The sequence below is a fragment of the Gossypium raimondii genome, chromosome 13 (assembly GCF_025698545.1).
Source record: "Gossypium raimondii isolate GPD5lz chromosome 13, ASM2569854v1, whole genome shotgun sequence".
Lineage (NCBI taxonomy): Eukaryota > Viridiplantae > Streptophyta > Magnoliopsida > Malvales > Malvaceae > Gossypium > Gossypium raimondii.
In genome coordinates this window covers 44611466-44683554 of record NC_068577.1, presented here as the reverse complement: position 1 = coordinate 44683554, position 72089 = coordinate 44611466, and the positions used below count along the sequence as shown (strand labels likewise).

Genomic DNA, 72089 nt, shown 5'->3' with positions numbered 1-72089 from the left:
TTTCTGTTGTTAACAGTAATCGTTAAAGAGTAACAATTCTGTTACCAGAAATTGTTATTGATTTTGTTTCAGAATTTTTAGTTCGTAACTAAATTCTGTCGTTTAACAGAATCAAAGGGTAGTATAAACTAGAAATTAAATTTTTTGTTTATTATTACTAATTATGGTTCTGTTTCTAAAATCTTAACAAAAAATGGAAACTCCCACCAATTTACTCAATTAGCAATTTAGAGCGTTGGTTCCAACGCAGGCTTTAAATCAAAACTCAATGTTGCTGGTGGCTGTAAGCCACAATGAAAAGCCTGTGAAATTCTCTGGACAGAATTTCAAGACATGGCAACAGAAGATGCTGTTCTATTTGACCATGTTGAACTTGACCAAATTTTTGAAGGATAACCCTCTTACTATTAAAGAGGGTGAGGTAGATGATGTTACTGCCTTCACTACTGTTGAAGCTTAGGAGCATTCTGATTTCCTGTGCCAAAATTACATCCTAAATGGGTTGTCAGATGCATTGTACGAAGTATACTGTGTCAAAAAGACGACTAAGAAATTATGGACGTTATTGGACCATAAATACAAAACCGAAAATGTTGGAGCTAAAAAATTTTGTGTTGCCAAATTCTTGAATTTTGTAATGGTTGATTCTAAACTAGTTGTGAATAAAGTGTACGAACTTCAACTGATCATTCATGGAATTCTTGTTGAAGGGATGGTTATAAGTGAATCCTTCCAGGTAGCAACCATTATTGAGAAGTTACCCCTTGCTTGGAATGACTTCAAGAACTACCTAGAGCAAAAAAGAAAGAAAATTTCAGTGGAAGACCTAATTGCTAAACTTCGAATTAAAGAAGACAATAGAGGTATTGACAAAAACCTCAACAAAGCAGCAAATGTCAATGGTGCTAAGACAAACGTGGTAAAAGTCAAGAAGGACTTCAAGAAGAGAAAACAAACTCAGAATAAGTCTAAATTGGGACCAAAAGGTGGTGTTTCCAAGAGCCAATCATTTGACTGTAGGCTTCTAAAGAAAGTTAGACTAACGAGACCAATGTTGTAGAAGAAATTTCCAAAGAAGTGTTTGATATGGACTTATGTGCTGTGATTTCTAAAGTCAACATGGTTGACTCAAATCCAAGAGAATGGTGGCTTGATACTGGTGCCACACGTCATATCTGCTACAACAAAAACTCATTTTCTGAGTTGGTGCCTTGTGACAAAGGGGAGAAGCTCTATATAGAAAATGTCGCGACTTCCAAGATCAAGGGAAAGGGTACTGTGGTCTTGGAGATGAATTCTAGCAAAGAACTCAAGCTTCAAACTATGTTGTATGTGCCTGACATATGCAAGAACCTTGTTTCTGGGACACTCCTCAGTGTACACGGCTTTAGGATGGTGTTTAAATCCTAGAATCTAATTTTGTCTAAAGGGGGAATATTTGTGGGAAGGGGATATGTATTGAATAACATGTGGAAACTTAATGCAATATCTATAAAAGCAAAGACAATGAATAAGAATGTCGCTTCTTCTTATTCTGTTTATATGCTTGAGTCATTTAATTTATGGCATGGTAGGCTCGAACATATTAATTATGATACTTTACATAGATTAATTAATTTAGAGAACATTCCTTCATTTCACATTAATTATAATCACAAATGTGAAATTTATGTTGAGGCAAAATTAACAAGGTCTTCATTTCAAACTATTGAAAGAAGTAAAGAACCAATTGATCTAGTACATAACGATGCTTGTGACTTAAAGTTTATTCAAATCAGAGGAGGGAATAAATATTTTATTACCTTTATTGATGATAGCACAAAATATTTCTATGTATATTTTCTTAAGAGAAAAAACGAAGCTATAGAGAAAATTATTTTCTATAAATAGGTGGTTGAAACCCAACTTAATAAAAAGATTAAGATGGTAAGAAGTGATCGTGGTGGTGACTATGTTGAACCATCTGGTGAATGCTGTACACAACATCATATTATTCATGAAGTAACACCACCATACTCTCTTCAATCAAATGGAGTAGCCGAGCGAAAAATTAGACTTTAAAGGAAATGATGAACGCATTGGAAAGCTCTTGGTTACCACAGAATATGTGAAGGGAAAAAAATAGATTTTTAGAAGCTTTGAGGCTTATTCTCGATTATAAAATTATGGTTTTATATTCTAACCCATGAGGCCTTTACGATGGTATATCATATGCTCAAAATGGTTGAGTGATGAATGATAAATTGATGCTCAAAGTAAGCCACTTGTAAATTATATTGAGGAAAATGGAAAGCTTAGTCCCACATTGGTTAGATATCAAGTGTGGAATATGTTTATATATATGAACCAACTTGGTAGTTATGGAATGACTAAACCAATACCCTCCATCGCACGCAGGGGGGTGCCAATCCAAGCCCATTGGGGTTATGGGCACACCCGCACGATGAAGACGACGCAAAATGTCCGAATCGGTTGGGCCTTTCTAAGCCTACGGATATTTTAGCCTAATACGTAATCTTATTTTTTCTCAACAAAGCTTATCTGTTTGAAATTAAAAGGCATTGATGGCTCATTTAATTCAAATGTTAATTTGGGTTTAATGACTCTTAATTCACGGATGTTATTGGCTCCATTAGTCAAATTTCCAAAAGTTCTTCGTTTGAATTTTATTTAAAACCAAATAATCTGTAGGAAAAGATACACACTAAATTTTTCAAAATTTTAAGAGATCTTTTCCCTGCATATTTTTCGAACCGTTTTCGGTGATAAACGAAGGCAAGGCTACAGTTCGTTGATCACTGCAGTCGTGGTACTACTGTGCTCATCTCGTTGTTGTATCCTGGGAGATAGTCGACCAATGTTTTCTCCTGCACCAAAAGAGCGGTTGAACTTGTCTTAAGGAAACTGTGAAAATAGGCCTCAACTACCAATACATTTTTTCTGCCTACCTACGAGTATAATATTTTGATCTAGTCTTTATTTATGTTTTTCAGATTATATATATGTATATCTATATTGTTCTGGTTCGATCTTGTGATTTAAATAAATATTTTATATTATTGTTTATTTCATTAATGTGTGTGCAACACTTCTGATATCCCATTGTACAATACTATACTACAATTTTACTCGTATATTTACGGACACCACTACTTTAATTCTATATCTTTTGTTTCAGTATTTCTAATCAAACGTGCCAACATTTAACCGTGGTCAAATATCAAACTCCTTTAAAACAAAATATTATGTGCATTGAGTGAGAATAACATCTTAATCAAATAAATATGGAATTTAGAAGTGCTTCTATCAACATGCATGAACAAATTAGAAAGCTACATTTTGGCCGTTTTATATCTAAATACATAATTTGAAGAGTATGTCCACCAAACATAAACATTGTCCCAAGGATTTAATTTAATTTGTTTGAGCAGAAAAGTAAAATCTCCTACAAGCAAAGAAACCTCATGAATTTGGGGTTACATTAGAGGCAGAACCCTAGAACTTGTCAGCAGCACCTAATGAATTGGAATTGAGGGACATTGGTTGCCCAGCCATACCCAAATTAATGGGCGAGGAGAGAAAAAAACCAAACCAAAACAATGGGCACCTATTAGCAGAATAAGGCAGATTATTAATTCCTATATTTACTAAAGATATTTATTTCACTTGGTCTACCAATTGGATATCAATCTAATCAAGAAATAGTGTCAAAAACATCTTTTAAGAAATAATATCTATTGTTTTTGGTTTTTATAAATATTTTTATATAAAATCTTTAAATTAAAACAAATTTATAATTAATAAAGGTTCAATTTATAAACATATTTTTTATAATTTATGAAGTATAAATCTTACAGTATATTTATGTATGTACATTTTTTATATTTTATTTGTATAGTATGATGGTAAAATAAAAATTTAAGTGAAATTATTTTTTAAAAGTGAATTTATTAATTCATTCAATAAATGGAATCATACTATTTAAAGAAAAAAATAACAAACACTCGTCATAGATGGTGAATGACAACCTCCACCAACACAACAAAGGCTTTAGCCTCAACATCAATAAAACATTATGACGCGTTGACGATTGACTTTATCTCAACTCAAGCACAACGTATCTAGAGTGACTGTAAGTACTTAATACGATGAGGAAATCAACCTCGGATGGTCTAAAACAATGAGCAAAAATTAACAAAAAAATCGAACATTTACCAAACTAGAGAGGACGACAACAAAATTATCCCTAAAATTAATTGTAAAACTAAGATTACATGCATAAGCAAGACTAAAACCCGTGCTACAAGAGCAGACAAGAACTTCTAAAACTGAAAACTTATTAAACAATGGAAAAACAAACAAAAAATATATAAAATTTAAGACAACACGGGTTCAAATCGACACGTGAAATCATTTATTATTCTAAAATACTCTCAACATAGAAATGGATTAATAAGTTGATGAAGAGTCACTCACTTTCCAAGAAAAACTACTGGTACTAGTGGAGTTTTTAGCGAACAACAAAAAATACTCATAAAATAGATCTGCAAACTGAAAAGAAATAAGACATGTGTAGTGAATAAGAAGAAGAAAGAAATAAAGGGTTGATGGGAAAGGAAAAAGACGAATAATAACCAACCCAAAGACTAATACCGTCGTTGAGCAAAACAAAAAATAAGAAACAAATTACTTGAAAGAAAAAAAATTTCAACCATTTTGTTTTTTGTGAAACAAGAGAAACCGTGTGCTAGGGTTGAGGAGAATATTGATAGAGGCAAGTGGTGAAATTTTAATGGCATTAATTGAATTTAGCCAACTGTTATTACCAAGAAAGGTTTGCTTCATTTATTCTTCCCCCTTGGATATTTTTGGGTGCTTTTAATGATATTCACCGGAATGTATATTATTCTCTCACACTTCTTTGTTTTTTTCAAATCAAAATTATACTATGGGTAAATTACTCGTTAATCACTTTAAATTACAGTATTTTTATTTTGGCCATTTTAAAAAGTTGTTAATTTAAATCGCTGTTAAAAATTTGATTAAATTGATCATTCCATTATTTACTTCAATGGAATGCTCTTATGTCATGCTTTTATTTATTTCATCTTCTTCCTTTTAACCTAAAATTTTAGCCGCACCTTCCTTTTAAGATGTTCCTATTCTTGATATTTTTGGGGTTTTAAGCGAAACAATAAATTGCTCTTTTAGAAAAATTATAAAATGTAATGCAATAAAATAAAATCATATACTAATAATTTCGTTAAAATAATACGCTTTATTACATTAAATGAATAATATATTTTCTAACAAAATTTAAAAAAAACATTTTCATTCAATCTACTCCTATGTCATCAATTACAAAAACACAAAAATCATTAAAAATGGGTTCTACTAGCATTTTGATATGCAAAATTATTAATGATAACATCAATATCACTGTTTTCCAAAAATTCTTCTTGATTTTTATTTTAAAATTAGTTACTACTAATAAAAGAGACAAAACTCAAAATTACGCATGCAATTTTAATCTAATGTGTAATGTTATACATGCTTATTAAGTGATCTTTTTTATTTTAAAATATCATATTAGTGAACTTATTAGAAAAATTGGACTGAGTTAACAATTGAATCCGAAATTTAAAACATGAAAAATAAAAGGATTAAATTTCAAATATACAAAAAGTATAAGGATTTAAAATTATATTTTAAGCTATTATATTATATATATAATATCTATTTTACTTACACCTAAGTTACTGTTGTACAAATCTCATAGATTAGATTTTTTTAATTAGGTTTTATATAAAACCAATTATAAGTGGATCTGGCGTGATGGTTATCACAATAAATCTTAATTTTCGATTTTAATGCGTCGAAAAATATAAATTCTATATTCAAGTAAGAAAAAATCTATTTATACTATTATTATTTAAGAATTTTACTTAACTATATGATGAATTAATAAAACCTCAATTTAATTGTGAATTTATTTAAAAATAATTATTTTATATATTGTTATTGGAGTAAAAAATTCTATCTAGATTGATGTCATTTGTTTTAGAGTATAATAAAATAATAATTAAAAAACACTTGGCAGTAGTTTAGATATGCTTGTTGAGTTTTTTTACTCCATTAATATTGAATAGAATAATTACCCTACTAAAAATCTATTATTTATAACAAACAACAAATAATATTTAAGAATCTTTTTATCTGAACTAACTATTATTTTAAAGATACTTTTATCTTTTGGGCATCTTTTATCATTAATAAAATAAACATTTTTTGGGCCCCTTTCATCTTTGGGCCCTGGGCGGCTGCACCTCAAAACAGCCCCCAGGGCCAGCCCCAAACCTTTGTTAAACCACCGGTGATGAGCGTTGTCCTATCATTAACAACACTGAAGAACACTTTTTTCTCCCTATTTTCTATGTTTTCCTTCTTCTTTCTTCTCTTTATGCACAACTGTTGCTTCTCACGTCACTATTCTGATTGTCTGACATCTTCTCTAGCATCTCCAACATCAGATTGTTGATGAAAACCCACCAAAATGAATCCCAAAGCCCATGAAAAAAGATTGGATGAAAGGAGATAAAAAGGCAATAACGTATGAAACCCCATGAAGAAGAATCTTCAACAAGCTTCACAAATAACCCAAAAAAAGAAAAAAAAAAGAAAATAACTTTTAAAATAAATAAGAGATGTCTTGTAAAAGATAAAAGTTAAAGAGTTGTACTGAATCAAAATGATGAATGGTGTCCCTAATGAATAATGAAAATGCCTTTATACATGCTAGTTAATTATATAAAATAAAACTCTTAAATATAATAAAATCTAATTAATATAAACAAGAAACAATTCTAGTGAAATTAAATTTTCTTGTTGACGAAGGAACATAAAAGTTCTAAACAATTGAAAAATTGAAAGATATTCTAAATTTGAAATAAATAAATATATAAAACTTAATAAATACAATATTAGTATCATACATAATCAAAATTAAGCCTTAAAATCGAACCTAATATGATTTAAATTAGAATTAAAGCCCAAAATTCATAATTTCCTGTAATAAACCTATATAGAAATTTTGCTCGCATAGTCTTCACTAAAACAACTATAACCTGAGCTTTGGAACTCAAAATTGGATGATTCAAAGTGCATTTTAAAGCTAAGAGATGGATATTTGGTTAATATGAGTACATCTCAACCTAGAAATATCTGGATCCCATCCAAAAACTCATCGCAAATAAATTAATCTTATGACCTTGAAAAACAACTTTGATGAATTTAAGTTAATAAAATTTACTTCATCAACGTATGTATCATATTTAAAATTGGACTTCAATTTTTGTGATCTTTTAGGCTTTTCAAATAGGCCGAACATATTCTTGGATTGGAATTTGGGTCCCCCATACTCATATAATTATTACCATTGAGTTAAAAAATGACCACAAGCTTGTTAAAAAACATCAATTGCACATTTGATTAATTTTTCAAATGTGAAAAATGTATTATTAATTAAGTTTTTTATTAATGGCTTTTCATTGTTGATTGTTATTGTACCGATGTGACTATTAATGATGTTGACATAGTAGTCCATATTAGCAAAAAAAAATATTAAAAATTCAAACAAGTAACTATTAAAAGAATTCAAGTCCAAAATAAATCTAGGCATCCAAGTTCATTTTTATATGGACAAGGGCGTAGCTCGGGAGCTAGCAGGGGCTGACAGGGGCCCCTGTCCGTCCTAAAATGGAAAATTTTCTATTTAGGAGCAAAGGTAAAATTATACTTTGCCCCTTAAAAATGATAAAATTTGATTTAATCATTTGAAAATTATAAATACATAGGCTATTGAAATGGTGAAATTACATTTTTTACTATCGTTAAAATTATAATTTAATTTCGCCCCTAAAATAAATTTCTAGCTTCGCCATTGTATATGGACATTCAAACATTGTATTTTAAATTATAAAATTGTAAACATTAAAAAATATATAAAAAGAAAAATGCTGTTTTTTTCTTTTCTTATTATCACGTAAAATATTTTTTAATGTTTTTATAGTATTGTACAATAATTTAATAAATTTTGTTGAATATTTTAAAAAGTTTTTTTTATAATTTAAAATACTACACTTGAAAAGAACTTGAATAAATGAAGGTCCAAATTTAAATCAACTTGAAGATTCAATTGTCTAATTTCATTCTAAACTTGAAGTTGTAAAATATTTTTATAGTTTATAATTTTTTGTTGATGTAGATTATCATATCAACACCACGATTGTTAACTTAGCGGTCGTTAACAACCACGTCAAGACAATAACGATTAATAATAGAAATTATTGATTAAAAACTTAATTGATGTGATTTTAATGTTTGAGAATTTAATTGGATGCATTTTTGTGGAAGGGTTTGGTGTAAGTGTAAATGAAACATTAATCATTAGTATTTATAACATTTTCTTTAATATCTATAAACTTAAAATCTAATCCTATTTTTAATTCTCTAATTGTTATGGTTTTCCATGGTTTGATTTTTGTACTCTTCATTATCAATATCTTCCTCCAAAATTATCTATTTTTTCCCTTTCTTTTACGTAAAAATATTTTTAGATATTTTCTAATTTCTTTTACAAAAAAAACTAACTTTGTAAAAATGATTTTTTTCCTTTTGGCAGGTTTGAGAGATTGAATAGGATGATTATGCAATTGTGAAACATTGTTGTGATTATTTTATTTTATTTGATAGGTAGGCATAATAATTTTGAGATCTTGTTGATATTTCATTTTTCTTTGTGAATAAGTAACACTAATAAACTCAAAAAAAAAAAAAAAGAATAGATCAAAATTTGGAGAAGGAATCCTGAATGCCATTGAACGCTACTTGGTCGAAGAGGTGGCTAGGGCTTTTTTGCTTTAGAAAAAAGGATTAAAGACCATGAAGATATTTGCCTTCTTCTTTAGTAATTATTAATATTTTTGAGTAATAATTAAGTATTCGGTAAATTAGCTTTTAGTCCTTATAGTATCACATGATATTGATGACATTAAATGATGTGGCAAAATTTTCATAGTGTCATCTCCTTATTGGTATGACACCATGTCAATAACAGTGTGAAGGACAAGTACCATTTTAATAAATGGAATTAAAGTATGAGTATTAAAATGAATAAATTAAAAGTACAAGTACTATTAACCGCTCTTTAGCGTACATACTATTAACCACTCTTTAGCGTACACACATCAAGTAAGAACACTGCAAACAAATAAGATAAAGTGCAATGTTCTGCAAGTGTTACAAGTCTAGTTATAATATTTATGTGTTTCAATGGAACACTAAATATTTCAAAGATCGAATCCAAAGGAGATTGGGTGATACAATGAATTAACAAAAATAAAGCATGTAAGTAAAGAGTCTACTTAGCTACTATCTAAACAACATAGTAGGACAAACCATGAAATTGTTGAATTAAACTAATGTATTAAACTAAAAGACTAAATTGTAAAGATACCAAAATTATAATTAAAATAATCGAGAATAAAGTAGTAGTTGATTAATGTCTATGATAATAACTAATTTTCAATTAGGGAGCTAAATTGATTAATTTTTAATTGGTTTAATTTTACCTCTCGGTTATTAATTTAACCTATTAAGCAATCTAGTCCAGTTAATCTTTTGATATCACTTAGACTAAATAGGAACAATTGAATATATCCTTGATAAAGTCTCCTCTCGGTCTCACTTATCTATTTATTCACCTAGAATCATCAATTCTAAGTTTCTATGTTTATTCAATTTAATCTAAATCCTTTCAATTTAGTCCCTAATCCTGAAATTAATTAATATTTCAATTAATCAACTACAATATAAAATCAGTTCATACCCATATTCAACAAACAAAACCCGATCATTTTCATATTCATTGAAATAATTATGATCACACAAATATGATAGAGCTTAGAAATGCTTAGAAATACGATAAAGTTCTAAATTTGATTGTTAAAATGATGCATGAACACGAGAATCCACAACCCTGAGTATAGAATTATAACTTTGGATTAAGAAATCAAACTAAATCTATTGATATTTGATGTAAAACTCAAAAATACAAAAAGTTCCTCGTACCTTTGACTGTAAAAAGATGAAAATGCAGAAAAATTCTATTTAAGATCAACAACCACTAAACTTAAGCTCTCTTTAAAAAATGATTTTGAAGTGACTTATATAATTCTGACAAAAGTTTACCTAAGATGGACAAAAATGTCCCTACTTAACAGTTGACTTAGGCTTGAATTGACTGAGAAATGCCTCTACAAAATTTTGCCTCGTTGAGCTTCGATGTAACACACCGTCCGACGTAGTCTTGTTGATGATCTGTTTGGGCTGAAAGTTAAGATATGATTTGAGCTAAAGAGAATCTGAGTTGTGTTCTATCTGCCAGTATTGTCTGAGTATTGTTTGTTGCGCCCTGATTGATAGACTGTTGGATTAATTTGGTAAGTCTATGATGATCTTGGTTGAAGGGTTCACCTTTGGAAAATTATAGGTTTGAAGTTTTTATGTCCTGGTGTGGTTGTTGAGAGGAACCCACCAATCAGTGTTCTCTCTAAGTTAAGTTTTGTAAGATAGATCCCCCTATTTGTATTCGCCAATGGAAAATTGTAGAAGTGTGGACCTGTTAGTTTCTGTTTGAACACGTGTGTTCACTGTTCAGTTTTAGCTAAGTTCTTGTTAAGATCCAGTTAGGAATTAACTAAATTTTAATGATTATTTTATTGTATGATATATCTAGAATGTTTATGTTGGCCACATTAAGTAGTGAGTCAGCTTTGCATGTTAACCACGTGTTAGCCTTGAGAGAGAAGGCTGTAAGATATAAATATTGGTGAAAACCTTTGTAGTGAGGTTCTTTTTTTCTTTTCTCTTGCTTTGTTATACTCTGGTATTCTGTTTTAAGAAGAGTCCTTCGTTGGAGAAGAATCAACAAGTGGTCGAATTGAAAGAAAGTTGTGCATGTATTGATAGTGATAGTGTAGCAAGCTATATTGAGATCATATGTAAGTATCCAGTCAATATTACTCTCTTTTGTGTTTCTCTCTATTTTGTGTGAATCATTAAATTTTTATTGTTGAATCTTGGAGTTTAGGTGAAGCTATTGTCATGAAACTTTGGAACTCTATTGCTTGTAAAATTTTGAATGTGCATGTTTGTGGCAGGAAATAGTTGTGACTTCTTTGGGGTGTAAACTCGACTTCCAAATATGATGAGCCACTAGTAGAACATGATAATTGCAAACCAAAATGTTTGATGTGCTTGACCACCGGTAGGGCATGCTAGTTGCTGACCAAGTGGGACTGTATGATAGCGCCACTAGTAGGACATGTTAGTTGTTAACTAGATTGGCGACCACTGGTAGGGTATGTAAGTTACTAACCAGTTGGCGTGAGTGCTAAGTTTTTGGTAATGCATGTTAGTTGCTAAGAAGCCTAGCGATACGGGCGCTGCCTACGATAAGGCATGCTAGTTGTTAACCATGCAAAGAACTCTAAACTCACGGGAACATGCATGTGTAACAGCCTGATTTTGGGCCTAGTCGGAACAGTGGTTTCGAGACCACAAATCCGACGAGAAAAAAATTATTTTTATTATATTTTTATGGTCTATGATTTCATGAAATGATTTTTTGAAAATTTTGTTTTTAAAAATTTCGACGTTTAGGCACTCAATTTAGTAAAAAGGACTAAATTATAAAAAGTGCAAAAGTTGAGTTCTACATGTTAAAAGTGTCCAATTGTTATGAAATTTTAAATTAGAGATCCTTAAATGAAAATTAGACTATTGGTTAACTTGTTGGAGAAAAATGGACATGAGATAAGTGAAATAGGATATTTTTAAGTTGAGGGCATTTTGGTCATTTAGCAATTAAAAGAATTAAAAAGGCCAAAATAGCCAAAAATTTGTCCATCTTCAAGCCTTGGCCGAATTTTACAAGGGGGGATCCTTAGTTAGGGTTTTCAAGCTTCCAAGCTCCATAGTAAGTGATTTTAAGCCCCGTTTTTAATGTTCTTTACGTTTTTGTAGTCTCGGTAACTTGATTTAGCTTATTCTAGCAATAATTTAACCTAGGGTTTATATTTGGAAAAATACCCATAGGTGAAATTTGTTTATTCTGATGTTTTATGGTAGAATATGAAGCTTGAAATTATGTTAAACAACTTTTGCTAAGCGATTTTAAGTGAAAACGAGTAAAACGACATAATCTGTAAAAATACCTAATGTTCATAAGTAAGTGTTAAAGTGGGAATTCGATGTTGCCATAGAAGGGAAAAATGTTCAGCATGTCATAACACATAATAATAAGGATGAATTTTAATTTACGAGCTTTGGGGAAAAAGTGTAAATATGCAAAAGTTTAGGGGTAAAATTATAATTTTTCCAAAGTTTGAGTCAAGGACTGTTTTGATAAATGTGAGTATTAAATAAGTCAAATTTGTTATTATAGATCAAGAAAGAAGTGGAATCGACCTTGATCAGAGAAAAGAAAAGATTAAAGACTAAATTGCTAAATTTTTATATTGTTGCACCAAAGTAAGTTATGTATAAATAATAGCAATATATTTTTATAAATTGTGAATTATATTTGATATGTGAATTACTATTGAATGTGGAAGGAAAATTGTTCATGAATTATTCAAGTGATAAAGTGTGTAAAATAAAGTGTTAAATGTAAATTCCCAGTTGAACTTAGGAATAGAAGTGGATACAAGTGACATGTCACTAGAGACCAGTGTTACAGTGAGTCTCGGGTGCTGGGTGATCTAGCATGTGTCGCAGACACCTGATAGCTTGTGTGAGTAGGCCCGTGGACATTTCCAGTGTTATTGATTATTAGTAGCTTCGGCTACATTTCAGTGGTAGCTACGGTTACATATCAGTGATAGCTTTGGCTACGTATCAGTGGTAGCTTCGACTACATATCAGTGTGGCACTTATGTGCTAATTCTCTACGTATCCGTGTATATTCCGAGTGTTCAACGGGAAATTGACTAAGTGAAAATACATGAGATCATGTAACGATTCAGTGTAATTGAATGATGAATATATTTGTGGAATTGAATTGAATAGTGATCAAAAGTGAAAAAGTGAAATTATGAAATAGTAAAATTAGCAACAAAATAGTTTTGGACAGAAACAGTTGTGTGACTTTGAAAAATCACTAAAAATGGTGGAAATCGAATTAGAGAGTGAATAAGATATGAAATGAAGGCTTAATGAGTCTATTTTTACATAAAAGAAACAGAGCAAGAAAAAGACTTATATATTTTGAAATATTTTAAGTTTAGTGAGACAGAGTCAGAATGAGTTTGGAATCCCTTGTTCTGACTTTGGAAAATTGTTAAAAATTGTACAAAAAATCACGGGCTAAACTTTATATGTTTAGAATCCTGAATGAGTCTATTTTCAAGTGAAATAAACGTAAGTACCATCCGAATTCTATACAGTGAGATAATTAATTTTTAGTGAAGAGAGGTTAGAATTGTTAAGCAGTGAAACAGGGGAAACTTTAAAGGATAAGCTGTACTTATTGGCTAAGCAAAAAATTCTGAAATTTTTATGGTAAGAAGATATATGAATCTAGTTTTAGGTAAAATTAGCGGATATTAACTTGGAGCTCTGTATCTCTAGATAAAAATAATTTAGTGACTCTGACTCGAATAGACAGCTTTGAATATATATGTGAGTGAATAGTAAAATTATAGAAAATGTTATTTATAAGAGTGTTATGTACATTAAGGATGTGGAATGGAGAGGATGAGGAGGAAAAATAAAATATATGAATGATTTGTGTATAAATTGGTCATATGCCGATTATATTTGATAAACGTTGAATTAGAAATGACATAATGTTTCATTTCAATTAGTTATTATGAATTGAATTGTAAATTCATATGGATGAAACCAAACAATTATTTGTTAGTATTATGCATGACATAATGTATTATTCTATATATATATTCATGGTGGAATTATAATTGTTGAGAAAGATAGATAAATTGGAAAGAAAGTTCAAATTGAGTAGAATGCAGGGTTGAGTACTTTCGTTCAGTGATAAAGACGAATTGACGGAAAATACCATGGATGGATCATGACAATAAGTGATATGTAATTCCGTGTAAGACCATAACGGGGCTATGGCATTGGTATATGTTATGTGATTACGTGTAAGACCATAGTTGGACTATGGCATCGAGAAAATAAAGTACTCAATTTCATAAGACGTTCACTAATTTAACAAAGTTGGTAAGTGTTACATGGACTCACACTCAAGTGATAGATTTGTTGTGATTGTTGAAGTTGAATTCAATTAAGTGATTTCACCAATTGGATATTGTATATGGCAAGATGTGTTAGTGAATTACATATTTATGAAACGATATTTGAAGTTCAGTAAGTGATATATGAAATTAATATGAAAAGATTTATGATTATTATTAGTATTGTTTCTGACATAATGTGGATTCTTCGATGTTGAAATGATTTAACGGATTTATTTAGCATATGAATGAGTATGAGACTCATACGAGTTAGTATAGATATGTACATGTGTCTTATAAGCTTTGAAATGATAAGACTTGTGAATTGTGAATTAATCTGTGTGAAAGTATATGGGATAGATTAGCGAATCTTTACAAGATATTGAATATTTAATATATTACAATTGTTTAATAGGAAAAATATGACGATACGAGAATATGAAATGATACGGATCAATTTAAGTACTTGCGAGAAGCAAGTAATAATTGATAAATTCATATGATGAGAAAGTGAAGGATTATAAGTTCATATATGGCTATGAAATGAACAAATGGCGATAGCTATAAGGCTTGGATCGAATGAGGATATATATATTGGGCCTTGTAAGCCCTAATTAACGATTCGAAGATAATAATTTGAAAGTTTTAATCTGTATGAAATTTTATAACTCAATTTAATACGTTTATAAATGTATGTGTTTTGGTAATGCCTCGTACCTTATTCCAGCGTCGAATACGGGTAAGGGGTGTTACAATGTGACATCACCAGATTTGGCCATAACGTTTAGGCTAGGTTTGGGGTGTTATAACATGTGTTCAAAATGATAAGAAATGTGAAATCTATTCTGATATATGAATAATGGATTCGAGGTTTAACCCAAGGAAGAAAATGAAAAGAATAAGTTAATATGACTACATATGTGTTATACATTAAGATATGAAAAGAGTAAACAAATATGACTCTGTATGTGCTATATGCCATATATTGAAAAGAGTAAGCAAATATGATTATGTATGTGTTGTTATTATGAATAAATTATGATAGAAAGAAAAGTTGAACGATAAGAAGCCAATTCTAACCCCTATTTCCTGTGTTGAAAATATAGTGTATTTATTAACTGTTGGAAACTGGCGTATAGAATCCGCCCAACTGACAATGAATTTTGAAGGCGATTATGAATTAACCTGATGAGATGTCTAAGAAGTAAGGTAAATGTTAGGAAATGTTGGGTTAAATGAGGAATGTCAGGTTTATTAAGTTCTAAGCTCTCTCTTTGGATGTAAGTAAGAAATTATATGCTTGATATTAGAGTTCGCCTGAAAGGTTATCCACCATGGTTAAGTGTTCGCCAATGATATGAGAGTGCTCGCCCGTGTATCTTGACGTGTAGAGTTTAATGTATTAGTTTGTGTTTATGAACTTGTAGAGTAATTTCATTCTTGTTTAAGTGTTGAGATTTCTTTGCTGGAACTCACTAAGTTCTTTTGAACTTGCCCATTTTCATCCCCTCTTCCAGATGGTGTTTTGTGGTAAACTAGTTGAATGGACTCAGCCAAAAAGAGCGACCTTTGCTGTGAGCTTCGCCTTTATTAGTTTTTTAGCATGCATTTGTTTTAGGGTGGCATGCAATTCTGTTCTAAATCTGAATTTGTAATAAAATACTTTTCTTATTTAGTTACAATTTTATAAGAATGTTATGCCTTGAGGGATTTGTTAAAGTTTATTAAGTCCTGTCTTGTGAAATGATTTCTACTTGTATACACCAAACTGTTTAAAAGTTATGAATATTGTCAGCATTTTGTTCTAAAGGAAAGTTTTTAATTGAAAGTTTTAAACTCAATTATGTCTGTTTTATAGTGTGATTTGTTTTGTCACTTAAAAATCCTTCTGAGTTATCGCCTAGTTCAGTTGTTTCACCCAGTAACTAAATTAAGATCAAACCTGTATAAGTCTGCTTCTATTTGTGTAATGCCTCAATTGGCAGTTGGAAATCGGGGTGTTACATTCGATGTCGCAACATCCTAAACAATTTTCTCCAAGGATAATTTACAACTCTAGTGTCGCGACCATAGTCCTTGATGTCGCAACTTGCACCCTTGGATGACTTGAACCCCTCAAACCTAATTACTGCCTACAACATCGCGATCTTGAAGGCTTATGTTGTGACCGTAAAGTTTGATGCTACGACCCCCACAGATTGATGTTGTGACTCCACATACAGTCTACCTGTAATGCCAAATTGTTGAAGTTAAGTCCTCGTGAGCTTTGATGTTGCAACACCAAGTACACAAAAGTTTTTGTACTCACACTCCACAACAAAATGGGATGGCTGAGCGTAAACATTGACATTTACTTAAGATAGCTCGCTCTTTAAGATTTCAATCTCATATGCCTAGAAAATTTTAGGGAGAGTGTGTGTTAGCAGCCTGTTTTATTATTAATCGTTTATCGACTCATCTTTTAGATTGGAAAAGTCATTTTGAGGTTTTTTACAAGAAATTACCTGATCTTTCTTGTTTAAAGGTTTTTGGTTGTCTTTGTTACGCCACTACGCCTCATTATCGTGATAAATTTTCCCCCAAAAGGCTATATTTTATTCAACCTCCACAAGAAAACATTTTTTGTTAATCGGGATGTCATTTTTCATGAAAATATTTTTCCTTCTAAATTTCCTGTTCAATCTCATTTTTTCTTCCCTACATCTAATAGTACCACTTTTCTTGACCTTGATAATTCTTTTTCCCATCTCCCTAATATCATGGCTTCACTACCCGATTTATCATCCGTTCATCCTGTTTATTCCCCCGACTCACCTATTGTTCCTCCATCACCTACACCACCCTCACGTTGTACTTCGCATCTTCCTAAGCAACCATAATGGATGCAAGATTATGTTTGTTCTAACCAATCCTCTGCTCATTCACTTGAGACAGGTCAGTAAGCCATTTCTCGATTTTATTCTTCTTCTCATTTGCCATATCCTTCTCGTTCTTTTGTTGTTAATATTTTTGCTATTACTGAACCCCATATTTATTAAGAGGCTATTCTGGATTCGAGATGGATTGATGCTATGAAATAGGAAATTCAGGCTTTAAAAGAGAATGGCACGTGGGGGGTGATGTGATTGCCTCATGGTAAGATTCCTATTGGCTGTAAATGGGTTTATAAGGTGAAATGTAAATCTGATGGCTCCATTGAGCGGTTCAAGGCACGGGTTGTTGGTAAAGGTTATTGGCAACAAGCAGGAGTGGATTTTCAAGAGACTTTTTCTCTAGTCACGAAACAAGTTATTGCTCATATTGTTATTAGTGTTGCTGCTATGAATGATTGGCCGCTTTTTCAAATGGATGTGTATAATTCATTTCTTCAGGGTGATTTGTATGAAGAGGTTTACATGGACCTTCCGGAGGGTTTTCGATGGAGCATAAGGTTTGTTGTTTACTTAAGCCCCTTTATGGTTTGAAATAAGTTTCTTGACAATGGAATATGAAGCTGACTGAGGCTTTCTTACATGGTGGATATGTTCAGAGCAAACATGATTATTCTTTATTCACAAAAAAAATAAGGTGATAAAATTGTTGTGTTACTTGTTTATGTAGATGACTTGCTGATTACCAGAAATGAAATTAGGATGATTGATGGGTTAAAAAAGGTTCTTCATAGGAGTTTTAAAATGAAAGATTTGGGAGAACTAAAGTATTTCCTTGGCATTGAGATAGCACGATCAAATAAGGGCATCATTTTAAGTCAGAGGAAGTATGCATTAGAGTTGATATCGGATGCTAGGTTCGGCGAAGCCAAGCCGGCCAGCATACCACTTGAGCAAAATAAGAAGTTTACCACAACTGAATATGATGATCTTGTACATTTAAGAGGCTGTAATAATGAGTTGCTACTAGATGTGTTAGCATATCAAAGACTTATGGGTTCATTGTTGTACTTAACAAATACACGGCCAGATATATCATATGCGGTTCAACACTTGAGCCAATTTATGCGAAAACCAAAGAAATCTCACTATGAAGTAGCAGTTCAAATTGTTCGGTACATAAAGAAGAGTCCAGGGCAAGGGATTTTTTTGGCTGTTGAAAACAAAGCGCAACTTGTTGCCTTTTGTGATTCTGATTGGGCTGCATATCCTGTGACTAGAAGATCAATCACTGGTTTTTGTATTAAACTTGGCAATTCACTTGTTTCTTGGAAGTCAAAGAAGCAAAGCAGGGTTTCACGTTCATCATCTGAAGCTGAGTATAGGAGTATGGCATCAACAGTTGCTGAAATAGCGTGGTTAAGTGATCTGTTAAAAGATATATGTTTTGATAAATTTGATTCAACGTTGTTGTTTTCTGATACCCAAGCAGTACTTCAGATTGCAGCAAATCTAGTATTCCATGAGCGAAATAAACACATTGAAATCGATTGCCATTTTGTTAGAGAAAAAATACGAGAAGGGTTAATTCAGACATAACATGTGCTTACTGATGAGCAGCTTGCAGATGTGATGACAAAGGCACTTGGAGTCCAACAACATGAGTATTTGATGTCCAAGTTGGGGGTTAAGGATCTTTATCACCCTCCAACTTGAGGGGGAGTGTTGAAAGGCTGGTGTTGGTTACTGGTTAGTTTGTAAATCTAACTAAAGGTTGTTATTTAGTTAATTAGTTAGGGACTAATATGTTGATATATAAGTAGGTTGTGGGTGTAATTTAAAAATATTCCGTTTATCTCTTAATGAAAGCATATTTCAGATTACTTTTATTTCCCCTCTTTTTCATTCCCTAACTATCGATGCTATTACTCTGCTCTGTTTCTTTGCGATTATCACCGGAGTACCACTGACCAATGACGGTCACTGACGTTTTCCAACACCATTCCTTTAATTTAGCCTCCAATTCGCTAAAAAATTGAGCCCTCTCATCATCATCATTTGGAGCATAAACATTAGCAAAACTGCATCTGAACTTTAATTCATTAATAAGACCAACCAACAAAATAAATCTTGGAGCAATCAATTTGTCCTCTAAAGAAAAGAACTCTTCGTTCCAAATTGATAATAAACCCCCCTAGCAAAGCCGATTGAAGCCGAAAACACCCACCTACCGCCCTCTACCCCCCAAACTCTCTTGACAATAACATCTTTGACCACTTCGAGTTTGTTTTCCATTTCATTACAAATTTCCTAGAAGCTCTCCTTTTCTCCCCCCTCCCCATACCCCTGGTATTCCGCGAGATAAGGTTAAAAGACATTGCAAAGAAAACACACCTGAGCTAAGCGAAATTTTGACGTATCTAGGGGCTTTCTCCCTGAAGCATGTTTCCTAGCCATTTTAAATTGGGTTTGCTCCTGACCCTGGGCCGCTGTTTGCTCCAATCTCACCTCGTGAGAAAACCCATTAGCAAGACCAGTGTTATTTAAGCCCCCAGTCAAAGGATACTCAGCTGTGGGGTCCAAAGGTAAACCTCCAGCCTCATCCACCTTTGACTCTAACACGCTAAGGTTTGCCTCAACATCGAAGTGCTGCTCGTTAATTCTACTGTCTGCAAAACCGTTACCACTACATGCATCACTACAAGTAGGCATGTGTTCCAACAAGAAGGTTGGCTCAGCATCTCCATTGGGTTCCGAGCATTAATTATCAACCTCCAAAGGCCGCAACCTTGAGATTTCATCCAGTCTGTTCGTATTCTGATGATCACCATCGCTCCTCTGACTGCCAATGCTTTCCCCGTCTACCCACTCCATTTCTGGATCAGCTTTCTCAGCTGAAACAAACATCTTATAGCTTTTACCTTTAAATGTGACGCTGGATGGGATTCTATCTCTACTAGCTACTTTAATAAAATATAATTAAATCATAACAAATATAAGAATCCACGCTCTACTAGAACAAAAATACATTCGAAAAAGAAAAACACAAAACCTATCAAATATGTATTTCTGTTTTCACAGTCGATATGGGATTGTTTGCGCTTTTTTTTTTTCTTTTACAAAAACTGTGACGTCTTCTATGTTCACTGTGGCATATCATTAATATCCAGAGTCATTTTGACTATAAATCTCATGATTAGCATAAATTTTAACGTACGAGATTCACACTTCATTTCTGAAAACATATGTGACAAAAATGCATGTTAAGTTCATCGACTGTGTCGTTTTAAAAGTTTAGAATGAAAGTGACAGAAAGCAATTGAAGGAATAAACGAAACCCTTATTCATTGAATGAGTTTGCTGTATTTATTGTGCTAACAGGAAAGCCTAAAACTGACAAATTCAGAAAACAACATCATCAATTAGGTCATGGTCCCAATTTTGGAACTTATAGCAAAGATACATGTCCAATCTTTTGTTTGATATGCACATATTACGACACTTGTTTGAAATTGATTGACAAGGTGGTTCAAGTTTCTGGCTCATGTGACAGCTTCATTACATTACCTCTTAACACTGCAACATTAATTGTAAAATTAGGCTATGGGTTACATATGGTTTGGATTCATGACATTCACAGCTTTGTATAATAAACATGATCAGTATGATACGCACTTTTATTAATACACGTACGTGTACATGGATTACCATTATATATCTTCAACTCTTAACTAATATGGCAATGATCATTCATTGATTCAATTATGTAAAAACGTAAAACTGGATCTATATACTGAAATAAACTAGCATGAAAACTGAAAGAGGAAACTCTTTCAATTATCATTTATGAATGATCACCATGTGATAACATTATTCAAGGAAACCTGTTTTTGTTAAAACAGCGTTTCTCACTTTCTTCAAATCCCTCCCTTTTAGTTTTCTACCAACACCTTCAAAAACTGAGAATGACGAAATCTGATTCCTTGCAAGCCTCCTTGCAAGAATTTCATGTGGTGGAAGCATGGAATTGTATTCATCATCATCGTCATCATCATCATGCCATGAACCATTCCTCATCTTTGTAGAAACCTTTGACAAATCAGGGATGTTTTCTGGGGCTGATTGCTGCTTAACATCATTAGCCTCATGACTGTAACTAGAACAACAACTGCCAATGTTACTGCTGGTATTAATTGCAGACAAAGTTCTTGGGATCATTCTTGCAGCACTTGGAACATGTCCTCTATCAGGAATGGAAGGTTCACTGGAATGTCCAACCTTGTAAGTTGAATCCTTACTTTCCTTAAGAACTGCCCAAACATCTTCTTCCTCAAAATCCCCATCTCTCAAGGATGGAAAACTATATCTATCTTCCATTCCCAAATTTCTACAAAAACACCATCTGCTTCACTTTAACATCCAAAATTTCCCTACTTTCAATAAAATTTTACACAAATAGATAAAAGGGTACATCGACAAAACACCAAAGCATAAAAAATAAAAAAAAGATTTATCTACCTTTTCTTGGATTAAGAACCTTCCAAAATGCAAAACTTTCCCACAGATTCTAAAGAGGTTATATCTGCATCACGACAAAGAAAAAACAAGTTAAAACATTCATTTCTTTATATTTTTTCAACAAAATCATGCAAAAAAGGAAGCTTTTTCTTCATCAGAATCAAAGTAGCTTCGGAATTCAGTTTTTTTCATAAAGAATCTTATCTATAGAAAAATTGATACAAAAGCTTCAGAGATGGCAGGTTTTGCAAAGGGACTGAAATAGGATACAAAGGAAAGCCAAAAGGCAGTAAAAACAAAGAACTAACGAAAAGGACACAACTTATATTATATTCTCCTTTACAAATGTACTTCCTTCTCTGTGCCTGCTTCCTCAATACTCACTTTGACAGAAAATTAAAGGAAACAGAGTGTTGATCTGTTTTGGTGCATTTTGCTGACTTTCCTATACTCTTACATGGCCAGATTCTTGGAGGGTGAATCATATATATACATATATGATTTATTTGTCTATCTTATCATTGTATAAAATGTTTTCTTAGTCTGCATGGTGGATATTAAAATTTGAATTAAAATATCAAAACTATTTATTCTATATTAGAAGATGTCTGAGTGTGGATGATATAAAAATATATTTTTTAATTTATTCAACAATAAATATAGGTAGAGTGATAAAAGCTTCTATATAAACTTTATTAAACATCTGTTCGATTTTTAAATTTATGGGTTTTCGATTTTTTTATATTTAAAGACTATATAAAAGTATGAAAATAGAAAAGTATTATCATAATAATATTATGTGTCAATTAAAAATGTATATTAGTCTTTTCCCAACTGCATTCATATTCGGTTAGTCCATGACACTAATTTAGTCAGGGTTTTATGATAAGTATAGATAAAAAAGTTTTCAACATCAACTTATATATATATATAAATAATATTCCCAATATATATCTATATTTCTTATACCCAATCATCTCTTTTGATCAACCTTCACCAGATAAAGCGCCTGACTGAGAAGGGCTAGTCAGACTGATGGTCTCACATGCCTGTCATGTGGGTTACGTCAAGGTTCCGCCAAGAGCTACTCTCATCACATTTAATAAAGTCTTTCATCGCTCTATCGTTGGATCTAAAAAAGTTAGAGTCAGGCCATACTATATCACATCCAAATAAAGCACGCCACAGCTTAGCATAGTAGGACATTTGTCCATAGGGACTCTACCAAGCCCCTCCTTTATATAGGCTCCCACTTTCCCCAAAGAAGATTAATACTCTTTACCTATTTCGAAACTCGACCTAAATATCATTAGAATCCCCAACTCCCCTAACTAACGACTCTTCGCACCCACGTGTGAACTGCTCACAACATCCTCCACCAAATTATGCATTAACAATCGACATCATTTGTGGGAAGGAAATAAAAAATAATGTTTATACCCAATGAGAGCATTTAAATATGCAAAACCTAGAGAATGAAATCAACTATTAACAATTTTATGATCCATCTATATCATTCAATGTAGCTTACCAACACCAATCAACAAGGATACAAAACTAGGCCACCATAACCCCAACATGGTTATTACAATAAGTACTCTTACAATAACATTTACCATGTGTAACACTTCATACCTGACACAATTGTCGGGTCTGAGTTATAAGGTGTCACATTCATTGCCGAAGCAACTACAATCAAATTAAATACGAAATCACACCATCAAACATACAATCCATAAGAATTACAAGTAAACAATACAAAAAATAATCATTATTGGGTATTATACAAGCTTTTGAAAGCTTAAAGTTAACCCGAGATCGAAATATGATTGAATCGTAAAAAAATTTTAAAAAAATTTAGGGTTCACGTCGTGACATCGTCAAATAGTTTGTCACGTCATGACATCAGGCCACTTGACGTCGCAACACCATATATTGTTTTGACCTCGTTGAGATAACGGGGTTCCTCATCTTGCCATGACGTTATATGTTATTTCTCATCATGATGTGATACATTTGACGTCGCAATGTCACATACTATTTCTACAATTTCTAAGATTTTTTTCCTGCAATCTTTGCCAAGCCAAAACCAAACATATTCAAATGAGATTTAACTACCATATGCACTTCTTTAAATCATTTCAAGACATAATTATATATATACACACTACTCTCAATATGCAAATGTTCCATTTCAACAAAACTAATCCCTAATGCAATTCAATCTAACTCAAGCATTCACACCAATATCATTAGGATCATTAACATATATAGGATTATACCATTTCAACTAAGATTATTAACCATTTGCAACTAATAATAAGGAAAGCCAATACATACATCAACAATTGAAATCAAAAGAGTATATATATAATCAAAACAAATATATATCATTCTTAAAATACCAAACCAACATGACTTAACCTATTAGATACATGCCAACTATTAACAAAATCCATAAACGAACAAACATTGATGAGCCCAGGATCATTGATTGGATGTTGAAGTTAATGCTCAGGAATTTTGAATAGAACCTAACCTGGGCATGGAAAACAAATCGCACACTGAGCAAATTGCTTAGTGGTAATTTCTACAATTCAAATCAATATGAACAAATTCATGCAAATGCATATGTTCAATTTGTAGTCTAACTTATGCCAACATATGAAAAATAATTTCACTTTCATATATCTATGCTTATATTCATAACAGCATACCAATTCTTTATACATACATATTAACTTCTCATATAACATTCAATTTATTAGCATTTAGTTCATTTCTACATTTATTCATGTATAATGATACTTATTCATTCACTAGTATCACAATTAAGTTTATAAGTCGCATTTCACTTTAAAATTTCAATCATTTCCAAGTCTGATAGCTCTTTCATACATGATTGGCCACAATAGCTCGTTTTCAACTCAAATCGAATAGTGTCACAACATTGTCATTCACCTGTACGCAACATCATCAAAGTTAAAAAATGTCAACTTTTTCATTCATTGTGAGGTGATTTGACAAAAAAAAAGTTTAAGAGCTAAAAAGGTGAAAAATTAAATGAAAGGTTAAAATGATTTTGTTTTTATAAAGTTGGAGGGGTACAAAAGTTATTAAGTTTTTATTTATTTATTTATTGATATGATAGCTTAGTTGCTCCTTAGTGGGATCTTATTTCATGAATGTCCCACAATGTCCCTTTTTATTATTATTGATTGATTAATATATTCTTTATTTACTAATTATTTCTCTAGCAATATATACACACACATAGCTTTTGTCCCACCAAAATTGGGTTGAAATGGTTCACCAATTGGATCAAACATGCAAAAGTTAAAAATTGTAATAGATTAAAGGTGGATGAATAAACTTTATTTAATGCTTCAATTACTTGGTGATAGATTAATTTGTTTCAAATTATGTTTTGGAGGTTTGAATTTAATAAATTGTATTTAGAATTTTAAATTATAATTTCTTAACCCAGTGTTAACCTCTTCAAAAAATAATTTAAATTAAATTTTAGTTAAACTATTTTTTGTATTTAAATTTTACAAAATATTTAAGACACTTACAATTTTAATATTAAAATTTTAAAAACTTTTAAAATTGAATTAGACAAAAATTTATTGGAAGTGTGTTTAAAAAGTATAGTAAAAGACAAATTGAGCGATATTTCATTCGTATTCATAAAAAAGTACGGTAAAAACTAGACCTGTCCATGGGCCGGGCCAGGCCCACAAAAAATTTCAGCCCACTTCCCAGGCTCGAGCATGGCCCGGCCCAAAATATGGGCCTGAGATTTTGCCCAGGTCTGGCCCGGGGAAAAAATATGAAGCCCGAGCCCGGCCGGCCCTGTCCGTTTTTAATTAAAATTAAAATTATATTTTTAATAAAATTAAAACTAATTATTATTAAAATTAATTGTTAGTAAAATCATCAAATTATTAATTATTAATTGTATTAATTGTTGTAACAAAATCTAACATTTGATTAGTAAAATTATCAAATTATTAATTGAGAAGACGGGGAGATTAGCATTGGAAATGCAAAAACAAAATTTCCCCTTATCTTCAGAAGAATAAATCAAACATTCCAAATTTTATTTTTGGAAATCCTACCTAAGTTGACCAAAATAATAAAATGCAGTTGGGCTGGTTTTTGGATGTTAATGATTAACAAGCATTTACTAAAATCAGATGCTTTATCACCTGTGTTTTGTTCCATTGTAAAAAAATATTATATATATATATGAAAACTAAATATGATTTATAAATTAATTTGAATAGTAAAATTATCAAATTATTAATTGTTAATTGTATTAATTGTTGTAACAAAATTTAACATTTAATTAGTAAAATTATCAAATTATTAATTGTATAAAACTAAAACTATTATATTTTAAAAATAAAAATATATATATTTAATATATTTTCGGGCCGGGCCGGGCCGGGCCCGGACCAAAAAAGTTTTGCCCGAGGCCCGGCCCGTTTTCTAAACGGGCCTCATTTTTTGCCCAAGCCCATAGTTCGGGCCTATATTTTTACCCAAACCCTCCCATATTTCGGGCAGGCCGTCGGGCCGGGCCCCATGGACAGGTCTAGTAAAAACATATAATTTAGGTTAAATTCTTTTATTACATTGTACTATTTGAAATTTGAAATTTTAGTTCTGATCCAATGTAGCAGTTAAATCTGTTTAGTTAAATTATGTCATTAGTCCTATATTATGCATAAAGTTATAGATTGAATTCACGTTCACCAATTGGATCATTTTTAGTGGCTATATTTTTTCAATTTCAAAATTTCGAGCTTAATGTAAATGGCGGTCATTAAATCTATTAATTGAATTTTTGTAAGTAATATGTGAAAATAACAAAATAGACATAGCATTATATATGTGATAATATGTTTAACACGTTAAATTTTAAAAATAACGAAATTGCTTAATGAATTTAATAGTTATCATTTGGTTAGAACTAAAATTTTCAAATTCTAAAAGTACAGGGACTAAAATGACCAAATACTAAGTCCACAACTTACATAAAGTATAGGGTCTAATAACGGAATTTAACCTATAATTTATTATTTCTTAAAAAGCTACAATGTGAAGTTTTAAAACTAATTCCTTCCTTGTAAAAAATGGAGCTTAAGAAAGGGTTTTTACTAAAATAATACAAAAGAAATAAAAAAATACTAAAATAATATACAAAAAAAATTATTTATCAAAATAATACAAAAAAAAGACGGCTGAAGGAGGGTAATGGAATGGCGGCACCGGTGGTGCCTTTCTCATTGGCGGCACCGGTGATGCCATTCCCATTGGCGGCACAAGACTAAAATGTAATTATCTGCCGTTGCAAGGACCTGACATGCAAATTTACCATTTTAAATTTTGAAAGTGAATTGGTGCCGATGTGTTAGCGCCAAAGCTGAAACTTGGCTAATTGCCTTTTAAGCCCTCCTTATTTATTATTTTCTTTTTATTCCCCTTCAACTCACTTTTTTATTTAATAAACAAGCCCTTAACCTTTTTTTGTAGTTAAATAAGCTCTTAATCTATGATTTTTACTCATAAAAGCCCTTTATTTTATTATTAAAGTAAATATATTTTACCTAAAGTAAAACTATTTAAAAAGTATAAACTAATTAGCATTTTATTTATTATTTTGGTTTAATAAACTATTCTCATCAAATTACCAAAATAATAAATAAAATGCTAATTAGTTTATACTTTTTAAATAGTTTTACTTTAGGTAAAATATATTTACTTTAATAATAAAATAAAGGGCTTTTATGAGTAAAAATCATAGATTAAGAGCTTATTTAACTACAAAAATAGATTGAGGGCTTGTTTATTAAATAAAAAAGTGAGTTGAAGGGGAATAAAAAGAAAATAATAAATAAGGAGGGCTTGGAAGACAATTGGCCAAGTTTCAGCTTTGGCGCTGACACACCCACATGCGGCACCAATTCACTTTCAAAATTCAAAATGATAAATTTACATGTCAGGTCCTTGAAACTGCAGATAGTTACATTTTAGTCCTGTGCCGCCAATGGGAATGACACCACCGGTGCCGCCATTCCATTACCCTCCTTCAGCCGTCTTTTTTTTGTATTATTTTGGTAAATAATTTTTTTTGTATTTTATTTTAGTATTTTTTTATTTTTTGTATTATTTTAGTAAAAACCCCGCTTAAGAAATGATTGGAAAAGATACAATTCTAAAAGAAAAAAGAAATTGTCAAATTGAAAAGGAAATTATAATTGGCAATCCAACACAAACTGAGCCATCATACAAAGAATTTGGCGAAATCCCAAATTGCTAAATGAAAAAAGACAAATGGAAATGGTGAAAGAAATCTGAAGGAACCAATGACGATTTTTTCGAACTTTTTCTTCAAGAATAAGAAAGAAAATATTCTTTGGCTTTTGCCACATTTATGTCAAAGTTTTCTTTGATAAGATTTTGCAGATGGTAGATTCATTGTTTGGAGAGGATTATGGCGGCCATAAAAGGTTAAAAATCTGATCATCAATCACGGGTCATTTTTGCAAAGCCGACACCCAAGTTTATTGGGAAAATATTTTTAATTAAAGCAAACAAGAAATGAAAGAGTACACCCCTCTTGCCATGGCTGAAATGACCACATTGACACCAGAACTCCTGACACCTACAATCTCAGCCTTGAACTCTATTCCGTTGTGGTGAGGAGACTTGTATCCGGAACTTCCACTTTGACAAGGTGAGTTCCTCAAAAGTAGCACCAACTGGCCCGTCTTTCAAGAATCGCTGGATATTGTAATTTGAAATTTTTAGACTATGTTTGCTTATTTTCTTATATGTGTGGGTATATATTATTAGTTGGGTTTAGATATGGATTTGGATATTGTAAATTATATGTGTGATCCTATCTTATTTTATAGATATGAATAAGAATCGTGTTATTTGTATCCACATGTTATTAGTTGGTGTGATTCTATAAATAGGTGGGGTGTGTTGTAACTAAAAGGGTGAATTGAAAACTAAGCACTAGTAATTCTAAAAATTCTTTGGGAGAAAAATAGAGATGTCTCCTACATTACTCATAATATATGGAAGTATCGACGTAATTTCATGGAATCATTCTGTCAGAATGCTACATGAAGAATATAAGCCAGGTGACGGAACGGGAAGACCTAGGATGTAGAAGATCATAACATGAGTGGTTCGACAGATTTGGATTCCTATATATTCACTCATGTGGTACTTCATTGTACAATATATATAAGAATTATACGAATCTATCTGAATAGATATCATCATCTACATCCAGAAAGCTAAACTAAAAAAAGAAATTCATAGTAAAAGTGAGTTTCAAAATTCCTCTCCCTAAAATTGTTTCTCTCTTCCTTTACCAAAATCTTAGTGAGAAGAGATGCCTTCCTTATCTTACAAAAGACAACTATGGAAATTGATGTATCTATATGAAAGTTCTACTTGGCTCGCAAGGTGTTTAGGAGATAATACAAAATGGTTATGAAGCTTCCTAAAATGAGGCATCATTATCGCAACATGAAAAGGATGCTTTGGCAAAAATAAGGAAGAAGGATCAACAAGTCCTCACTCTTATCCATCAATATTTGGATGATTCGGTGTTGGTAAAAAGTTGCTAATGCTACCACTACAAAAGAAGCTTGGGAGATTTTGCAAAGTTCTCTCCAAAAATTTGACAAAGTGAAGAAGGTTTGACTCCAAGTATTATGAGGTGAGTTTGAAACTTTGCGAATGAAGGAATTCAAGTCAATTTCGGATATTATTCAATGGTGTTGGCTATTGTAAATCAAATAAGAGATATGGAAAAATTTTAGAAGACGTTTTTGTGATTGAAAGGTATACTGCCAGTGGAGTTTTTAGATTCTACAAGTAAAATTAAAAGGTTGACAAGTGTCCTATAAGTATAGGAAAATATTAAAAAAATAAAAAATTTTACCACATACATATGCGTGTGGAAACTGCATATTTAGAACACAAGCATGTATTTTAACTTGTGGGACCAACTCAATCAATAATTTTATTAAGATATACAAGTAAAAAGTGTACATAATAAAATTAAAATCTATAAAAATATTAAAACGAAGCTTTAGTTAAATAATAAATTTAAAGTCTTACTAATGCAATTGGCATAGTTTTAAATGTCACCATGAGTATATTTTTAATATAACTTATTTTAAATAAAATATATATTTGTAATTGCACTAATTAGATTAATGTTTGATTAACTCGTGATATTAATTATTTAAATAATAATATAGATATATATAAAATAAAAAAATATTTTTACTTTCTTCTTTTTCCTCTCTCTAAAATGGCGCATTATACACCCTAACTTTTTTAATCTCCCCTTTCTAGTTTATCTTTTTTCCTGAAAAAATCCCATTATATTTAAATTAAGACCATAAATTTTTTCTTTGGTTTTCCAGAGTCTTCTCAAATGATGGATCAGCTTCCATTAGACTCCAGCTGGGGTTATTTATTTCTCCAATCACCTACGTACATATCCTTAACCAGCATACGCCGCCGGCTTTAACCGTCTTTCACCTTCCTATATAAACACCCTCTTCCTTTCTCTTCTTTCCTCATCCTATCAATTCCAACAACTCTCCTAGTTCTACCTCAAGGTTCGGTTTCTAATCCAATGCCCCATTTTCTTGTTTTCGTCTCTGGGAATTCTTTTAGCATGTCTTGTCTTGTTATCTAAGGATTGGATTAATGGTTTCTTCTGGATGTTTTTGTCTTTGCTTTGTTCATTGCAAAACTTGGTGTTCTTCTCTTTTGCAAGATGAACCACTTTATGCCGTTGTTTAGACCTGTGTTTGTATCTAAGTTGGTTGGTTCTTAACAAGTATAATACTTGCTGATGTTCTAACAGTTTAAGGTATGTTGATGCAGAACACTAGCTCGAGGAAAAAGACAAGCAAGTCCAGATCAATCAAAGTTCTTATTTAACGAGGTACATGGTTGAGTTAGACATTCAAATCCCAACTACTTTTGATCCTTTTGCTGAGGCCGAGGAATTCGGAAGTACCGGAACCAAAGACTATGTTCATATCCGAATCCAACAGAGGAATGGCAGGAAAAGCTTAACAACTGTTGAAGGTCTGAAACAAGAACTGAGTTCCGATAAGATCCTTAAGTCTCTGAAAAAGGAGTTCTGCTGTAACGGGAATGTTGTGCACGACAAAGAGCTGGGCAAAATCATTCAATTACAAGGTGATCAGCGGAAGAAAGTAGCACACTTCCTTGTTAATGCTGGAATAGTGAAGAAAGAGCAAATCAAGATTCATGGTTTTTGAGTGCTTTTTGGGCCGTCTTGTCTTTTGATTTTAATACCTCTGGTGTGTGGGAAGAACCCTAATGGAATATGATATTGGAGTTTCAGTTTCATTTATAATAAATAATGGATCATTTATTTGCTTTCAATCTTTGCCTCACACAAATATCCTTATTTTTCTTTTCATATCTACATATCCATAACCGGAGATACGTTAAATATGGACATTAGAGAAAGATGGTCGGAATTCAATAGTATGCATATAAAACAAATGTACCGTATGTGAACTACCAGGTATCCTATGAGGTTTTTAGTTCAACGCCCTGGCGAAAACCAGAACTGAAGAAACAAGAAAAAAAAAACATATAAGCAAAACTAATAAAGCTTAAAACAACCTCACCTCTCAAAATCCGATTGAATATATGCAATATATTACACTCAAAATGAAGAAAAGGAACTCCCCCAAAAAAAAAAAAACCACTTGTGTGATGGAAACCTCCAAAAGGTATCTCTTAAAGCCAGCTATTGTTTTTTGCTGCAATTCTGGTCTTGAAAATCTAAAAGAGTTGCCCATGCTGGGTTCCACTTCTCATCATGTCACGGAACTCCTCGTAGTTGATTTTACCATCCTGTAAAGAAGGAATGAGAATTGATGAACCGTGCTGAAATTTGAAATGAACTTTTGAGCGACAGAAATGGAGCTTACATTATCGGTGTCGACTTCAGATATGATTTCCTTGATTGTGTCATCGTCACCCATTCCATATTCTTTCATGGCAGCTTCGAGTTCATCTCTTGTGATATGCCTGCAAAACGTTTCACAAACAAGTTATTGACATATCCATATCTCCCATGTAATTGATGTAGTGTGCCCCAAGTACAACTGATTCAGAGCAATCGAATCCTATGTTACCCAGGCTTGGGTATGAGTGCTGGATATCAATACGTGTTCAACATTCTTTGAAGTTCTTTCACGTATTTAGAAGCATTTGGAGGGTCACATCCTCATCCCTATGTCATGTCCATGAAAAAATAGAAGTCAGATGATGAATTTTATACAGAGTACGGATATCTCACCCACTATTGTCCTTATCAAAATGTTGAAAAGCTTTATACAAATCTTCATCTCTTTCAAGCCTATGTCTGTGCATTGTAGCTGTGATAAATTCGATATAGTCAATGGTACCATTTCCATCCACATCAGCCTGCAAAATAAAACCGAGGTTAGTATGTCTATATTGTTAGAGCTCTTCATTTTTCTTGAAATACCCTTGCCTAACGTATATCAGGGCATAGATATAAAGAGATGACCCTTCAAGGGTCCTTCAAATACAGGGGAAAATGTACAAAATATTTAATATTCCCCTACTCAACAGTCACACGTAGTCCAAGTAAAACATAGTTTGTGTATGATATAGATTAAAACAAGGATCCAGATGTTATAGATTTAAATGATATCTTACAGCTTCCATCAGCTGCTGAACTTCAGTCTCTGTGAGCTTCGATCCCAGTCGAGCTAATCCAGTCTTAAGTTCATCATACGTGATTGTGCCACTGTTGTCAGTGTCGATGTTTGCAAACATCTGCTTCAGACCTTGGATTTCTTCTCTCGAAAGATTTTCTGCAATGACCTATAATCCACCGGGCTTGTTATCAGATAGCAACTAAATTAAGTTGTTCGAGTCAGGTCACACATTAGCATTGGAATAACTGGGGATTGCAAAAATGCCTTGCTAATTTGCTCTCATATATCAAAACAACTCATATCTCGACTAATGATTCACATGCCTCTCTCTTTCTCTCTCTCAATTTTACTACCAAGTTCCGAAAGGAAGAAATGATACCATATAAATCAATATAAACTTACCTTTAAGGCAAGTTGCTTAAGTTTGTTCATTCTTCTGAATTGCTTCATTCTAGAAAGGACCGCACTGTCTAGTGGCTTGTCCGATGCATTTCCACCTTCTCTTATCCACGGATGCTCTGCATAAACCACAGAATTTCAATCTCTGGCTTGAGCTTGAGATGAACTATAATAACTCATAAGTTTGACGTGCATATGACGTGCATATATAGTGTAATTTTGCACTTGTAACCGAGATTAACTACTTCAATAAATGCCCAACAAAAAATAAAGGCTGCTGTAAAGAACTACCTAGGACTTGAGTAGAAGTAATCCGCTTTTTCGGGTCCTGTGTTAACATCCTGCAGACTAGATCCTTGGCACTGTCCGAAAGAGATGGCCATGGCTGACTTTCAAAGTCAATTTCTCCTTCCAAAATAGCATCAAATATTCCCTTCTCAGTTTCTGCAAGGAAAAACATTCATCAAAATTATTTACCAACAATGAAATAGCAGTTTTGAGATTCAAAGGCAGTTTAAAAATGACAGCTTAGGTTTTCCACGAGTAACCTTAACTTTTACCTGCCCAAAATGGAGGCACACCACTGAGTAAGATATACAGTATAACTCCTGCACTCCAAATATCGATCTCCTTCCCATATTTACGCAGTAAAACCTCAGGAGCAACATAGTAAGCACTCCCAACTATGTCCTGATAAACCTTACCTGCGTAAAGAAGGATAGTAGTTATATCACAGCATGATAGAACATGAAATTCTTTTTTTTTTTCCCTCATTCTATATAGAATACCTTCAAGCATAATACATGTTACTGTGAATGAGCATGTAAATACAGGCATCCTATTGTAATTGTGTTTTTACATGCATGTTTATACTCAATAAAAGATAAATGTTGTGCAACCTTCACATGGTTATTGAGGTCAAATTCCACCATCAAGTAAATGAAACTTATTCTTCCAATTCAGTTTACAGGATATAGAGAGAACAAGTGTCAAACAATATTTCTGAAATTTGCCCTTCCTCTGTGCATATTTGAAACTTTTTCAACGCAAAATAAGTATGAAGATTACAGCATAAACAGAGAGGCAACCACAATGAAAATGCTGGAAGCTAAAAACAGTTGCAGTTACTGTCAAGTTTCAGTTTTTATTTAGTAACAAATGAAGCTCCAAGGAGAAAAGGTTGATATTTTAAGATGCTATAGTCAAAATATCATATAGGTAACCAAATAAATTGTGAATAAAATAAAGCAAATGACATCTTAACAATGACATTCGAATATAATTTAGCTTAACGAACTTATTCTTCTTTCAATAGTCACAATATTATTTAGGGGTTAGGTAAAAACTTAGAATCTTCCACAAGAAGACTTAGGTGTTAAGACTTCAGACCAATATGTCCAAAACAAACTAATTGTACATAACTTTAATGGTTAAGGCTCCATGTCATTGATGCAGTGCGTCCCAAATATGACTAATTCAAAGCAATCACATCTTATACATATTTCACATAAGACATCTTACTATGGACTACTAGCCTAAAAAGCTGAGGCAGCTACCAGCATGTTTCTGGCCAACAATTTAAAGAAAAACTCAACACAACAAGACAAGACAAGATCAAATATGACAGTCATTCTAACATGACAAAATACAATGTCTGCCGAGCTCTGGCTATGGAAAATTGCATTGAAAAAGGACATCAGTTAAGACAGACTAAAGATCCACAAGCAGAACAACTAAAACAAGAAGAATCTGCATCAAACTCATGCAAATTAAAATCATTAATTCGATGCGAAAATGATCAAAATATAAAAGATTGACAAGAATTTACCCTCTTCAATGAACACTGACAACCCGAAATCGGTGGCCTTCAAAAGAGCATTCTCACCCTTGCTAGACAACAAGAAGTTCTCAGGCTTAAGGTCCCTATGCATCACACCCATGAAATGACAAGCATGGACAACATTAACAATAGCCCTACATATAGAAGCCGCTGCCCTTTCACTATAGTGCCCCTTAGCAATAATTCTATCAAACAATTCACCACCAGCACATAATTCCATCACAACGTGAACAGATTGCTTATCCTCATAAGCACCCTTAAACTCAACAATATTCGGTTGTCCACTCAAATGTTGCATAATTTGTATCTCCCTTTTCATATCTTCCTTATCATTCTTTCTCACTAGCTTCCTCTTGGATATAGTCTTGCAAGCATATTGTTTACCAGTTGAATTCTCAGTACAATGATAAGTTACACCAAACTGACCTTTTCCCAGTTCTTTACCAATTGTGTAGTGAATCCTTATGTCTTCAAATGGTTTGCCTAGGATTGTGTCAATATTAGGGGTAGGCTTGGGACTTGGTGCTGGAACAGCAGGCTTCCATGGTGTTTGAGTCCCTGGCTTTTGAGGGATGTGGTAGACCTGGGGTTGAATTGGTGCAGGCCTAACAGGGTCCTGGTATCTTTGTTGATGAACAGCAGCTGTAGTTGTTGCTCCTGATCTATAGCCATTATGTTGGGGCATTGGATCTTTGTTTTTTGTGAGGCAACCACCCATATCTGGTTTTACTTGAAACTGCCAAAGTTAACCAAGATTGAAAAAAAAAAGGGACTGAATTTGGATTGAAAATAGAAAAGGACCCAGATGAAGAAACTGGATCAAAATTCAGTTGATCCACATTGAAAGAAAAAGAACCAGATTCAAAACAAAACAAAAAAAAAAAAACACAAAAACTTAAATAAATAAATAAAAGGTTAATGTTTTCGCACTAACAAAAGAAGAAAAACCAAAAACCAAGATGAGACTGAGAATATGCTGAGGGATGTAATGAAAAAAGAAAACAACTTTAGGCTTGTGATTACAAAGTGAGGGTTTTTAAGGGTAAAAGCAAATCAAATCAAATCTGAAGTTTCTAGCTGTAACGCGATGACTATTGTGACAAAAAGGGAGGCTTGCCTTGCCTTGCTTGCTGGTTTGGTCAACCATGGAGTTCTGTTTGAAACAATTGAATTCTTTTTATACGACGCAATTTGTACATTTTTGCCGTAAACTAGAACCTATACTCCTTAAATTTTGTTTAAAATTATGTTTTTAACCCTCAATTTTCAAAAGTTATATAATAGCCACTTATGTTATTAAATTATTACTTTTCCAATAACTTTCGACACTCTTATGTGACATGATCATTCAAAGTGGTAATAATTAATTTGATCATAATTAAAATACTATTTCAATAAATTTAAAATTAATCTTAGCAATTATTCTAAAACTATAAAAATAATAAAAATTTTCTAAAAATCAATTAAGTCCTTCGAACATTTTGTACTTAATTGAGCTCTAAATTAACAAAACCGATCCTTTTGACTAATGTTAATCATTAGTATTTAATGGTAATCTTGACGCGACCAATAATAGACACCATATCAATACTTGAATATTTTAAAATAAGTATACAATAAATCTAAACAAATGATTGTCTGAGTTGATTGAAACATGAACACCCATTTATTTGGATATATTCTGAAATTATAAAAAATAATTAAATTTTAATTATTTTTATATTTTTATAATTTTAGAATCAATTAAACAACTAATTCATTGTACAGTTATTTTCGAATATTTTTTTTATTAACATAGCAATGATGTGGTAGTTTTGCATTGATGTGTTACTACCACATCAACATTTATGCTGACGTGGTCATTAACAAATGCTACATCAACATTATTATTGAATGAACTTATTTAGTTCAGTGATTTAATTGGGTAAAAGAATTTAGATTGAATTTTTTAAAAGTTGGAAAGCTTATTTAAAAATAAAAATTGTGTTGATTGGTTTTGAAGGAAATAGTTTGATATCAATCCATTTTTATTTATAAGCTCATAATGATCATACTGAAAATATAACATTTAAATTTTAAACCCACACCCAAGGTGCCCTTTTGAAACCAAAGCTCACTCCTTTCCTCTCTCTCATCCTCATTTTCTTCCCTCTATATGAGTTTAGAAAAGAAACTTAGGGTGTTGGAGATTTTTCATGGATCCTAAACATGGACTCTGAAAATGCTTCGAAAATCATGGGTTACCTTGGTTAGATTGGTGTCATGGCTGGCCGATGAGGTCCGCTGAATGGCGACGAGGTATTGACGGGAGGAAGAAGACGGTGGAAGATGGTTTCGCGATAGAAGAGAAGGTACATAATTTTTTTATTTTGGAAATTGCTTGTAATTTTTATAATGCTGTTAGAAATTTTAATATTTTAATAAAATATAACTTTTTATCATTTTGTATATTTTTAAAATATTTTTATTTACTTCTTTTAGTTTTATAAATTTTTTTAGAATTATTGTTTAAATTCTTTTTAAAGTATCAAATTAACTATTAACCCTTTGAATTAAAGTGTCATGGCATTTCCTTAAGTTAGTGTATGGGTGGTCAAAATCTACAGTTTGAGAACATTAACAATTAAGTCCTTGAAGTTAAATTTTACATCAAAGTTTCTAATAGATCATTAAGTCTTAACAGTAAGACGACTAGCACGACTCAAACACAGGTCACACTTGGAGCGATGAATACCTTAATCATCAAGTCAACACATAGAATTAAAAAAAAATGACGAATTTTAAAAATTAAAAGATGAATCAATAATTTTAATAGAGTAGCATGTTACTTAAATCTTTATAAAAAAATCAAATATTATATCCTAAGCAAAATTTGAAAATTTTTAATGAATGTAACTAAAATCTAAAAATAAAATATGTTTTAGGAATTTCAACTTCAAAGAAATAACTCAAGATTCATTTAGTTGATCAAATTCTATACTATGGCTTGTAATCTCATGTTTCTAAATGGTGTCATAATGTTTTGATATAAAAGGTAAATTCATTACCAACTACTCTTTAGGTAATCTCAAATTACAAAGGTTTACCTTTTGTTTTTATAATTTTAATTAGTTTATTCTTTTTATCCTAAATAAAATTTAAGTTGAAATTTTTCTTTGCAAAATAATAATGTCATACTTTAATATTATAATTATTATATTTGTTTAAATAATTTATTTATTAGCATATAATTATATTTATGGTTGGTGATGCAATAGTTTTATTATTATGAATTATTATAATTATGATTTATAAATTTAATTTAATATCATATATTTATTTGTTAATATATAATTTATCATAATTTTATTCAATTAAGATTAAAAATATTAAAAGAACTAATTTTATTTAAAAATAAAATGATAATATAGTAAAATATGCTTCTAATTAATTTTATATTCCATAGACTAAACACTTAATTTTACATTCCGACCAAACAAACATTTCACCCCGTCTCATAATTCTATTACAAAAACATAAACTTACATTACATTTTTTTTAAAATCAAACCTCCCTTTAAAATCTGTTTGGTGCACGAGTCAACATTTATGTAACCTAAAAAAACCTTCTAAAAAGGCTCACCATCTTTTAACAGATGCATCAATCAATCTGGGATTCAAATTTTTATTAAATCTTTTATTATTTTCAAAATTTTCATTTTTTATTTTTAAAATTTTTATAGCTTTTATTATTTTTCATATTGTTTGGAATTTTTTATAATTTTTTATTATGTTTTGAAATCTCTTTTCAAGATTCTTTTACCGTTCTTTTAGAAAATTTTGTTGCTTAAATGTCAAAAAATCTCTAAAAAACAATTAAGTTGTTATTTGAAAACCATACTCATCTACTATGTCATCATATGCTCATCAACTATCACGTCATCACTTAGGGAACCACCGAGGGCTTCAACAAAGAAGTTAATTTCAAAGGCTTAATTGATTGTTAATTTTTATTTAAAACCTCAATTGAGTTTTGTTATGGTGTTTGTTATTACCGACTCACTATCTAGTTATCCGATTAGAGTCGACCCACAACCTACATAGTTCGCATCTTAGAGTTCACACGTGATGAGTTTGCATCCTCTCATGATCTTGCATAGGGTGGGTTCGCATTACTATGCAGGCGAACTCGCACCTAGGGAATACGTGCTAATCCTAGAATAGGGTACATTTTGGCATGCATAGGGACCTACCTACGATGTCACATCCATGAACAATAATAGTATCATATAAATAGAGAATTTAACCCTTTTGAGGGACACAAACACAAAAACACTCAACAATTTGGTGCGGTGAACGCGGACAGATTTTCAACCATCAGATAATTAGAAAACCAAGATGACTCACCCTAACGAGAATTTTCCCAACAGCTTCCCGTCTCTCTAAGCAGGAGGTTCTGACACCAACAATCAACCCCATGAAATGGATCTCTTTGCTGGTTGGTTTGTTGACCAACCAGAAAATTTGGGCAACTCAGGCCAAGTAGGTGCCTCCAATTCTTTCGATCTCAATGCTCTCTCTGGTTAGGGACCATTTTTCCCTCTTATCAGGGGGCATCATTGCAAAAACTATTCAGTTTATAGAAACAACTAAGGTTGATGAAGGAATAGATGACTCAATAAAGTGCTAGGTTTGAACAACGATAATTGTTTCACCAAGAACTGCTGAGACAAAACGAAGAACTGAGAAGGAAGATGCAGTTGACCACTTTGATTTGTAGGATCATGTCACACCTCTTTAAGAGAAGGCTATGGGAGCACATGCAAAGCCATGGCAGAATGAGATGGATGCTTTTGCGTAGAGATGTTCAAGCATTTCACCCTGGCATACAATACATGAACTGGTTGTTTTGCTCAAACAACCTATTGTCTTCAAAAGTGGCAGCTGTGAGGCTACTGTCTAAGTTCAAAGTACCTAAAGAAACGTTTGAAGGTAGAAGGGACCCTAGGGCACATCTCATGCAATATAATGATTATATGAATGTGTTAGGGGCTTCAGATGCAACAAAGTGTAAAGCTTTCTCGATGACTCTTAAGGGAAGAACGAAGTACTGGTATTTATCTTTGCCATAGGGTTCCATTCAAAGCTTCTCCCAGTTGGGTCAAATGCTTTTGGGAAGATTTCGAGCCCGTAAGACAATAATGAGCACTCCTGTGGGTTTGATGTCAGTGAAACGGAGGGATAGAGATATCTTTACAGGATTATGTCAAACGGTTTTATGCAGCCACATTGAACACTAAGAACTTGGAGGACCAATGGGCCATTGATGCCTTCATTATGGGAGTTCAAAATGATCATGTGCAATATTCGTTTACTGCTAACAGACCATAAATTTTGGTAGACTTATACGAGAGGGCCCACAAGTTTTCTGAGACAGAGAAAATTAAAAGAGCAGCTCACAACATTTTCTAGAAGGGTGATAGGCAATTTAGGGGTCGCCAAGGTGTGCGCAGCCAACAAGGTCTTTCTTCTTAGAGCTTACGAGTCCAATGTGGAGGACAAAAGAGGAGTTACTCACAGAATGAATCGCCAAAGATGTTCTAGAGTGTAACACCCCTATACCCGACTCGACTACCAAGTCAAATATAGGAATGTCACATTTTAATGCTAGAGTAATCCTGGCTAAATTCAATTATCTGAACCCTTTTTCGGTCATATTTTAACCCTACGAACATGTTTTTAACATATTTTCAGTGTACAACTTAAAATCGAGTGAAATTTTTCAGTAAAAATTCATTTTGAATAATTTATATGTAAAACAAGGCCTAAAGTATCGATACTAGCACTAATGTATCAATACCTAAGCTTAGGTATTGATGCCTCTGTGCTTATCGATACCGTTTTGAGATTCAAAGTTAAAAATTTCAAGAAAAATACCCTATGTATCAACACCTTGTCCGATGTATCGATACTTCCTTCACAATGTTGATACTATGAGCTTGATATCAATACCAAAATGTCATTCGATGCTTTATTTTATGTCAGGGTTAATTTACCACCTTAGTTCTTTATATTTTAGCCCCTGTTTACTTGTCAACTTTAACCATATCAATCCATATACCAAATTATCTCCAAACATCCTTTAATCCCAATTTCATGCACCAATTCAAGCATATAATTATCTCATATAATTTTAAGCAAATATCAAGTTTTACAATTAAGTCCTTTTTCATTTCAGCCTTAAAACATATAAACTTTATTATAAAAATCATTACTTAACCACTTATTTCTTAAACATATGATGTTTTGTAATGAACCTTATGAACATGCCATTAATTCCAAATTATAAATTTATCACAATTATCAACATTTTACAAATAAGTCCTTTAGAGGACTTACTCTAAAATAGTTTATCCTTTCTACATGACATTATTATTAACATTTACAAATCAATTTGTCAATTAGGGCCTCCTTAATTCATTTTATATCGTTTCCTAGTATTTCAATAAAACATTTGCACTTCATTTATGTATTAGCAAAATCATCATTTGTAACAATTTCTTAGTATTATAACTTTTCAATTATTTTCCTCCTCCCGCTCTCCAATCCACATCCTTAATTTTTTTTATGTACATAAATCTTTGTCTTTTAACATATCATGCTTATGTGTGACATTAATTTAGGATTTTCTAATTACACATACATACTCTTATTAAGGCTTTCCATTTGAGTGGTAGTCACTAAAATACTTATATCTCAACTTAAGGATTCGAAATTAAGATCCACATGTTGTTTTTTAAACTAGACTCAACGAAATTTTCACCATAAAAATTTCAGAATTTGTACTTAAGCCAATCAATGCAGTTTATTTTGCAAAATTTACCCTATTCTACTACTAGGCAGCTCTGACCCTTTTTCACTAAAAACTTATTATCTTTCAGTACAAGTATTGTATTAACTTACCGTTTATTTCCCTTAAAAAATAGAATCATTAAGATTTCATCCATATAAATTTAATTTCCTAAACATTCTTGTACAATTTATAATGATTTTTCAAAATTAGAACAGGGAACCCAAAACCATTCGACATTGTCTTACAAAAATTCATATATCTCATAATTTACTACTCCTTTACTTACATCGATTCTTTTATGATAAACTAGACTCAATAAGCTTTAATTAAATATTTAATTCAACCTTTTATTCGGTTTCTACAATTTTTGTGATTTTTCAAATTTAAGCTACTACTATTGTCCAAAACCGCTTTAGTAAATACACTTATTTTTCCCATGGAAACTTGATGCTTTGTATAAACTTACTAACTTACTATACCATTTTATTTAAATTAACATAGTATGCATTCTAATCATAACACATTTAACTCAATTCTTTGAAATGAAATTAAAGCTAAAATGCAAACTTACCTCTTTTACCAAAGATTTCTTCCATTTTTGCTTCTTTTCCTTTCTTCTTCAATTCATGACCATTCTTCTCTTTCTGTCAAAATTTTCTCCACTTCCATCTACTAATTTCTTGTTCTAAATGTATGTATATACTCTCTAGGATTTCTTCTTCATTTTTCTACATTGGTGCCTAGGGAAATTTCCAAGAAATTTGAGAAAAATGGTAGAATTTCATGACAAAGGACTAAGTTGCATTAAAAGAAAAGCTTTCCCCTATTTATACTAGTGATGGACGGTGGGCTAATGAAGCATGAATAATTTTTTTCATGTTTCCATAAAAATATGTCTTAACTAATTAATATTAAAATATTATAAAAAATATCTATTAGTCATGATTTCAATCCATTGGTCACAATTTATTCTTACTTTTCAATTTAATCTAATGACCCAAATTTGTCCATAACCAAAGATATTTTCCCATAATTATCTTATTTAAGAAATGAAAGTTTTACCTTTGTACTTTCTCTACAATTCCATCCTTTTTATGACATCTTCTTGGTAAAATTTACAATTTAGTCCTTATTTCTTCATTCGTTCAATTTGGTCCTTCTAGATCCTTCCACCCTTAAGATATTTTCACGATTGGCCCTTTAACTTTTCTATATTTATACTTTAACCCCTCACATTTTAAAAATTTACACTTGGACCACAAAATTTTTTCATATTTTTATGATTTAGTCCCTAGCTCAAATTAATATTTCACGACACACTTCTTATTTCATTTTTCTCTAACATCCCATATCCTTTACTTTGTTTATATCTTATTTCACTAAAAATTTATCTTATATTATTTTCAACCAAAGGGCTTTGGGGAATGTTACATTTCTTCCCCCCTAAAATAAATTTCGTCCTCGAAATTTCCTTAGTTTTGCTAACTATGAACTTTATTACTTCTTTATTCTTTCAACTTTTTTTTATTTGATCATCTTCACAATTCTTTTTATTCTACACTTTCTTATTATTTTGCATTTCCTACTACATTCTTCACTTATCAAACATTTTCTTGTAAGCTTTCATAACTTTTAAATTTAGTCCTTTATGACATAAATGTTCATTATTCACTAACTAATCATATTTATTCAATTTTATTTTTGTAACACTTTAATCATATAGTTTATTTCAATATCTCGTTTCACATAACAAAATCCCATGTATATCACTTTTCTTATTTCAACCACATGTTTCTCAAATCTTACAATCTAGTCCATGTTAAAAATCCCATATTTTTCCACAATTTCACTTATTCAATACTTTGTGCATTCTTCATCCTATCATAACACATCTATATACTTTTATCTTAATTTCCTATTTTACATGCTAAATTATTCCACACTTTATTTTTCTAACTTATCACATATTTTACAAAGTTCACATTTTAATTCTTAAATAACAAGAAATTTCATTATTCACTTTAACTTCACCTTAACAATACTTAAAATCAATTCACTAACACTTGATGCTTCATTTTAATTCATTTCACGTGCCTTTTTCATTTCACAAGATTATTCACTACAACAAGTTTACTTAAAGTAATTATTTAATAAACAAGGATTTTAGCATTTTTCTTGTGAACATTTCTTTTATATCATGTTTGCACCTCATGTTTAGTCGTACATTATAAAATACACAAATTTAATCTTCTTATAAAATCTATAATCTTTGACTATCTTTTTCATCTATTATTTTTTCTTATTATATTTCATTTACCAATTTATTGCCGATCTCTCTTTTAACACTTTACATTTTGGTCCATAGTAGACTTAATAGAACATATTGGATATAAGGAAACAATATAGTAATGCACCAGAGTGCAATAATAGAACAGAGGAACACCAGAGTGCTATGTTAGAATAGAGGGCACCAAAGTGAAATAGAGGGATGAAAAATCTTCGTAGGATTATGTCAAACAGTTCCATGCAGCCACGTTGAACACAAAGAACTTGGAGGACCAGTGGGCCATTGATGCATCATTATGGGACTTCAAAATGAGCATGTGCAATATTCATTTACTGATAACAGGCCATAGAGTTTGGTAGACTTATATGAGAGGGCCCATAAGTTTGCCGAGACAAAGGAAATTAACAGAGTAGCTCACAACACTTTTTAGAAGGATAGTTTAGGGGTCACCAGGGTGTTCGCAGCTAACAAGGTCCTTCTTTTCAGAGACTACGAGTCTAAAGTGGGGGAAAATAGAGGATTTACTCACAAAATGAATGGTAAAAGGTATTGCAGAGGCCTCAAGGTGAGCACATAAGAAGGTATGTTCCTTATGGAAAATTTGAAGCTTACACTCCCTTAAATTCTTTACGTACCTACATTTTTAATCAGCTCAAAAGTTTGGGCATTCTGCCGAGCCTGCCACTTATGTGACATAGTCAGTCCAGGTCAAATTCAAGAGACAGATGTAGTTTCCACAATGACAGGGGACACAAAATCGAGGATTGTTTCTCTTTGAAGGATGCTATATGAGAGACTATTAGAAATGGTGAGCTAAAAGGTTTTGTGGCTCAGGATGCCTTGCTGTCAGGTCAAAGTTCTCGAGGCACTGATTAAGGTAAATAGAAGGTTAGAGGCACAATACATGTGATAATTGGTACAGATGAAGAGTGGGCGACCTCTAACATGAATAGAAAGGCTCATCTCAGTAGTGTGATGTTAGTTAGTTCATTGAAGAGGCTATGACAACAAGAGAAGTGAAAAGTGGAATTTAATGAGGATGAGGATTCGGTATGTGATGAGGAGGGAAATGACCCTATGGTTGTATAAGCAACTATAGGAAGATTTGAGGTTAAAATAATTTTGGTTGATAGTGGAAGTGTCACGGAGGTGTTAACTTGGGACGCATAGTAGAAGATGGGGCTAAAAGAATAGGCTTTAAAGAGGAAAATGCTTAATTGGAGTCAGGACAAAACATGGATGACCCCCATAATACAAGCTATACAAAAGGAAACTGACCATCTTAACAAAAAAGAGCTCACCAAAATACCATATAAGATTCCAAGGTAGGATGCTGTTATTTACATTTAATATATCCTTATATTTACAAACCTACTTAACTCTCATTCAATTAAAACTATTCAATCCATTACCTTCAGATATATCATGTTAAAGGGTGTGCTTTATAGAAAAGGTTACTCCCAACCACTTTTGAGATGTCTCACTTCCACTGAAGCAGAATATGTTATGAGATATATATGAGGGAATATATGGTGATCACCTGGGGGAAGACTGTCAGCACAGAAGGTTCTCAAGTAGAGATATTACTGGCCAACTATATAGAAACATACACACCACATGGTTTACACTTGTGATTCCTACTAGAAACATGCTCAAATGCAGCGATCACTAGCTGAACCTCTACAAGTGATGTCTAGTCCTTTGCCGTTTGTAACTTGGAGAATAGATATTTTGGATCTGTTTTTAATAGCCACAGCTCAGAAGAAATTCATAGTTGTATTGTTGACTATTTTACTAAGTGGATAGAAGCTAAAGCTTTGGTTATAATAATAGAGAGGCAAATGCAATCTTTTCTCTGGAAATCCATTATTTGCAGGTTTAGCATTCCACATTTGATTATAACGAGCAATGGAACCCAATTACAAGGAAAATTCAAGAAATTTTTTAAGGACCTACAGATTTCTCTCGCTCAAAACTCTGTAGAAGCACCCAAACAGACGGTTTAGTAGAGGTAATGAACAAGAAAATCCTAACGAATTTAAAGAAAAAGATTGATGAGGCTAAATGTGCCTGGTTAGAAAAGCTACCAGGAATTATATGGGCCCTACAAACTTCTCCTCATACAACAACTAGAGAGACAACATTCTCACTAGTATATGGGGTAGAAGCGATAATCCCTATTGAGATAGGACTACGATCCCATGTGACATCTTATTTTAATGAAAATGTAAACCAAGAGGCCATGAAACTCAACTTAGATCTTATTGATCTTATTGATGAAGTCTAGGAGACAAAAGGAATCAGGAATGTTGCGTGAGCTCAGTAAGTTGCTCGATACTACAACTCTAGAATGAAAAACAAGAAATTTCAAATAGGTGATCTAGTTCTGAGAAGTATTGAAGCCAATTTTTTAGCATCACAAAACAATGAAAAATGACCTCTAATTGGGAAAGACCCTACAAAATTGTCAAGCAAATAGGCTATGGAGCTTATAAAATAGCAAAAATGTATGACCTTGTTCTACCTCATACACGGAATGCACGTTATATCAAGAAATATTATGTATGAATTTTCTACTCTCTATTTCAATAAAGATACATTCTTTGCAAATGTTATTTAATTTGCCTAGACAGGAAATACTGAAATATGTAAAACAAATCACTGATTTAAAGTCACAACTGATATTATTAATGCTCTCTAATTTACGATCACAAACTAAGTTCATTGATTTACTATCATGAAAAATCTTCTCTAAGTTAGTTGATTTACTATTGTTACTTTAAACAGATAGCTGATTTAAGGTCACAGCTGACATTATTAAGGTTCGTTGATTTATGATCACAACCTAAATTCATTAATTTACTATCATGAACAATCTTCTCTGAGTTAGCTGATCTACTATTGCTACTTCAAACAACTCACTGATTTAATATCACAATTGATGTTATTAAGGATTGTTGATTTACGATCACATCCTAAGTTTATTGATTTACTATCATGAACAATCTTTCCCAAGTTGGTTGATTCACGGTCACAACTCATGGCTCAGTTGAATAATGTAATGATTCATAATCACTATTCAAATATATTGGGTTAAGTTATATGCGATGAAAAATTAGTTATGTAGTTTGCTCAAACAGAATCACGATCAAGCACTACAAATTTTCAACACTAAGAAAAGGTAGTTTTTCCATTTGAAAATAAAAGGAAACAAGTGCAATGAATACAATGACACTATGAATTGGCACTAGTATCATTGGGCTTAATGAGCTCGCACACCCTCAATATCTCTATGCAATTTTTTCATATCTTTTTCAACGAGAGTAAGGTTGGAACACCCCTAACCCGTATCCATCATCGGAATAGGGTTACAGATCATTACCATACAAACGAAACATTAAATCATTAAATTCATACATCAATGCAAAAATAATCTAATTACATTCAATTACATTCATAATGTCCCTTAATTGAGCCATCTAGGCCTTAAAAATACTTTAGAAAAATTTGGGACTAAATTGGAAACATTTGGAAAGTTTAAGAAAAAGTTAGAAAATTTAGGTTGAAACACATGCCCGGTCTCAGGCCCTATAACAAATGAAATAGGGACACACGGCTGTGTCCCAACCCGTGTAACTCTTTGAGTTGGGTCATATGGCCAAGCCACACGCCCCTGTTCCAAGCCGTGTAACTCTCAAAATAGCCTCACACACCCGTGTACCAGGTCGTGTGCTAGGTCGTGTAACAGCTTGACTTGCATTTCACATTAAATTAAAGTTTAGGGACTATTTTGTAATTTTTCCGTTTCCACGAGTATCTATGAGATCTTGATCTAAAATATAAAATTTCTCAATTATCAGCTTACATTTCACATTCCAACCCATTTTACAATTAAAACCCTTTTATTTATCAAATTTACATAATTACCCTAAACTTTTATAATTTTTTTGCAATTTAGTCCCTTAACTCGAAATTCATCAAATTAACCATTTTTCTCAAGTCAGTATTCCATCCAAATATACTAGGCCCTTAAAAAGTCCCTAATGAACATTAAATTCACTATCAAACCCTAAAATTTTGACATTTTCACAAATTAATCCTAAAATCAAAAGCTAACAAAAATCACTTTACAAAATCATCAAACAACACAATCGAAGCTCCAAATACATGGTATTCATAAAAAAAAATTCAAGATTCATCAATGGAAACTTCAAAAATTTTTAACAGAATAAAAATCGAAGGTACGAGCTTGTTGGACCTAGTTGCAACGATTTCAAAAACATAAAAATTACAAGAAACCGAATCAAAATAGACTTACATGCAAACCCTTTATGCTAGCCAAATATGAAGCTTTAAAAATGGGGAAGTTTCCTTTTTGTTTCCGGTGAAACATGAAAAAGATGATAATTTTGTTTTTGTTTTATTAAACTTTAATTTAATTACCAATTTGCATGTTTATCCTTAAATATAACTTTATAAATAAACTATTTAAAACACATTATTTTCCATCAATATCCTAATGGACTAATTACTAATTAAGTCTCTTTTCATTTCATAATTAAGCTATCAAATCAATGGAATTCAAGATTTACTAAAATTTGCACCTTTTTTAGTTTAGTCATTTTTTCCTAAATTAACTATCTAAACGTTAAGATTTCTTAGCCAAATTTTAATACGACTTTAATGACTCTATAAATATTCTAAAAATAATATTTAAGAGTCAATACGATGAAAATTTGTGGTCCCAAACCACTATTTCGTCACCACTAAATCGGGTTATTATAGAGGCAATCTTGTAACCTCTTATTTTACTCCACCAATTTCCTGTTTTCTTCATCCAATTTCTTGTGTAGTTCACAAGCCTTTTCCAAGGCCCCCATGGTGGATTGGTGAGAATTTTCAGATTCTAACCTCCTTAGCTCTTGTTTGCTAATACACTTAGCGATCCCCACACTTACCATACCAGCTTCAACCAGGGCCACATGAAAAGATAGTATCAACTACTTCAACGATGATTTCTTGGCAGACCTGAATGACGTAAAAGGACAAACATACTCATTTTTTGGTTAAGGCATAGAATCTTTCCACTGTATGCTTAACTCAGTAGGGTAATAAGGGAACTTTTGCATACTCAAGTGCTCGCACCATGGAAACGCCTGTGTCTCATCACTAGTAGACATAAATTTCATTGAACCTCCAAAAGGGCCATGTTAAACAATCACACCAAAGGTGTCCTCACTTGGTGGTATTGGTGGAGGTGGAGATTTAGGAGGAGAAGGAATTACAGCAGGAATTGTAATAGTGGTGACCATATCACCAAATGTTGCAGTGCGATCCTTTCTTTTCTTTTGACGAAGTTCCCTAACAGGGCTACCCCCATCTTCGTTGCTTAAAACAATACTGGCAGCTCCAGCAGTAGTCTTTTGTTTCTTTCAAATACTTGCATTTCTTTCCCCAACAAAAGCACCAAAGGGACCTCTTTGCACATTTTGCATAAAAGATCAAACGTCTATGTATTCATTGATCTCCTTAGATAAACTTGTTAGTTCCCCTGAACTCTCTTCAACAATGCAAGTTGTGCCTGTATCACTAACAAGTCTATTATCATCACCAACATTAATCATAAGGGGGTTCCTATTACCTTCTTGATCCTTTGCAGGTTTAGAGGACCACAGACGAAGCTTTAATTTATAAAAAAATATAAAAATAATGTGCAAGACCCTCATTTTTCCCTAACAAAATAAGTCCTAACTCATCAGTGGCCCCATATGGCCACGCAAAATGAGCCGACAAAATTAACATGGTGTCTGCACTATTGTTATCATCAACTGGCCTTCACCCATTAGGGCTTAGATTTGCGAGGCAATAGTGAAAATGTTTCTAATAGTTAATATCTCCTCCAACTTCAATACACGACCTCGACTAGAATTGAGCCCACCCACCTTCAATATAATGACTTGTCTTCACAAGCACACACTTTTTCTAGGTGTAGACCATTCAATGAGAAAATCAAAACCAATTTCAAATTTATTCTTTACCTGTATGTATTTACAATGATTCAATTGAAAATTCAAATACCAATAGGAAACAATTGATTCCAGCCCATCGTGAGGAGTAAAAGAGAACAAACCTAATGAACCCCTACGATTGTAGGCCTTGAGTTGGTACAGATTCTGGAAAACAGAAATCAAAAGTCCCTCTTCTCACCAGCCAAATTCAATGAAGTAGGCCACCGTGACCCACCATGAGAAGTCGAATACACTAAATGATATGACTTCTTTTCAACTTCACGGTATTGTGGAGGCTCGCTCCCTGAACCACCACGATTACCCTTAATAATATGACCACCTCCTCTCACCCTAACCATTATACCTCAATAAACCCAGAAAAACCACAAAATTAATTTGGAAATTTTAAGAAAATTACCTCTGATTCACGGTTCTTCTCAACAATAGCTCCTTCTAAAAAATTACAAATTCAAATGGTTTGATTCTTAGGGTTAAGGTAACCTCATTTTAAAGAATTTTACACTTTGACGATTTGTATGTCCGAGAATGAAGACACAATCAGCTTTATACAACTGTACTTTTCCTCAACACGTTGTGAAGCGTGTATGACAATTTAAAGTGAAAAACGTGTGTGATACGTTTCATTCTCAAAATTTCCCCACTTAGCAAAGCCAAGTTATCAGAAAAGTCACTTTATAACTATTCTTTTAACTAAGTGGAGGACAAATTGTTATGGTGTCTGCTATTACCGATTCACTACTCGGTTACCCAATTAGAACCGACCCGTAACCTACATAGTTCGTGCCTTGGAGTTCGTACGTGATGAGTTCGCATCTTCTCATGATCCCACACGGGACTAGTTCACACCACCATTGTAACGATCCGATAGTCAGGGGTGTCGAAAAGTGTATTCCCGAGACTCCGTTCCCATAAATCAGACTCGTGAATATTTTTAATAAATATTTACAATGCTAGTTGTGTAGTTAATTAGGTTTTGATTAAGTGAATTTACTTGAATTGAAAGTAATTAGGTATAAGGACTAAATTGCATATATGGTGAAAGTTGAATTATAGATTAAAGAATAATTAAAGGGACTAAAGAAAAAATTTTACCATTGTTCTTTAGGTGGGACTGTTAATGATATATATATTATATGTAATTTTAATTTATATATTATATTATAATATGAAATCTTAATTGTTAAGTATATATATTATATAATTATAATGAAACAAATAAGTAAAAGAAAAACTAATAAAAGACATACAAATTAGAAAGAAAGGGAGAAAGAAGAAACGCACGACTAAGGGCTCCAAAATTTCAAAGTTTAATTGGTTAGTCAATTTAGTCCATTTTTCTTGTAATTTGTATGTTTTTGGAATCCTGGTGTTAAGTATTACCCGACCCATATCAAAATTTTAGCAATTATTAAGTTTTAAGTGTTTTTAATGTTGAATAATTTTAGTATTAGGGATTAAATTGATAAATTTTTCACTAGAAATAAAAAGGATTAAATTGTAGAATAAATTGTAAATTTTGAGTAATAGGGACTAAAATGTGAAAATTTTGAAATTTAGGAATTTAAGTGAAAATAGGGAGTTAAGTTTATTTTAAAGTGAAATTTATATGAAAATATAAAATTAAATGTGAAGAATAAAAATTAGTCTCAGTTAAGGGACTAAATTGAAATTTAGACAAATATTGAGTAAAAATTGAAATATTCAATATGAAATTGAATTGTGTTATATTGATGAATTGTAATTGTTTTAATTCTGTAGCTAACGTCATACCAGAATCCTCGACTAAGGAGGGGAAAGATAAAGTCGACGTCGAATAACTCAAAATTCCTTGTTTGTATTTCTATAATCCGAACCTAGTTGTTAATTGATGTATTTTGATTTAATGCATATGGTAAGTGGTTGAGGTGAGTATTTGACACTTTGATTATTGAATTGATTTCATGTGTATATGAGATTATATGAAAAATTTATTTGGCACTTGATATTGAATTGAATTAAAATTGATTGAACTAATATATATATTATGAATATATTTTTGTAAATGTGATAATGTGTAAATATGATAATTGGATATTGGTTGTATTTGGAAAGTGAATTGGAACCTTCTTAATTGTATAGGGCTGAGTCAGATATAAATGGCATGCCATAGGATAGGAAGAGTTCAGGGATTTCTTCGACTTTGAGTCGATGATGCACTGGAACGACGAAAATGTGCAAGTGTACACAATCGCAATAAGTAATAAAGTGACAAGTAAATGTCGAGTTATCGTACCCATAGGGACTGTGAAAAGAATTATTTATGAATGCTATTTTAAACACTCTGGTGAAGAAAAATATTTTTTTGAAGAGGGTGATTAAAAACTAAGATTTTAAACTTAAGTGAACTAAATAAATAAATCTCAAATGCACGATTTCAAAATACGATTTTAATCAAGATGACATAATTGTGTTAGATTAATTACATCTCTTAACTAAATAAACTCATGTTTATATTGTTACGAATAAGTTCACGACAACTCGGTAATTTGCTAACTTATGAACATACTCACCTACCAAAATCCATTTATCTATTGACTATATCACTATGTCAATTCAACCGATTAAACAAATCTTAATAGACAAATATGTTATTGCACATACATACTTATTAAATTGAAATAATCTCTTGTACATATCCCTATGTCAATTCAAAAAATTAACTCGATTTAATAAGCACATAAAAGACTATGTGAGGTAACAAAGTATCCTTACCTTGAAACATTTTAATCACAATAATCTTGCAAGTTATGCAAGACAAATGTATCGTCAGATATCGTTGCTAATCTAACCCTCATCTACTTTAGATGATTAAACATGTACTGATTAATTACTATGTCCATTAATTACAATTTCAATCCGTTTAAATAATTAATTCATTAGTTACCTAACAATTGTAATGCAAGAATAACTTAGTCATGATTTTACTTAATCAAGCATCTTACCGAGGCCAATAACAACATAACACAATTTTAATAATTTTAACAAATGAAATGCAATCAACCTAACACGAATTAAATTCAAGCTAAATTGATTAAATTAACCTTTCCAACAACATAAATATTCATAGATATGTTCAGCATAACAACAACAAAAATTAAAAAGCTAGGGAACAAGAATCAAATCTGGTGTTTTTCCGTGGCTTGACTAGTTGATCCGTTCTTCCTTCTCCGTTGTCCTCGTCGACCAAGACTGCTATGAACACTTAATTGCTGCTCCAAATAGCTGATGAATTCCCCTTTCCCAAGAGGAGAAATCCGCAAGAGAGCAAGGGAATTTCGGAATGGAAAAGAAGAGAGAAAGTGGAGAGAAGAGAGGAAAGATGTGAATGCTTGAGGTGTGTTTTTAAAATGACCAGCCTAAGGAGGTTTTTATAGCTGAGGAGGGCTGCTAAAAATAGCTAAAATTATCAGCCAAAGAACCCTCCCTTGGCCAGCCACACATGTGGCAAGGTTTATAGTTTTAACTTTGCTAATTTAGGCTTGGGGCAAATTTATAAAGCCACCAATTGTGGAGGGGTTTGAATGAAACTTGAACAAGTATTCAAGGGACTCTTTGCAAGTTTAAATAATCAGCTAATAAGCTGATTTAGGTTAGCTCTTGGGACGGTTTTTGGGCTGTCCATTTCTTGGTCGGTTCGGTTCACTCGGTTCAGTTCAACTGGACCACTTTTTCATAATTAATTAATAATAATTTATTAACCCAAATTAAATTAGATATAAATTGAAATTAATTATATTATAAATTAATACATATAATTTTGGACCGTCTTAGGCTGAAATTTAGTTCACCTCGATACTTCAAATTGCTTCTCGGTTTTGCGCTTCTAGTAGTGTCTGCTGAGCCATTTTTCGCCCTTTGTGCAAATCTGTCAAAAATAACCAAAATTCATCAAAATTAGTTACAAAATTAACTAAAATTAAACATGTTCATATTTTAAGTGCACTTTAATTATTTTGTAAAAATTAATTATTTTTTCGACAAGAATTTTACTGAAACTGTATGATTTTAAGTTAAAAAGGGTATGTAAAAATGTTTAAATTTTTGTGTTTCCAGGTACTGGGTGCCAATTTACTCTGGTTTAACTGATGAGACACTAGGTGTCAAATTTATAGAGCACTGGGCACAATTACTACTTCGGATTTATCCGATGAGGCACTCGGTGCGAAACTGGTGTGTTGGTTGGGTTCATGTATCTGTCCGAGTCCATGTTGTGTTAATAGGGGTAATTAAATAAAATTGTTTTATGATTGATATTGTATGTGAATTGAAATTGGGATAGTGATTTGAAACATGAAAATGAAATACATGAGTTATGTACTGATGAAGTGGATATGAAATGACTAATACTATTGTTTAAATGATGTGTGGATCAAATTGTGAAAAGTTATTGTATAGCAAGTGATGAGAATTAAGTATGGTATGAAATGATGTATTCATGAATTAAGTATTGAATGACTAATGTCATTGTACAAATAAATATGGTTTCATATGTGAATAATTATTTATATAACAATTGTGTGAATGATGACATTGTTCAACAAATGAAATATGATAGCATATGATAGTCATGATATTAGACATTAATATGTGCTTAAAATTCAATTGTGCATATTATATTATCTTGTCTTTAAAGATTTAGATTATAGAAATACCACTGAGTTTTATTTAGCGTACGGTTTTGTTTTCCGTGCGTAGGTTAGGTACTTAACGTTTGATCACCGATTCAACATTCAATAATGATCCCGAACTCAAATGTGGTGATGTTTATCTTTTGTGTCGGCATGTACCTAGGATGTCTAAATGATAATTTTTTAGTGGATGGATTGTAAATAAGGTTATAAGTGTAATGTTGGTTTGGTATATACATATAAACATGTGTTTGTGTTTGAAGCCATATTATGGCATGGTAAATTGAACCAAATCTAGATAGGTGCATGTGAATTTAGGTTGATGTTTAAGTGCTCATGAACTAGGCAAAATGGATTAAATTTGGTATGTTTATAATTTGGATTTGAGTGATGCTTTGATGATTTGAATTGATGATATAAATGTGGTACTAATGAAGGTACATTGGTTAGGCACCTAGGATGATTGTTTTGACATGTTTTGATTGTATTTGATCGTGTTTTGAACTAGTTAAATAAATGGTTTTTTGAATTGTTTAATGTCTAACCTTGCAGGGAATGGTAAATTATTGTTTAAGACACATTTTAGGTCCACACGGCCAGGCATACGAGCGTGTGACTTTGCCGTGTGAGACACATGGCTAGCACACAACGTGCGAGGCCATTTCAAAAGGTACACGGCCTAGCACACGGGTGTGTGACTCAAGTCGGAGAGTTACACGGACATAGATTCGAGCTGGGACGCAGTCGTGTGTCCCTACTTCAAATGCTCACACGTCCAGAAACACAGGCATGTGACTTGGTCGTGTGAACCCTGTAGCTAAAAAAATTCTAACTTTTTCTAACAATTTTTAAATGTTCCCTATTTAGTCTCAAATCGTTTCTAAAGTGTTTTCAAACCCTCAAAAACTTAATATGGGATTTTATGCATGTTAATGATGAATCATTTTATGAGTTTTGAAATGTTTGAAATGAATGATTAGATTACGATTACTCAGTAATGTCCCGTAACCCTATTATGGTGACGGATACGGGTTAGGGGTGTTACAACCATGTAGGCGAACCTACACCTAGGGAACACATGCTAATATTAGAATAGGGTATGTGTTGGCATACATGAGGACCTACCTACGACATCACATCTATGAACAGTAACAATATCATATAAATAGGGATTTTAACCCTTTTGAAGGACACAAATACAAAAACATTCAACAAGTTTGGTTTCCTTATTACAAGTTTAATTGATTTTGTAATCATTTTATGAGGGCTTTTATAGCATTTAAGCATTTTTTGTTAACTCTATTTAAAATTAGGTATAATAATAAATTTAGCTCTTAATTTTTAATCTTTTTTTCAATTTAGCCCTTACTTCTTTTCTTTTACCCAACTTTTTTATCAAATTGGACAAATTTCGTTATAATTTAATGGAATGATTAGAAATTATGCTAGAAACAGTCCCTAAGATAGTCCAAATATATTTTATGATTGACCTGTCACTATTCTTTCTTATATGTTTAACAAAATTTATAAAATAATTTTATAAAAAATACAAAAATATTAAAAGAGAAAAAAATCCAAAACTAAGAATTAGAAAAATGTAAAAAGAATACTATTTCACTACTTTGTTATAAATCTTCAATTGCTATGTGACACAATATAAATATAATTTAACTACAAGTATTTTTATTTAAATTTTAATAAGAAAATTTTTAATAATGAAAATGAATAAATAAAAAGGTTACGTTAAATTGTAAAAACAATAAAATTATTTCTTCCATAAAAATATAATAAATAATTTTAAAAGACTTAAAAACTAGCAGAAAAAGGAAAAAATATTTTATAAGAATATTTTAAAAGAATATAGAAAATAATTAAGTAATTTAAAAGGCTAAATATATTTTCAGTTCAATTATTTTAATAAGAAAAGTATTTTCTAATAACAAAAAGGAAAGATGGTTTTAAAATATAGAATATAATAAAAGGAAATTTATAAAGATGTTGTAAAAGAATTAAAAAAAAACAACTATTAAATATTTTGGAACCATAAATATATATTTATTTTTAATCAAATATTTTATAAGGATATCATAAAAGAAATTTTATATATAAAATATTTTAAAAGGATATTTTAATATTTTGGAGTTCACACTTATGCTTTGCATTGGTTAAATTTATTTAAGAAAAAACCGAGTAATAAGAAAGTAGCAATAGCTTACCATTAAGGCAGAATAAACGTTAATTCCATATTGCCAATCCACAAAGCAGCAACGTTAATTCCACATCCCTCAACTAGCCCTCATTGAAAATTGAAAATACATTAAAAAAAATCTTTATACTTAAATAATAGCAAATGTCTATAAAATGGTAGCAAAATTATTAAATAAAATAAAAGTTATACAATATCCAAATAATAACAATAAAATAGTAACAATATAATAATAAAATAACATCAAAATAACAAACAAAACAGTAGAAAAACAGTACCAAACATTAGAAATTTTTTTTAGACATATTCGGGTTGGGCTAGGCTCAGGCCAAAAAACTTACTCGATGCCTAGCCCATTTTGAAAACAGACTTTACTTTTTTGTAAAAATTTATTTTTCGAATCTATATTTTTGTCTAAACCCTCCCACTTTTTGGACAGGTGGCCTGACTTATGATCAGGTCTACCCTCGACACACCAACCAATTGGATTGTAGCAAATCACCGTAACCTTCCAAGAAAACAATCAGCAACATGATCACTTTTAAGAATTCTTCGGGGAAGCTAGCAAAATAATTCAAGAAAGATACTTTTATTTCTCTATGTGAATGTTAAAGCCTTTTGTTTTTGTTCATATTCATGCAAAGCCTTTTCAAGGCGCTGATAGTATCAACTCATACGCCATTAATCATTATCCTTGTTGTTGATCTCTGATATGCCATTTTTCTTTTCTTTCATCTCTCTGTCTGAATGTTAAAGATTTTTGTTCTTGTTCATTTCTCATACAAAGTCATTTCAAGGCATTGAAATTATCTGCTCATATGCTATTATTGTTGTTGACCTTTTGATAAGCTATTATACTTTTCTTTTATCTCTCTATATGAATGTCAAAGCTTTTTGTTCTTATTCATGTCTCATGCAAAGTCATTTCAAGGTACTACAACTATTTGCTCATACAATGTTATTGTTGTTGTCGATCTCTTGATATGCCATTATATTATTGTTTTATCTCATTATATGACTGTTGAAGTTTTTTGTTCTCATTTCAAGGCACTCAAATTATTTACAGATACCTCTTTATTGTTGTTGTTGATACCTTGATATGTCATTTTACTTTTTTTTTATTTGATCTCTATCGGTTAAATCTTTCGGTAAACTATCCCGTTAATCACTCAAAAATAGAATCTTCGTCTAAATCGCTGCAAGTACATACAGGTTAAATACAAGCTAAATAGTGGTTTTGACTTTCCCATTGAATGGTTAATACCTGGTAAGGATGTGTGTTCAAGGAAGCAAGAAATTATGACAGAGATAGGTTGGGGCAGTATTATAGACTTCGCAAGGGTCGCGTGCCTGCACAGCTCGCCTGGCCACATGGAGCTACTGAAGTAGGGGTTCATATTATTGGGGAACAAAGATTAGCCTAAAAATTATTTTTATAGTTTTTGTAAATTAAAGCTCCGTGCGTAGTCTTCAAAATCTTCAAGGAATGTAGAAAGTGGTGCGAACACTCTTATGCTAACTGCTGGTGCTGATGTTACACTTGTTGGCGATGCAGGCACAGCTTGCAACATTGAAGAAAGTTTAGAGGAATCCACCAGCTTATCGAAAGAGATCAATGAATACATAGACGTGCAATAATTTATGCAGAATATGCAAGGTGGTCCCTTTGGGATTGCTATTGGGGAATGAAATGCCAATAGTAGAAAGAGGCAAAGAACTATTTTTGGGATTGGTAACATTATACTAAGTAGCGAGGAAGAGGGTAGCCCAATAAGGGAGCTTCTTCGTAAAAAGAGAAGGGATCGCTATAGACCTTCTGTTGAGGTAACTCCTATTACTACAATTCTTGCCACCATTCCATCTCCCCCTATTTCTCCTATTGCTTTTCCACCCCCACCAAGACCAGCAACTAACAAAGTCTTTGGAGTTGTTGTTTATCATGGCCTTCTGGTGGTTCCATAAAGTTCACTGCTTGTGGTGGTGAAAGAGGGACCTTATTTCCATGGCGAGAGCATTTCAATATGCAAAAGTTTCCCTTTAGTCCTAATGAGGTGAGGAAATAACGAAATAGTTGTATGTCTGAAGAAGCAAAGAAACACATCTGCCCATCTGAGTCATTTAACAGCACAAGCAAACCTTTATTGCAAGATTTAACACTCTCTTTGCAAGTGATGTTAGCTGAAGCTGGCGTGGGATATATTTCTCCTATTGCAAGGTTGCAATATCCCTAGACTGAATCTAGTAGTTTTGAGTATATTTTTCGGGTTCCAAGCGTGAATTTAGAAATTTATAGGGTTAATAGTAATTTTTAATTTGATTTAGGAGGTTAATTTCATCTAAAATTGTTTAAACAATAATCCAAAAAAATAAAAATATTTTTTAGAAAATTAATTTTAAAGTAATTAAATAATTATTAGTGAAAATAATTAATTTGGGTCGAAAAAGAATTTTAAAATAATTTTTATTAGGGGTTAATTTGAGTTAAATTTAAATATTAATTAAATTGGATTTAATTGTAAAATAAGGAAAATTTTGGTGTATTTATTTGGCAAATAAACTTTTAAATTCAGAATTTTGGAGGGAAAGGATCAATTGGTAAAGTAAGGGAAATGTGAGAGTGGCCATTGGGCATATTTCGCAATTTTTAAATTTCTGGTGAGTTGTTTCAGTTTTAAATACAATGCATATAACCTACTTTTCACACCGTTTACATTAGATTAGAGAGTTATAAAATTCGTTTTCTTTGCATGGTTTTAAAGATCTATCATCAGAGAATAGATTCAACAAATTTCGTTCTCAAAATACTCTCTCTGTTCACCCGAAATTATTCACAAAAGTAGCCAAAAATATTTTAAAATTTCTCAAGATTCTTGAATCATGATTTTCAATCAAAGAATTTAGAACGAATCAAAGGTAATTATTATTTCTAAACTTATTTTTATGATGATTAGAAGCATATAAACATGATTTGAGTGATAATTACATCATATTTTTTATCAATGTCATATTCTTCAAAAGCTTAAGGTGTTTTAATTCTAGATCTTGAATTTTGAGAGGAATCAACAAATCAATAGATGTTCTAACTCAAAATGGATCTCTTAGAAGGTTTTTGATTTTATTTATCAAGATTAAACATGTTTTTTAAAGTAATTTAATGAAATTCGAATTTCATCATCTTCATGAACTAATTTTCTAGATTTTTGTGAAATACTTAGTATATGTTTATTTGGTCTATTATTGATGTTTGGAAGTGATTAGGAGGGCTGGAGTGATCGATTTCGTGAGGATTGAGTTTTCAACTTGATGATACTAATCCGGTAAGGTAACTTTGAGTGAGAATTTCGTGTAACCTAGTTGATGAAAATTTGTGTTTATTAAATCTTTAGAAAGGTGGTAATATCTATTTTATCTCTATTGAAGCTCCAAATCTTGAAGATGATTGAGCTAATCAAAATTGAATCTTGGATTTGCTTAATTGATCACTTGTTTGTGGTTGAGTTAGTTGTGTAATGAGTGTTATTAAATGGTGATTTGGTAAACTGACCCTCACTTATGCTTAATTGGATGATTAATTACTGATTGCAAATATTTAATTGAGTGTTTGTTGGTTAATTTGCAAGATTATTGATATATGTTTAAGTGATGAAATTTTTGTTAAGTGTTGGTAAGTGAGCATCTAGTGATTTTATGTGCTTGATTTGATTGATTATAATGGTGAACTCAGCAAGCATGCTGGAGTTTTTGGTTTATGGTATGTTGATATTTCAATTGATAAATAAACTTTGATAATAGGTAATTGGTATGCTAGATTTAATTTGATGTTAAAATGACTATGTTACATGATTCATATATGCATTTTGGCATTTTAAATTGAGCACATTATTGACTGAAATTACGTTATGATTGATTGGTTATATTCATTATAGCATGGTGGATCCATTGGATATAGTTGGCATGCCATAGGATTTGTGAGTACTCACCATATTGATATGTTATTTGTGAGAAATGAGGCTATAGGTGGACTGGTTTGGAGTAGATAAGGGAGTGTTGTGTAACACCCCTAACCTGAATCCGTCGCCAGAACAGGGTTACAGAGCATTACGGAGTTTACAAATCAAACAGAAAAAAATGCAAACATTTCATATCATATAATATTCATATCAAAACCAATCGAAATCAAACATATTGTCCCTTATACAAGCCCTCGGGGCCCAAAATACGTGTTAGAAACAAATTGGGATTATTCGGTTACTTAAAGAATTTTTTCAGAAAACATTGAAATTTTTCAATGCTGCAGGGATTACACGGCCGTGTGGCCAGACCATGTGATTCACATGGCCAAGAGACATGCCCGTGTCTTAGGCCGTGTGGACATTCGAAATAGAGACACACGGTTGTGTCCCAGCCCGTGTCTGTGCCCGTGTAACTCTCTAACTTGGGTTACAAGGCCAAGGTACACGCTCGTGTGCTAGGCTGTGTAAGCATATTGACTTGCATTCTTAAATAGATACAGGGGACACACGACTGTGTCATTTGGTCGTGTGTCACACACGGATGAGACACTCCCCCGTGTCTCTGCCCGTGTGGACGAAAATAGACCTTTTTCTAAGCCATATTTCTCACCCAATTTGACACCAACCCAAACTCAATATCTTGCACATCGACAAGCCATAACAAGGCGTTCAAAACAAGCCAAAATCGAGTCTTAAACATGAAATATCACCACATACAACCAATATGCCCTTAAGCACCTCAAATGACAACTTAAAAACATGTCAACCAAGTGTCTCAACTTACCTAAATGACCAAATACATATATGCATATTCAAACCTCATTTTTTACTTTCTTTTATTCTACCATATCAAACACACATCAAACATGATAAGGCCACATATATACACATCAAAATATACCAAACACAAGCCATATAAATGGTTAACCTCAACAAAACTCTTATATGCCAACATTGGCCAAATTAAACTATACATGCCATTATAACCGAATTTAAATATCTGAAAGTACCAAAAGAGTCGATGGATAGTGTGATAAAGCTCCAACAAGCTTCCAAACCGGACAAGCTTCCAAATTACTAAAAAACATAGAAAAATAACACAGAGTAAGCATCTAAGCTTAGTAAGTTCGTATAACATGGAATTTAACTTACCATATATCCATAAAATAGATAAGTAAATATAACATATCTTAACCAATTTGGTCAAAAGCCTAAGCACATGATCACTAACATATTAGCCACGAAAATCACATATAAGATCCAACACACATGGTTGAATTCATCAAATAATCACATTTTATGTATTTCATGTAAATACCAGTAATAGTTCATATCGAACTCATATAATCTCGTAACAGAACTGTGCCCGTTGAACCATTTAGAATAATGTTGGATAGCGGGTAGTACACACGAGGTGTACTGAATTGTAATCCGTCAATTCATGTACATGTATGCTCATACAAGCTATAAACGGTAAGCTCCACCGAGATGACTAACGGTAAGCTCATATGAGCTGAGTATCGGTAAGCTCATAAGAGCTGAAATCGGTGACCCTAATGACATGTCATATGTATCCTACGGATTCCTAAGGTTCAAACGGGGCTCGGTAATTGTCGAATATACTACCGGTATTCATTCATGGAAATTATACAATTCACAATCAAATATTTAATTTAAAACATATAAATGTACAATTTAATTACATGAACTTACCTCGATGAGTGTACGTAAACATGGAGGTGATTGATCCGATATTTTCTCTTTACCTCGATCTAACTTTGTACGAGGTCTGACAGGATCTATACAAATAAATTTAACTCATTTCAATATAATCCTCATTCAATTTAATCTAACATGGAATTTTGGAAAAATTACCATTTTTCCCTATACTTTTAATTCCTTTGTAATTTAGTCCCTAAGCTCAAAAAAATAGAATTCCTACAATTTAATCCTTACTCAAGCCTAGCCGATTTTTATACATATTAATAGCAGCCCATATATTTCACAAAATTCACAAATTTTACCATAAATTTATCACCTTTCTCAATTTAACCCCTAATAGATAATTTCATCAAAATTCTCTTTACAAAAGTTATTTATCTAACAACAACCATTCATTTTCTATTATCAAAATTCAAAATTCAACCATACTCATCAGTGGAAAAACCCAAATACTTTAACATTTTTGCAAATTAATCCCCGATCTAGCTAGATTAAGCTACTACGATCTGAAAAACATAAAAATATTAAAAACGAGACAAAAATTCATACCTAATTGAGCAAAATAAGCTTGCCTAAATTTCAAGCTTCCATGGCTAGGTTTTTTTTTTTTTTTTTAAATTTTGGTGGAAGATGATGAGAATGGATGATAATAGTTTATTTTGTTTAATTTATTTTAACTTTAATCAGTAATTTCAAAAATTAACCTTAATATTTCATTCAGTTTCCAATGATGACTATTCATGCTTATCCAATAACAACTTTAATGGCTAATTACTATATAAGGACCTCCAATTTAAAATTCTATAGCTATTTAATATCTTTAGCTATTAGAACTTAACTTTTGCAGTTTACGCAATTTAGTCCATTTTATCAAATTAGGTATGTAAACGGTAAAACTTCTTAACGAATTTTTTATACGGTATTTCTATCATACTGTAGACCATAAAATAATAATAAAATAAATTTTTTCTGACTTCAAATTTGTGGTCCCGTAACCACTGTTCTGATTTCACTAAAAACGAGTTGTTACATGTTGAGCTTGCGTCTCCACTCAATGGGACTGATTTAAGACGATATAAAGAAGCGTGTGGCCTCGACCCGCTCAATCTGGGACTGATTCTAATTCTGATTGGGAGTAAGGAGATTCGTTCATTCGACGTATGATCACCCGATTAAGCCATGATTGTATATGCCAATATAAATGTATGAAATGTTATATGCTAAATTGATGATTATATGCCATGAGTAACTCTGATTTTTGATAGATGGTTGAGCATATGACATTGAACTATTATGGATTGATATTGTGATTGAAAATTTATATTTGATTGGTTTCAATTTAAGCATGATTTTGGTGTTAATTTACTCGTCGTTTTATTAACATTCATTGAGCTTTTTAAGCTCACACCCTCAAATTTGTGTAGTTAATCGACGGGATTGAGGAGCTGAGGAGCCGAGCAAGAGAGTTCCAAGAGATTAAGACTTGGTAGAGATTTAGTTACACGTTTTAGAGATGTTAATCGGGATTTGTGGAACTTCCGGGACTTAGTTTAATTTTGGTTGTAATTGGACTTGGGCATCGTACATTTTTAATTTTGGATCATTTTATAATATCATATATGCACGTTTGAGTTTGATTATTGAATAATTTACGGCGTATTGTTGCTTGATAACACGGTGATTAATAACACGGTGTGTGAGGCATGATGTTTACAATAACCATTGTTTAAATGAAGCTTCTATGGAGTGGTTTACTAGCAACTAAGGTATGCCACTTGTTTGAATTAACCAGTGGGTGATATGCATGAAATTGAATGTTTAATTCTATTTAATTGAGGCTTAATTGGTGTTAATAAATTCAATTGAAGGGGTATGAATATTTATGATATTTAATTGTAGTTGAATCAAGTTTAATTGGCCATTAAAATACTCAAAATCAATTTTAAAATCGAATTTTTCGCACAAAAAAAACTGCAGTGGACTGTTGGGGTTTGAATTCTGGTCTTTTTAAATTGGTTCTCTAGTTCGTTTAAATTACAAATTAGTCCTATAACTTGATAAGTCTAATTAGAGCCTTAAATGATAAGGAAACTTGATAAAATTTTAGGATTAGCCTTGTAATTGATACAATTTGTTAAAAACGCACTCAATTTAATATTCAAGTATAGTACTGATAGTTTGAAATTGTTACAATTTAGTCCTTAATGATAAAACCTGAATTAGACATAGAAAATAAACTCGGATTAAGCTAAAATTTTTAGGGCTTATATAAATTGACTAAAAGAGTGTCGGTAAATATATAGATCTAAATTCGGGTTAGTTTAATCATAGGTGGTAAAATAATAAAAATGCCCTTAGGTTGAATTACTTATAAAAAGTTTAAAATTGGTTCACAGATTGCTTTCGCATTAATAAATAACTAATAAATGGATAAGATTGAGGTGTTATAAGGTCGGGGTTTGTCTTGGGAGGTCGTTAGTCGGGGAGTCACTTAGCTGGCTAATGTAATGCTTCGAATTCAGGTCAGTCTATCCTGGTCGGGTTTGGGGTGTCACAAAGGTAGGTTCTGTACGAAGTGGTAAGAATTTAGAACCTAAGGAAGCTGTGATTGAAGATGAACTTATTGATAAAGAGGAAAGTCAACCAACAGTTGAAATTCCTACACTAGAAGAGCCAGAACTTACAAAGTCTGATGAGGTAAAATTTAAATTAGGAATTTTTGATAAGCTAACATCTTCTTTAGATGCAGATTTATCTCCTTAGAAAAATTTTCTAGTCCAACCCAAAGCTCCATCACCTCCTTATCATAAAAAAAATTCCAACCAAATAAGCAGAAACAAAAGGTACAATTTAAGAAGTTTCTGGATGTTCTAAAACAACTTCACATCAATATCCCGTTGGTAGAGGCTTTAGAACAAATGCCCAGCTATGTCAAGTTCATAAAGGACATCCTTTCCAAAAAGAAAAGACTTAGTGAGTATGAGACTGTAGTACTAACGAAGGAGTGCAGTGCGTTTTTTACAAAACAAGCTACTTCATAAACTGAAGAACCTTGGAAGCTTTACTAAACCATGTAATATTGGATAATCTTACTATGGTAAAGCTTTGTGCGACTTAGGAGAAGGCATCAACTTGATTCCCAGATCTATTTTCAAGTTGTTGGGAATAGGTGAAGTAAGACCCACAACTGTGACACTTCAACTGGTGGATCGATCTTTAGCATACCCCAAAGGAAAGATCGAGGATGTTTTGGTAGGAGTAGATAAGTTTATTTTTCCTGTTGGCTTCGTTGTCTTAGATTGTGAAGTAGATAAGGAAGTACCGTTCATCCTAGGGAGACCTTTCTTAGCCACGGGAAGAACATTAATAAACGTGCAAAAAGATGAACTCACTATGAGAGTTCAAGAAAATTAGGTAACATTTAATGTTCTTAAAGCAATGAAATTTCCCAATCTAACGGAGGAATGTTCAGTGATGGAGGAGTTAGAAACCTTAGTTTCTATGGAATAGGAGAACAATCTTATAGAGGACCCATTAGAGAACACCTTAAAGTCTGAGCCATTGGAAGATGAAGAAGGTAATGAAAATGTGGGTTTGATGAAAGCCAATCCGAGGAATTATGTTCACCCAGCACAGTCTGAACCATTAGAGTTAGAAGTTCAAGAATTCGGACAACTGAAGTTGTCAATCGAGGAACCACCGAAACTCAAACTTAAGGTACTTCCTTCCCATTTGAAATATGTTTATTTGTGTGATTGTTTTACTTTGCCTATGATATTTTCAGCAGAACTAATAGAACACCAAGAGGAGCAATTGATCGAAGTTTTAAAGAAATTTAAAAAGGCGATTGGCTAGACCATAGTTGAAATTTGAGGAATAAGCACTTCTTTCTATATAGATAAAATTATCTTATATGAGGGTGAGTGAACTAGAATTGATGGGAAAATGAGACTCAATCCTATTATGAAAGAGGTAGTTCGAAAGGAAGTTATCAAATGGTTAGATGCAAGAATTATCTACCCCATCTTATATAGTTAATGGGTAAGTTCGGTATAATATGTACCAAAGAAAGGTGGAATCACAATTGTTGAGAATGAACGAAATGAGTTAATCCCAGTCAGAACGGTCACGGGTTGAAGAATCTGTATAGACTACAAAAAATTGAACAAAGCCACTCGAAAAGATCATTTTTCATTTTCTTTTATGGATCAGATGTTAGACCGACGTACAAGTAATGAATATTATTATTTCTTAGATGGATATTCGAGATAAAACCAAATAGTTGTAGCCCCAAAAGACCAAAACAAAACCACTTTTATTTCCCTGTATGATACATTTGCTTTTAGGTGAATGGCTTTCAGTTTATGTAATGCACCTGCCATATTTTAACGATGCATGATGGCAATATTTACTAATATGGTAGAAAATTTTGTTGAGGTTTTCATGGATGATTTTTCTGTTTTCAGTAATACTTATGATGTTTGTTTGAGTAATTTGGCTAAGGTACTGAAAAGATGCGAGGAGACAAATCTTATCTTTCATTGGGAGAAATGATATTTTATGGTTAATGAGGGAATTGTCTTGGGGTATAAAATTTCCAAAAGAGGGACTGAATTCAACAAAGTGAAGGTGGACGTAATTGAAAATTTACCACCACCAGTTAGTGTGAAAGGAGGTAGAAGTTTCTTAAGCCATGCTGATTTTTACTAAAGGTTTATCAAAGATTTTTCAAAAATTTCCAAGCCTTTGTGTATGCTTTTAGAGAAAGACACCATTTTTTATTTTAACAAAGCATGCTCGAAAGTTTTTGAAGAATTAAAAATTCAATTAATCTTAACCCTAATAATCGTTACACCTGACCAGAACTCACCTTTTGAGTTGATGTGTGATACAAATGATTTTGCTGTTGGAGCTGTGATGGGTCAAAAAAGAAACAAAATGTTTCATCTGATATACTATGCAAGTAAAACTTTGAAAGAAGCCCAGCTAATTACACGGCAACTAAAAAAAACTCTTTGCTATAGTTTTTTCTTTTGACAAGTTTCGCTTATATCTTATAGGTACCAAAGTTATAATATTTACTAATCATGCGACCATTAAATACCTACTCACAAAGAAAGATGCTAAACCAAGGCTGATTCGATGGATACTTTTACTCCAAGAGTTTAACCTTGAGATCCAAGAAAGAAAAGGTGTTGAAAATCAAGTACCTGATCATCTGTTGAGGTTGGAACAAAACGAGGTAACTCATTCACTTGTTTTAATTAATGAGAATTTCCCAGATGAGCATATCTTCGAAATAAGTCTATTTCATGAAATACCTTAGTCTTTTAATTATACAAATTATTTAGCATGTGGAATAATTCCTCGAGAAATGACATACCAACAAAGGAAGAAATTCCTTCACGATAGTCAGTATTATTTTTGGGAGGATTTATTTTTGTTTAAACAATGTGCAGATAACATAATCAGGAAGTGCGTAGCTGGAAATGAAATTGATGAGATCTTGTATCACTACCATTCATCTCCAAGTGGGGGGCACCTTGGTGGTGCCTACATTGTAGCGAAGATTTTACAAGTAAGATTCTTTGAAAAACATATCAATGAAGAACAAGATCTCCTTGAAAAACATTTTAAAGGTAGAATTATTTGACGTATAGGGCATTAATTTTCTAGGCTTGTTTCCTTCTTCTTATGGTAACTTTTATATCTTAGTAGCTGTGGATTACGTATCCAAGTGGGTTCAAGCCAAGGCATACCCAATGAATGATGCTAAGGTTGTCATGCGATTCCTACATAAGCATGTGTTTACACGGTTTGGGACTCCTAAAGCTATAATTAGGATGAAGGATCTCACTTTTTAAATAAATGGCTTAAGTGGTTGCTTGACAAGTACAATGTCAAACACAAGATTGCCACTGCCTATCATCCATAATCAAATGGGCAAGTTGAACAGGTTAACCATGAGATCAGAGGAAGCCTTGAGAAGGTAGTGCGACCTAATAGAAAAGATTGGTCTCGAAGGCTCGATGATGCTCTATGGTCCTATTGAACTTCTTTTAAGACACCATTAGGAATGGCTCTTATTGGTTAGTCTTTGGAAAGGCATGTCATTTGCCGCTTAAGTTGGAGAATAAAGCTCATTGGTCTTTGAAATAATTAAATTTGGATCTTAAACAAGCCGTTAAGAGAAAGATGTTATAGCTTGATGAGCTTGAAGAGTTGAGGTTATTTTCATACGAGAATGCTAAGATGTATAAAGAAAAGACAAAGAGATGACATGACAGTCATATCCAACCTTATGAATTCAAAGAAGGTTAGAAAGTGTTGTTGTTTAATTCAAGGATAACGTTATTTTCGGGAGAGCTCAAATCTCGATGGAAAGGACCTTATACTATCCACAAAGTTTATCCATATGGAGATGTAGAATTGTATGACAACAATAAAGGTATATTTAAAGTTAATGGTCAACGTCTCAAACACCATTGGGATGGTGAAATTGAGCGAATTGAAACCCTGTTCAATTTAATAGACCCTTAAATTTTAATAATTTTATTTTTAATAAATGATATAGATAGAAATTATTTTTCTTGAATTAGTACATTAAATTAAATCTATTTAAGGAGATTGGAACTTAGGCAGGACCATTTATGACCCCTCCAACCTTTCTTAGGTTATTAATTTAATGTAATTTTTCGAGAAGAAATTTTCTAAGTAATCCAAATTTTTTTAATTTATTTTTTTTGTTTAAGCTTAATAAGAGGCTCAATTTGGCCCAAGTTCTAATTAGTTTATTTTTCTAGTTTTGTTTAATTTTTTTGTACAACAAATAATTGCAGTTTGGGCTTGAGGCCCGAAATAGTGATGGGGAGGGAATTACCCATCATTGTCGTCCAAAGGGTTCCCAAAACTCTAATTTTTCCGCCATTTCCCTTCCCTCCTTACCTTGTTGCCCAATCATCCTTTATAGCTAATTTTTTGCTACAAATTCACCCTAATTTATTACTATATAAACCACTCTCTACAATCATATTTTCCACACCATTCAAGCAATTAGCTCAAAACTAGCCACATACTTTTCTTCTCTTGTCGTAACCTCAAATCCCAAAAGATCTCTCTAATTTTCTTTATTTTTAGGAAAACCCTCCTATCGCGGTAGCAACATCATCGTCGAAGCAACCTTTTCGTCACCACAATACAGTCGTTGTCGCAATTCCATTGCCGTCGCAATCTTTCACATTGTTGATTCCTTATTCTTCCTTTGCTGGAATTTCTCTTGTTGTTTCGGGATAAATTACCATGTCTTGCAAAAGAACTAGATTTTCCAAAACTTTTGCCGAAACTCCAATTGTCTCTGTTACTTCACATGAACTTTAAGAAACCCTTAGTTGAATATGATCAGTAAAATGCATGTTTTTCTAAGTAAAAAATTTCGAAAGGAATTAATTTTGGTTTCAAACTCAAGAAAGATAGAGTTGCCTTGGATTACTTTTCCAGAGCATTGTAAGCATGACGAAAATGAACTAAGTTGAATAATGTGACTATTCTAGCCTATGCATGTTATTGTTGTTGAACTTTGTGATTTTGCTGCTAAATTCATCTCATACATTCTAATTAATTATCATACTTAGGATAAATTACATTAGGGATCATCTTGCATCTAGTTAATTATTCTTTACATCCATCACTCAAAATATTGTGTTTTTATCACCAACTTGTGAAATTTAAATTTACAATTAATTGATTAACATACACAATTCCTATGGAGACGATAACTCTTTTACTTACTTATTACTTGATAATACACTATGTTTACACTTGCAAAGGAAAATTGTCCTTAGGGCAAGCTTTATTAAGGTTGGTGAAGTGAGTACACATTTTTCACTTTCCATTAGCCTTATTCACCATCACAACATTCGACATCCAATTAAGTTAGCCACTTCTCTGAGAATACATGTTGACAGTAGTTTCCCTACCTCTTGCCTTATTGCCTTTACAAATTGCGAAGCAAACTTTCTCTTCTTCTACTTAACTTATTTGACCTCTGGGAACACAATTAACCTGTGAACAATTACTTGAGGATCCACCTTAGGCATGTCTGTAGTTGACCACATAAAAACATCGAAGTTCACCTTTAAACACTAAACCAAATCCTCTTTTTCCTCCTTTGCCAATGCTGAAGAAATTTTCACCAATTTATCCACATTATCGTAGAAAAACTGTAAAGTTTTTGTGACCTCTGTCGCTTCTGGCTTCCTAACTTTTTCTTCACCCTTGACATCCAAGTTGTCCAAATCCAAGACTTGACCAGCCATTCATGTCTGCTGTGAGCACTGCCCTTGTGGCACCTGTTTGTACGTTTGCTTGACTGACAACATATGACACTGCCTTATTGTTTGTTGATCAGACTTCATAAGACCTATCCCTATTTTTGTAGGAAATTTAATCTTCATACAGAAAGTTGCAACCATCGTCTTAGTCATTCTCATGATGGGACGCTAAAAAATGACATATAATCCATTGGATGGTCTACAATAAAAAACTGAATGTACTCTATCGTGGTATGCTCGCTACCTCTTAAGGTCACAAGTAAAGTAATGCATCCCTTTACCTCGATAGGATGGTTCCTAAAACCATACATGGGATCGCCCTACTCAAAGCTTGTTCATTGAATCCCACTTTCTGGTAAGCCTCCCAAGTTAGCACCTCCACAGCACTACTACTACCAACCAATATTCTCTTTACCTCAAACCCTGTAATAGTTGCTGACACAACCCTTAGATCATTTCCTTCTTCGTCAGAAATCAATTCCTCATTTTCATCATTAAATTCCACCTTCCACTTTTCTTGTTGTTGCGACCTTTTTGGGAGCTGACTAACATCACACTTCTAATGTGAGCCTTTCTCTTTGCGTTAAAGGTTGCCCAATCTTCATCAGTACCGATTATCACATGAATTGTTTCTCTAACCTTTTGCTTACCTTTGGCTTCACCTCACGAACTTTGACCTAGCTGGCTAGTGACCTAAGCTACAAAATCTTTTAGCTTGCCATTTCTAATCGCTTCCTCAATAACATATTTTAGAGAGGAGCAATCCTCAGTCTTATGTGCCCCATCATTGTGAAAACCACACATGTCTCTCGAGCTCGATCTTGGCACATGGGTGGAGGACTTGGCAAGATGCCCAAGCTTTTAACTTGGCTAAAGATATGCATGCGTAACATTTAAAAGAGTATAAGTCTTAAATTTACCATGAGGGGCATACCATCTTGTGTACTCTGGTCGAGATCTTTAGAATGCTCTCGATGATTCATTTTGTGAATGCTCTCATCAAGTCTGCCAAACTTAGTGGCCTATTATTAGTAAACTAATACTGCACGTGCTCATTCTGAACACCCATGATAAAAGCATTAATGGCCTACTGGTCCTCCAAGTTCTTTGTATTTAGCATTGTTGCATGAAAGCATTTAACATAATTCTACAAGGTTTCTCCCTCTCTCTGCTTTAAAGACATTAAACCCATAAGAGTGCTCATTATGGTTCTATGAGCTCGAAATCTTCCCAAAAACATTTGACCCAACTGTGAGAAACTCTAGATGGAACCCTGTGGGA

The 72089-nt window shown here is 32.3% G+C and overlaps 3 protein-coding genes across 12 annotated transcripts; 1 reads left to right on the top strand and 2 right to left on the bottom strand.

Moving 5' to 3' along the window:
- Positions 1 to 20863: 20863 nt before the first annotated feature.
- On the bottom strand, positions 20864 to 22260 carry LOC105782802 (hypothetical protein). Of its 10 annotated transcripts, none has more exons than XM_052626093.1 (3): positions 22029 to 22260; positions 21707 to 21770; positions 20864 to 21621 (listed from the first exon to the last, which is right to left on the bottom strand). In XM_052626093.1, the coding sequence occupies exon 3, from the start codon at positions 21563 to 21565 to the stop codon at positions 21059 to 21061; it is 507 nt and encodes a 168-aa protein (XP_052482053.1). In that variant the 5' UTR covers positions 21566 to 21621; positions 21707 to 21770; positions 22029 to 22260; the 3' UTR covers positions 20864 to 21058. The 10 variants fall into 10 exon arrangements, with proteins under 10 accessions (XP_052482053.1, XP_052482050.1, XP_052482055.1 ...); XM_052626090.1 differs by having other exon boundaries at positions 20864 to 21618; XM_052626095.1 differs by having other exon boundaries at positions 20864 to 21598.
- Positions 22261 to 30153: 7893 nt separating this feature from the next.
- Positions 30154 to 31168, top strand: LOC105782803 (protein translation factor SUI1 homolog). Its single transcript, XM_012607802.2, has 2 exons — positions 30154 to 30366; positions 30638 to 31168. The coding sequence occupies exon 2, from the start codon at positions 30703 to 30705 to the stop codon at positions 31039 to 31041; it is 339 nt and encodes a 112-aa protein (XP_012463256.1). The 5' UTR covers positions 30154 to 30366; positions 30638 to 30702; the 3' UTR covers positions 31042 to 31168.
- A 316-nt stretch (positions 31169 to 31484) lies between these two features.
- LOC105782801 (calcium-dependent protein kinase 2) lies at positions 31485 to 35880 on the bottom strand. Its single transcript, XM_012607796.2, has 8 exons — positions 34712 to 35880; positions 33444 to 33587; positions 33175 to 33327; positions 32887 to 33002; positions 32483 to 32650; positions 32097 to 32224; positions 31726 to 31825; positions 31485 to 31648 (listed from the first exon to the last, which is right to left on the bottom strand). Exons 1-8 carry the CDS (start codon positions 35439 to 35441, stop codon positions 31577 to 31579), a joined length of 1611 nt encoding a protein of 536 aa, XP_012463250.1. The 5' UTR covers positions 35442 to 35880; the 3' UTR covers positions 31485 to 31576.
- Positions 35881 to 72089: the final 36209 nt, after the last annotated feature.

Excerpts from the sequence above, each read along its gene's own strand:
- LOC105782802 (XM_052626093.1), bottom strand. The coding sequence starts at position 21,565 with ATGGAAGATAGATATAGTTTTCCATCCTTGAGAGATGGGGATTTTGAG.
- LOC105782801 (XM_012607796.2), bottom strand. The coding sequence starts at position 35,441 with ATGGGTGGTTGCCTCACAAAAAACAAAGATCCAATGCCCCAACATAAT. Across the intron at positions 31,826-32,096 it reads TTTGATAAGGACAATAGTGG|GCATATCACAAGAGATGAAC; the intron begins GTGAGATATCCG and ends AACGTTTTGCAG. Across the intron at positions 31,649-31,725 it reads CTGAAGTCGACACCGATAAT|GATGGTAAAATCAACTACGA; the intron begins GTAAGCTCCATT and ends CCTTCTTTACAG.
- LOC105782803 (XM_012607802.2), top strand. The coding sequence starts at position 30,703 with ATGGTTGAGTTAGACATTCAAATCCCAACTACTTTTGATCCTTTTGCT.